Source organism: Colletotrichum chrysophilum (genome assembly GCF_026319265.1).
Source record: "Colletotrichum chrysophilum strain AFK26 chromosome Unknown scaffold_180, whole genome shotgun sequence".
NCBI classification, from domain to species: domain Eukaryota; kingdom Fungi; phylum Ascomycota; class Sordariomycetes; order Glomerellales; family Glomerellaceae; genus Colletotrichum; species Colletotrichum chrysophilum.
Genome location: NW_026517467.1, coordinates 1 through 67,529, shown reverse-complemented (window position 1 = coordinate 67,529; position 67,529 = coordinate 1). Strand labels below are relative to the sequence as shown.

The following is a 67,529-nucleotide window of genomic DNA, read 5'->3' as shown; positions in this document are numbered from 1 at the left end:
CTCTATCCTGCAGAAGGTGCCTATTTCTCTACATCAAATGTGTCTGGATACGCCCATCACGACAATCTTCGACGAGAACATGGCATGCGGACTAATGGACTCGGCGCATGATTCAAGTAACGTCGCCTTCGAAGACCAACTACGCGTAGGCTTTTATCTCTGCTTCCGCCTCTGGTACACAGCGTCAGAAATGCTCATCGACCTGAACCTCCTGACTCGGCTCCAAAACAGGAGCAGCTCCTCCGCCACAACCTCCCCAGATACCACGACTCTAAGAAGCAGCATCATGCAGTCATACTTCGACTTGACGAGCATCCTGCACAATTGTCCGCCTTGGATAAGGGACCCTTCTTCCAGTACAGATACGTCCACGAACAAAGCTACGGCTCGGTTCCGGACTCGATCCTTTGCCACACAGAAGGCAAATCTCTTCGTCACGCTACACGCATTGCGTCTCGTGCTCCTATGCCGATTCGCCGATCGTGGGTTCGCAGAGATTTTGGGGCTTACTAACGATGCCACGATGTTGTCTCTCCGGAAGGTGGAGATTGCAAGTAACTTGTTGGAAATTGTCACCGAACTGCCGTTCGAAGCGCTCCAAGCGAATGGGGAGCCATGCGTGAGTCTTTTCTAGTGATGACATGAATCTTCACTTCTGCTGAAACCCCACTAGGTCGAGAAACTCCGCCAAGTCGGCGTGGCTCTGCTTGAAATCATCCACAGCGTGACCAACGACGCAATCTCCGCCCGCGCCAAGTCCCTCTTTGGCACGCTTCTAGACGTACTCGTGCGACTCAATTCCAGAGTCTCGGATGAGCTGAGCAATGACCGCTAGTAATGGCCAGATACTCTTCAGGAAGCCTGGACTTGTCTTTCTCCGCGCCAAGTGGGTTCTGCTCCAACATTGGAAGTGGGCTGTTTACATGTATAATCCTCCGCGGAGAATTGGACCCGCACCCCCCATCTCGCCGTATCCCCACTACGTGACACGCGGGGTGATATAAGATTGATGTGCCGACGGGCGGCAGGCGCAGAACAGTTGAGGCAATGACCTGATCTAGGCAACCTCGCAGCCGGATGACATATTCCGCGATGGCAGAGACGAAGACATTCCGCAACCCCGTCATCCCCGGCTTCGCGCCCGACCCGTCTGTGGTCTTCGTGGACGGGGTCTTTTACCTCGCCACCTCGTCTTTTCACGTCTTCCCCGGGATCCCGATATATGCGTCGACGGACCTCCAAGAATGGAAACACATCGGTTTGTGCCCTTGTCAGTGTCGCAGGATGGCTTCCAGGGCCGTGGCTAACAAAGAGGCAAAGGCAACGCGATCAACCGCAAAGAGCAGCTCAGCCTCGAGCGCGCCGAGACGGCGGTGATGCCCCTCGACACGGGCAACATCATGGTCTCATCCGCAGGCCTATTCGCTCCCTCGATTCGACACCATGAGGGCAGGTTCTACATCATCTGCACCAACGCAACCCGCTGCGACGGGGAGTTCTGCCTCGAGAACTTCTACGTTAGCACAGCCGACATATGGGCCGGCGAGTGGTCTGACCCGATCTACTTCCCCTTCCACGGTATCGACCCCAGTCTGTTCTTCGACGACGACGGGAGGGCGTACGTGCAGGGGTGCTGGATGATTGACCGCCTGAAGCAGCCGAGCTGCACGATCAAGCAATTTGAGATCGACATCAAGACGGGCGAGGCGCTTTCCGAGGTCAAGGAGATCTGGGGCGGGTTCGCGAAGTATGATACCGAGGGCCCGCATTTTTATAAGCGCGGGGAGTGGTACTATTTGCTTGTGGCTGAGGGCGGGACGTTTGAGCATCACATGTTGAGTATTGGGCGCTCGAAGAGTATTTGGGGCCCGTTTGAGTCGTGGAAGGGGAACCCCATCATGACTGCGGACGGGAAGGCGGAGTATGTACAGAATGTTGGCCATGGAGAGCTCTTTCAGGATGGAGAGGGGAAGTGGTGGGCTGCTGTGTTGGGGGTGAGGGATGAGGATAGGGCGCCGCCTTTGGGGAGGGAGACGTTCTTGACGGCGGTGGAGTGGCCGGAGGGAGGGTGGCCAAGTGTGCAGCAGCCGAGGACGGAGTTCCAGCGCGAGGTGAAGGAAACCATTGGAACGAGGAGAGATCTGCCGCCGTCGCCGAAGGATGTTGATCTGGTCTACATTCGGGATCCTGATTTTGAAAAGTACGAGTTCAGCGGAGAGGGTGACGAGGGGGCTTTTCGACTTCGGGCGAGCAGTTCCAGCATCTCATCCCCATCCGGTACAGCTACATTCGTCGGGAAGCGGCAAAGGGCAATGGACGCGAGTGCCTCGGTCATGTTAGACATTTCGGCGACGAAGTCGGGAGACCCTCTCGTTGCAGGCCTGGCTCTTTACAAAGACGCGCTGCGTCATGTTTCTCTCGCGTACGACTTTGCCTCATCGCGGCTAGTATTCGACGTCACAACCACATCGGAAGACAAGAAGCAGAGCGTCTCCCTGGATGCCGGCTCGGGGACAACTTCACTGAGCTTCCGGGTTGAGACGTCAGAGAAGGAGTACACGTTCTTCTACCGGGAGAAGGACAACGAGGATTGGAAGCAAGCGGGATCGGCATGTGTGGCAGATCTGGTCGCAAGAGAGATGACTGGGCCAAATTTCGGGTTGTTTGCTCATGCCTCCGGAGCCGAGGGTGTTGGAAAGGAGGCAAGATTTGACAAGTTCATTGTGGAGGGACAAAAGAGCTTGGTGTGGTAGATGGTATGACCGAGGCACTCAGGCAAAGCCTGGAGATCAGGAATAAAGCATTTGTGGCGAAACGGCCTCTTTGAGATTGATTGTCTCTGCGCTCAGTTTCAAGTAAATATTTTGATCTAGAAAATAGATCATCGCGCATGAGGTTGACTTCACGTCTCCTCATTCGTGGTCCTGAAATGCCGAGGTTCATGACGTAATCATGCCAACGACCATTCACCCCTCCATAAGCAATATCCCCCCTCTCTCGTGGAGGTATATCTACAGCATTTATTTTATATTCACGAGAATACTTTGTGGGACTCATCGCCGCTTCAGACTTTACCATAGGGATTCGTTGACCAAGATGGATCCTTCCAAATTGCCGGCCTGGAATCTCCCAGAGGGCGTCACGTCTCGGTTCGTCGACACGGCCCCAAAGGGCCTCAAAGTGCATATTCTCGAATCATTTCCTCAGAGCAAGTCATCGGACTCCCACGCTCCCCTCATTCTCTTACTTCATGGTTTCCCTAATCTGTCGTACGACTGGCGGTACATCTTGCCGCTGCTCGCGAACGCGGGCTATCACGCCGTAGCTCCCGACATGAGAGGCTTTGGAAGAACCCACAATTCCGACCTCAGCCCGATCGAAGAGGAGACCATTCGCCCTGTGTTCTCAGTTCACGACGTGGTGTCGCTTCTCGAGGGCTTACGCTACGATTCTATCCACACGATTGTCGGTCACGATCTCGGGGCCGTGCCGGCATCGCTCACGTCGATAATACGCAAGGACTTGGTCAAGTCGCTTGTTCTCGTGGCACACCCATTCAAGGGCATTCCGGGTCCTTCCGCCAACGATAATAAGGCTGGAGGGGACCCGGATATTCAGGCGTCTCTCGGAAAATTGGATCCTCCGAGAAAGCACTACAAGTACTACAACGCGTCGTCTGGTGCGGCTGATGAGTGGACGAATCCAACGGGTCAGCCTCTTCATGATTTCCTCAGGGGCTATTTCCATCTAAAGTCTGCGGGCTGGGCTGGGAACAAGCCGCATCCTCTGAAGTCATGGACGGCGGAAGAGCTGGTTGTTATGCCGCATTACTACGTCATGAGAGCAGACTTGTCGATGCGCGGAAACGTCGAACTGGACATGGCAGAAGAGTCTCCGAATGTTCTTGAGAAGCTTCCAGACACCCCTTGGCTTACTGATGCCGACCTTCGTGTATACTCTGAGGAGTTTGGCCGTACAAAGTTTGATCGCGCTTTGCAATGGTACAGGGCCATCATCGACCCCAAGCAGGCGGAGGACCTTCTCCCTTTTTCGGGGACAAAGATAGCTGTGCCGACAAAGTATGTCTCTGGTACAGCTGACTGGGGAACATACCAAGTCCCGGGATCCCTTGAGGCCATGGAGGATGGGACCAGCGTCGAGCCTGGTTGCTGGCGGGGGGCAGTACACATTGATGGCGCGGGGCATTGGGTGAATATGGAACAGCCAGACAGGTGTGCTGAGGAGATATTGGCTCTGGCGAGATTTGTTTGAAATTGCTGCGCGTCCAAAGGGGTGTCTTCATCCAGGTTTATGACAGCGATGGCCTCCCTGGACGGGTTCTCAGCAAAGTAGGGGCCGATAGTGCTTAGATAATCGAAAGCCCTTCTTTTGACGTTCCGCATCGTGAGGCATGGGTGATTCGCAGTTTGGTGTTGATACGCAGCCGTGATTCAGTCAGTTTAAGTCCAGACTCTGACCAAGTCCAGTGGTGTTTGCGTACTTCGTATTTCCCACACGGGCGAGCTTTCAGAACTCTCTCAAGTAGCGATTTGATAAGTTCTGCTCATCGTATTGTATATTGTCAAGCTCGACGCGTTAACACGCGTGGAGCTTGAGGGTCGTTGCTGGCGAGGAAGGAGCGATGTCGGTCAACCACCTGCCACCTTCGCTCGCTCCTTCCACCACGGCAGCGAAGGTCGAACCTTCCTTTCGGAGATGCTTCCATTCCAAATTTTCTCTCCTGCCTCTCGCGACGCGGAAAGCCCCCTGCCGGCCACCCTTCGACGCCTTTCCCCGACTCCTGCCCTTTCCTCTCTACATCTTCCCCCCTTCCGCCTCGCCGACTCTGCAAATTTCTTCCCTTCGCAACCAAAAAAACCCCATTCCCCATCAACTGTCACCTCAATACTTGGCTTCCGATTTGTACTATCGTACCACACAGTTGTCTGCATTTTATCGTTTTACTTGCTTCTATTCGCACCGCGCAATCTCGCGATCTCACCCCTGGCCATCACAATGTACGACCAGGCGGTACTTGACGAGCAATGGGCCATCGCCAGAGGCCTCCCCCCTGACGACCGGAAAGCTGCTGAAGGCATTATTCGTCTGGCAGAAATGATGAACGCGGAGGAGCGCCAAGAGGCTGAGGCCGAACGTTGTGCCAGCGGGGACGCCGTCGCCACCCAAGATGCGAACGAACCTGTCGAGCAGATGACCGACGACGCCCCTCAAGCCATCACCAACGACGATGATGTCGCTTCCCATAGCACAGCTTCTGCAGAGACCGCCATTGATGGCTCTGGTGGCCAGAACACTGGTTTTGCGAACGCCATCACCGATAACGACGATCTCACCGCCGGAGGCTTCGTCAACGACACCTTCGACATCGACGCCTTCACCAATGACACGTTTGCGGATTTCAACTCCAATTTTGAGAGTTTCTTCCCTGCTATGGACGGAACTGACAAGCAGACCGCCAACGATGCTGCTGAGGTTACTCGCGTCGTCGACACTACAGAGCAGGACAGCGAGACCGCCTCTGAGCAGTTAAGCGTCCCTTCGGAGGTTATCTCCCCTGCGACCGCGCAAAGTAAGTGGAAGCCTTCTGTCCATTGTTTCCCGCACAGCTGACACGCCAGCAGCCACGCCACCGGCTCCGTCCGACAGCCCGGTCATGTTAGATGCTGCGAAGCCTGCAACTGCTCCAGCCACCCAACTTCGCGACCGAGAATATCCCTGGCAGGACACGACAGGCATCTGGCCGCCTCGGACTCCATCGGGAATCTTGGGTATGTTTTCACTTCTCCTCAATGAAAAGCCACAAGCTAATTATTCGCAGTCCAGAGCCCTCGTCTGCCTCCGCCTCAAGCTGTCTTCCACGGTGCATCTTCCCACACACAGCGTCTGCCGCCTCGCTGCCAACCCGTGACAGCCGCAGCAACTCCCATTGTCGCCAGAACATCAGTTGGAGAGTATCAAAGACCACACAGACCACTTCCTCTGCGAACATCAAGCCAACCAGCCGTTCGTCCCACTTTCAATCAGTTCTCAGGAAGAATGACCACGGTGAACAACGCGTCCGCCAGTATGCCCACCAGCATTCCCTTCAGAATGCCCGCTACCACGTCGAGCGACATGGCAACTACGCAACAGTGGATGAGTAGCCGTGCGTTCAACAATATTCAGACAGGCCATGCACCTCCAGGCCTCAACACCTTCAACGATGCGTCCTACATGGCACAATATGGCACTCAACCGGCAGCTTTGCTTTCCCAAGGACAGACTCAACAGACTCAACTTTCAACGGGTGGGTTCGAGCAGCCGCCAATTTCTATTACGCTGTTCCAGTGTCAGATGCTGCAGCGCCAGTTGGAACAACAGCAGATGCAGTTGGAGGCCTTGATTAGTATGCAGCAGAACAATATGCAGAACAACATGCAGCCTGCTGCTCCAGCAAGCATGACGCAAACTGCGCACACTCATAACCACCGCCGAAAGCGAGCATCAGCAACGACCCAGGAATCCTCTGGCGTTACTCAACCACCAGCGAAGAGAGCCAGGACCCAGCGGCCACCGCTGCAGTCAAACACGTCTGCTGGAAGAAGCGTTCCCCGAACCACGAGCGCACCTCAGCCTGGCAACTGCGGCGCGGTTTACTCAGCCCCAGATTCGGTGTCATTTGTTCCCCACTAGGTCGCGGAGCAGTCTGCAGCGTATCTTTGGTAACAGCGTCAAGTATCCCAAAATGGTATTGATGTGTGCTTCTGATACCATCTGTGTAACATCATCCAGAGACTGGCTTTCAAAGGAGCCGACACTGCTTTCATCAGTTCTATGCACATTGCATCACTCTACTGGCTTTTCTTTTGTTCTTCTCGATGGAGGTATGGGGACTTGGGGTTCCTTAGTGTTATGGGACACTCATGGTATTCTTTCTTATGTTCTTTGTTTCCTTTCGACTTTGATAACCAATAGGCCTTTTTGGTCACTCCATGAATACAATCTATGCTAAAGCAACTCTTCTCCAAGTGAATATTACCTGTGAACCACGCGGCCCCATCATAAGCACGACCAGGCTTGCTGCCGATATCAATCCTGGTGGGTCAAGTCCGAGGCAAATACAGGTGAGTCACTGCGTATTCTCAGAGGCCCCATTCCAGTGTCACACCCAGGAACCAGAAAAAACCTTCTGATTTCATGGTGTTACTCAAGATGTGTTATTCTTATGGGCGTAACTGGCGTATCTTGCGAGTGGGCCCAGCGACTGCAGCATCCTGGATTCATTGCTTCGTATTGCGCAGATCTTCAATGCGAAACCGAAGTTGATGCTCTTTCATTCCGATTGGACACTGTTCTGAGCGTTGCAAATGTTATTTAAAGAGACCTCATGGGCAGCCATGAGACTGACGGACATGAACAAATTTTCCTCGGATCCAACTCAAACAATCTCAGTCAACTTGACATTATGAGCGGTAAGTTCAACCCCAAACATACCCTAAGTGATCGGAAATTTGGAGCATGCACTTGCTCATGGCCAAGTTCCAAAAGCACTCGCATCCTCCCTCCCGTCCAACCTCCCCCCGCCCGTCGACGACGGCGCCTGCGACCATGTCCCCGGCCTCTCCCTCCCGAGCATCCCGCGCTCAACCGCCACGTCTCCGCCCTCGCGGGACTCACCCTCATCTTCGTGTACCCCCGCTCCACCGCCCCGGGCGAGGTCATCCCGCCCGAGTGGGACGCCATCCACGGCGCGCGGGGGTGTACCCCGCAGGCATGCTCGTACCGCGACAACGCGGCGCGCCTGGCGGGTGCCGGGGTGGCGCACCTGTTTGGCGTGTCGGCGCAGACGGTGGAGGTGCAGAGGGAGTTTCGGGAGCGGGAGCACTTGCCTTATGAGCTGTTGAGTGACGCGGGGCTGGAGATGGCAAGGGGACTGGGGCTGCCTACGTTTGAGTATGGGAGGATGAGGTTGTTGAAGAGGGTTACGATGGCGGTTGAGGGCGGGAGGGTGGTGACGGTTTGGTATCCTGTGTTTCCGGCTGATAGGAATGTTGAGGAAGTGTTGGAGTGGTTGGAGGGGCGGAGGGTTGGAGGGAGGGAGTGAGTTGGGATTAGATGTGGGAGTTAGGTAGCCAGTTATGGGCCTCATCATGTACGTGATGGCTCAGATATTTGGCTTACGTTACGACTTTGACGAAGCATTCGCGGACCCCGATTCCCCGGTCGACAGGGAGAAAAGAATGGCCTATAACGCAGTTCATGACCGGAAGTTTTTTTTGCTGGGATCTTGGCCTCAATTAGGAGGCTCTCCAATTGTGTGCCTTGAGCAGTCAAGCTTTTGCAGTCGTTGCAGTAATCCATCCCATTCACTTGCTGGAGCAGATGTGCAAGGGCAGATGATAAGATCAATGGCGACGGCACATAAGTCTAAATTTTAGCAGCACATGTCAGACGAGAATCTACAAAGAGACTGATTGCCATGGCGCAGAAAGAAACCGGCAGTATTCAAAGTGAAGCTTCGACATTCGTCCAACGTGATCTGTAATATAGGTAAATGACAAGCCTGGGTCTCGACGACAGACGGATTTCTAATCATGCAGGCTGACAACTCGTGCCAGGTCATGCGCCAATTCCGACTGTCGATAAGCCTTCTCCCTTCGCCTTTCGACCACGTTTTCTTCGCGGGGTTGCACGCGTTTTGCAGGAAAGCCAGCTGCGCCTTCTGAAGTAAGCATTTCGAGCTGCATATTAAACAACGTGATGAGTGGGCCGTCACTGCTACCTATCACTCGAAATGGAAGTAAGCGCCGAGACTTCTGCTTCGGTTGTCATCACAATTCAGCCGGGGCGTTGCTTATCCTGCGAGCTACATGAATGCTAAGTGGTGTGGGTGACAAGGCTACCAATTGGCGACCAGCTTGGAGGAGTCGCTAAAGAACACTCTTTCGCCCCATGCATGACCCTCAACTCTTGGGAACACATATCTGGGCAGGCTGGGCGCCCGGCCTGAGGGACATCATCTTGGCAGCCTTTCTTCCCGCCCAAGAGCTTTTAAAGCTGTTGCTTTCGCAACCTACCTATCAGATTTCCTCGTCCCTCATCTCCATCTTCAACTCGGTCTTGCCTTAGGAAATCGGCACTCTATTATGGATCCTACATCCCAGGATCCGCATAATCAACAGCCCGGCGATCATGTTGAGCCAACACATGATCGCCTTTCAGCACAGCCACTGTATGAAGATAGTGGCCAAGAAAACCTTGACGGTAATGGGCAAGTTCAGCCCAACGTATCAGACAACGCGGTGTTTGGTCCAGAGCAGGAAACCAGGCTTCTTTTGTTTCTAAAAAGCCTGCATGAGGAAAGCAACAACAATGCAGATGATGCGGTCTCCATTCCCGTCTCCATCGGCGCCAACGATGCGGCCTCTGAGGCAGCTATCGACAACGTTGCTATCGACACCAGTCTTAATCTCACCGATGATACCGCTGCTGATACGACCATCAGGGCACCGGTCGCTGATCCCGAGGTTGCCTTGCGACCAGATCTTGAGGAGATGCTGCGGGAAGAGGTCAATGTCCCATCCTTGCAGCCGCCGCATCAGACCCCCTTGCACGTCGCTCTTCGGAAAGACCTCAATAAGATCACCAAACAACTCATCGAAGCCGGCGCGGATGTTAATGCATTGGATGAAAACGGTGTGCAACCTTTACACATCGCTTGCGACAATGGCAACACGGAATTGATCAAGCTGCTCTTGGATAAAAGAGCCACAACCAGAGGTCCAGACCAAGATGGATGGTGTCTCCTCCATTACGCAAGCTACTATGACATAGATGCAGACTTGTTGGAGCGGCTTATCGAAGTCGATCGCAACAACTTGAACCATAAGGAGTCGTTCGAGGGTTGGACGCCAATCAATCGGGCCGCTTGGTTTGGGCGCCAAAACGTTGTTGACGCTTTGCTGAAAGCGCGTGTGAATCTTGGAATCGCGGATAAGAATGGTTGGACACCAATGATGACGGCCATCGAAGAAGAACACTTCAAGATTTTCGACAAGATGGTTGATCATCTTGCTGACATTGGACCAAATGACGCTGATATTTCCAAAGGAGTCATTGACCAGCGCGATGACGAGGGAATGACAGTCCTGATGACGCTCTGTGATGCTGATCCAAGTCCGACCACAGAAGCCTCACTTCGGAACTTTCTTCATAAGCTGCAACCAAGCACCGACATCACCGACAATATCGATCAAACAGCGCTTAACCACGTAATGGCTTTAGCAAAGAGATCTAACAGCCCTTACGCATGGAAGATGGCATTGGAGATGATCAAATGGTGGCCGGAACAAGATATTTTGAGGCGGAGCAATGAGGCGGCCTTCGACGATATCTTTGACAATATAGAGGACTCTGGTAAACTGCTGCAGACTCTGGCTAATCGCCTCAGGGAAAACTTTGCCTTGCGAGACAAACTGCTATGTCGGCTCGCAATGAGAACGGAATCACACCCAGCCGCTATTGAGATCTTGTCGAAGCTAGAGCTTCATCAGCGAATCGAAGCGCTAGGATATAAGGAGAAATGGACGCTCGTTGACTGGGCGATATACCATCGAATGCCTCGAGTATTGCTGAACTGCCCTGCTGCTAATGACTTGACTCCAGACCACGGCACCTATGGGACCAAAATCATCAACCAATTAAGGGAACTACATTCACATTCTGATTCATACGAGAAGAGAAATACCGATCGCAAGGATGAATTGACCCCGAGGAAGGTCTTGGACGAAATGGAAGACATTCTGAACTCCCTTCCCCAAATGAGAAGTGAGCAACAACCTAAGACGCGTTGGAAGGTTCTGCAGCCCAGCGATGAAATGGGTAGGTGCCTGGCGGATTATAAAGCAGCAGTTGTCAGGTTTCGCGACAAGGAGTTAGAGGCGCTCAGGTTTCGAAAGGTCAGCAATATCGTCTACGGCGATTCATCAATCGAGGTGATCACAATAAGCCAAATACAAGAATCTGTGTGGAAAGAAGGAACAGCTACAGAGTTTGCGAAAGAAAACACACCCGACACCGAAAGCAGCTTCACCTGGGTTCATCTACCAGCCACCAATGTAAGCCAAAGGCAACCCACAACGTTTGTGAAAACAAGCTAATGACGGATAGATGGACTGGATGAAAGTAAGATATCTTTGGCTTTACAATTCAAAGGAGATAGGCTAAATAGCTGACCTCATTTTTACTTAGAACACCGGGATGAAGATCATGAAAACGCAAGCAGAAAAGGAGAGAGGGCCCCAAGAAAGGCTGACTTCGTTTCTACAAGCCAGCTGGGTTCAGGTACCTGATAAAACTTCACCGTCACGATTCATGCGTCCTCGGTACGTCAGAATGCAGCAGGATGAAAGTCAGGACCCTCACAAATACAAAACCCAGAGTGAGCATATGACAATTTACCATAAGCTTAAAATGATCAAGTAAGATAACACAAGCCTAGACCAAAGTAAGGCGAGAGATGCTGCTGGATCCAACGAAAGAGCCCCTCCCCAGGATGATGGTAAACCTGAATCTACCAACTCTCGTGAATGCCCAGCATCGGCACTATATGTAAGATGAAGATGGATTTTCCTTTCTCATGCTCAGCTGCTGAAGCTTTCAATAAGATGCCATTTCTTGTAGTCTCGAAATACGACGAACAAATGGAATCTATGAAGCGGAACGAAACCTCTGGGCCACAGCCTTCCCAACGTCAACATCTTTTCAGCGCTTACGAAGGCTCTGTCATGCATGACTCTCCAACATTGGACGAGCATTACTACCACTTTGCTGAAGACGAGGATTCCACCAATGACCGAAAAGGACGCAACAGGACGCAGGTGATCTCCAAGTACCTGCACATGGGGCCGTATGCAGATGAAAGCGACATGCCCAGGACAATCCTGCGCGTTAGCCAGCTTTGGGCATGGACCATTGGTGACAGTAAATCAAACCTTTTGAGGGCATTCACTTCTGAGGAGTACTGATCACTCTCATAGAATGGCTTGTCACATCAACATCTTGCGCCAAGGTAGACGGAGCAAACACATTTGTAGCAGAAATCCGCCAGCATCTTCGCCGTCGAGACGAGGACGGGAGTCTCAATGGCGGATTAAGTTCGCCTCAAGAATTGTGCAAGATTATTGCAGAGTATTGCATTGGTGTTTACGAAAGGAAACATAAACTTGAGAAGTGGACTTCTGACCCGAGCAAGATCATCCGGTACACTGAAGAGCGGTCAATTCGCCAAGTCTTCTCCGATTTCATCAATAAGATTGTCAGCTGAGTCGCATCTCAGTCAATGGAATATTAGCTGACTCGCTTCATAGGGAAGAGAGGAAGCGGACTTGTTCCGCCAGTTCTCCAAACAACCTGTTGAACTAGATGAAAAGCATTCCAAAGCCAAGGACCACTCACTCACAATCACGGCTGTTCTAGGTGCTACTAGGAAGGCGGCCAATCTTCTATTCCAAATCAAAGACGTCCGTGACGAGCTACACATTCTGAAAACTGTTGCCGACTACCAAGAGAAAGTTCAGAATAGCTTGGACGAAGCCATTCACAGTGCTAGCAACGCAGCATTTGAGGAGAATATGAAGGCGAAATATGTCAGAAATGACATCGACGAGCTGGACAGGCTTGCTCGCAACATTCAGGAGGCTGTAAGCGAAGAATCAACACTCCTTTTCGCTACTGGGTTCTAATGTTATTTGCAGTTGCAAACGACTCTTACTCTTCACGAAAGCGAAATCGCCAATCGACAGGCCAAAGAAGCTGTGGATCAGGGAAAGAGAGTCATTATATTCACGGTCGTCACTGTCTGGTTTGTAAGTTCTTTGGGGCAATTCCTAGCCTCCTGCTTCCAATGCTGAAGATTAATCCAGTTACCTCTTTCGTTCCTCACCAGTCTGTTTGCCTTAGATGTGGAGTCCTTCCTTGGCGCACCTTGGTGGTCTCTGGTAGTCATTCGTATGGCCCCTTTCGTAAGTCATGCTTGTCGTAGTGTCACATGCTTACATCACTGTCACAGTAACTGTTCCTTTACCTTTCCTTCTTGTGGCTGTCGGGTATATGTACGACTGGGACATCGGAAAGTTCTCTTCTCTAGGACACAAAGATGGGGCAAACCACCTCGACAATGCAGGTGCAAACAAGACATCGGGTAAATCCGATCGCCCCGGGATCCTACGTGTACGTAGAAGATTGTGGGCCAAGAAACGTGAAGATCAGGATGGGGAAATTTCTGTATAATTCCAGCCATATGTTCTTCGGAATATCGTCGAACTTCTCTTCGATTATTTATTCGGGCAAAAACCACGATCTGATTTTAACTGAAGCGGTTGCAAGAAACAAAGGCTCATCTGAGTGATGTTTCGAAGCTCACGAGGCCTCATAGAAGGTTTAATCTCACCTAATAATATCTTTGGAATGTTGAAAAGACGATGCTACACATGAATCATGACTCGAGACCTGCGACTGGAGGACTTGGAAAGTCTCCGTCCATGCTACGTAGGCCGGGGAGAATATCCCCGCAATGTTCCCGCTTATCGCACAAACACAAAATGAGGTGTTCTCATTTGGGAAACTTGACTGTGAGCTCAGGCCAATTCGCCTGGCATGGATATTACTGATCACACCGACGACGGCTGGTTCAAAACTCTCGGTCCGCAGACTTGTCCCTGAAAACAGTGGTCAAACCTCCGAAACCCAATAAGCTTCCTAATGTAGCCGGTCCGGTGGGTTGCGCAATGGTTCTTGGCAAACGGATGGGATTCAGAACTAGCATCGCGGTGCCGGATCAGATTGTCCAAATTATTTATTCTGCTGCTCTCCCGACAGATCTCTTGTGCACCGGCGCATCTACCCTCGTCTGAATCCACATATATACCAAACGGGCCTCAACTCAATAAAACGTCGGCTCTCAAGCTATTACACCCTTACAATCAAAATGAAGTTCTCAATTATTGCCGTCGCCCTTTCAATTTTCGCGGGAAACGCGTACGCTCTACACGTAAGCCAACACCCTCGATAATCCCGCCCCTTATGTTTCTTGTCTGCTGTTGCTTTCGGTTTCGGTCATCTCAAATACCCGATCCTTATAAGCTCGGTTCTATTGTATTCAAATTGTCTAACAGTATGTTGCAGAGGTGCTCTTGCCAACTTGGGTCGTCGTGTCTAAGCTTCTCTCAGGTTGAAGACAACCAGAGCTGCAGCGCCTTCTGCAAAGCAAGCTTCAACAATGCCAAGACGTGCTGATCATAACTACTGCAGACGTTGAAATGGCAGAGTTGACATAGAATTACTATAGAAAATATTGATTCGGCGTTCCCACATAATTTTATCAGATTTCCATAGAGAACCAGGGATGGCTCCCACCTAAATACACCACAACCCTAAAGTCGACACCGCTGTTGTTGTCCCTGGGGTTCCTCTTCATATGATGACGTCTCGCAGTGTAGGCGCATTGTAGGTGACGATCGGAACTCAGCTGGCGATAGACGATCGCCAGTCCAGGCCCTCCCACAATGCTACACTAGCTGAAAAACTCCACGCGTATGCACGATAAGAGCGCAGACCAATCAGGCGACTGGTCTTGATGCACCCCGTCAGACGGCACCCAGTAAGACTGGGGGAGCCATCAGCCTAAACCCCTCTTTTTTTCCAAAAACACCGCACAATTTTGCACAAGAACTCAGTCCGGTGCGTCGCTGATGTGGCAGCCTTCATTCGGGCGTTGGTTGCATGTGAGCGCATCCGATGGATGTACACGCCTTCCGGGACATGACCCTAGTCCCAAGTGACTTGGGTTACTGTCCCGGTTGTTATGAATTCTTTGACTTCTTCCCGCCTCCCAGGTCAATTACCAGCTTCAGTAAGACATTCAACCTGAAGAAACGCAGAACTGTACAAGAGTCCTCCTCCACCTGCCAACTTTGCCAGCACGTTTACCGATTCTTGAAAGATGGTTATGGGTCTGACTTTGACTTGCCGGATGAACCCGGCGACCGGCACGCCGTTGACGTCGCAGCGTCCAAATACTTTCTATCAGGGCTCAGCAGCGATCCTTTCTCGAGTCTTGGGTTGAGTTGGAAGAGCCCAAGTACAGTCCAGCCTTTGAAGTTGGCCGTCTGGGCTGCCAAAGGCAAGCAAGCCCACCTGGGACATGGAAGCATCTGACCAGGGTGCATGGTCTGTTAACTAGCGCCAACAAGTATAGGCACACCCGCATCAAAGATTTTGACTACGCGGCCTCCAATTCTGGATGAAGATCCGGCCAAAATAGCCGTGCTTGTTAGAGAATGGCTGGATCACTGTACGGCAGACCATCAGCTCTATCAGCAGTATCAAGGCAACGCTTCCCCAAATCAATCAGACTCTGGGACCATGGCGGCTGTGAAGGCCCCCCAGCTGCCGAGGCGGATTCTTTCCGTTACTCGGAATGTGACCAACGACATATCCATCAAGCTTATTGAAAGTAAAGGCACCTCTGGCTCCTACTGCGCCCTTAGTCATTGCTGGGGGCCTGTTGAAAAACAGCCGTTGAGAACAACGAAACAGACTCTCAAAGATCGTATGTCCAACATACCGTTCAACGATCTACCGGCTACATTCCGCGATGCCGTCTCTCTTGTTGCATATCTGGGCATCGAATACTTGTGGATCGACTCATTATGCATTGTGCAAGATGACCCTGAGGAGTGGCTTCAAGAGTCTGAAAGCATGGGACCAATATACACAGACGCCACCCTAGTTCTCGCCGCTGCTGGTTCGAATGATTCGACCGAGGGATTATTCATAACAAGGCGCCAGCATCCAAACATTTTCACCCTTCCATTTTCACCTTATTCTCTTCGAACTGGGAGGGCTTTGACATCACAAGGAGAGTACAAATTAGCCATTCTCTCCCAAGAATCTTCAATGCCATCTTTAGGTCCACTACATCAGCGAGCTTGGGCGTACCAGGAGTGGTATTTCGCACACCGAAAAGTACTTTTCATGCCGGGAGGTATATCATGGGCGTGTTCACATCGAGAATCACACCGAGAATACAATGAACGCTGGAACTACTCAGAGCCTCAAAAGCTTTCAAGTTCCTGGCTGGGAATTCTAAGCCAATACACTGCAAAGGCTTTAACATACCCATCAGACCGACTTGTTGCGATTCGAGGCATCGCAACGGCGAAAACCGGGTCGTCCAATCTGTTTAGGCACACGCTCTCTAGCGGCCAAGCATCTTCTTCCGAGAAGGAGGTTGTGGAAGACAGAGCAGCCCTCATAGATCTGAAGCCTGTATTCAGATTTGGCGTGTGGAAGGCACAGCTGACCGAACAGCTTCTCTGGCTGCCCATGGAGAAGCCATATGAGAAAGACGATTTGCCGAACCTTCCGTCATGGTCTTGGGCCGCCTCGGGAGGTCACAAGGTCTGGCCCGTAAGACACTTGCTAGCTAACGTGCCAGTCAATATGACAGGGCCCGTGCTGAGAAAGACGGGGGCAATCCGAGCTGCAGGATTCTTTTTCATGGTTAAGTTAGGCTTACTGCAGGAATGCTGCGTCACTTACCTGTCGGATGAGGTCAAACACGAAAGCATTGCACCAACCCTGCAACGGTCCGAAAGCATCGAGCTATCGTTTCTATCGAACAATTCTGCCGAGCCTGGGAGGCAGTTGAGGAATTATCTCTTACGTAGCCCACGCGGCATTGGAGAAGGCAAGGTTGTCGGGATGGGAAGGCTTGATCGGGATCTTTCGCCTAAAAACATGTTCTTTCTGATCCTTACTTCGGTTCGCCGTCAAACACTTGACCTGTGGTAAGACAACTGTGCTCAAGTTTATTTTCCCGTTTCTGTACTGATCAACATCAATAAGTCATCCTCACTTTCTGGAGGACAATCTTATCCACCGTGGTACGCACTCGTGCTGCTGTAGGACAAGCGCTGAGGCTCGGGATCATGGTTCTTGTCTGCATAGCAATTCGGTAGGATTTTGGTATGGTCATCACCACACTAGTCTGCTAACTTATAAGAACGAGTGCGTAGATTTCCTTACCGTGGGAAGCTCCGAGATGGTATATTGGGGACTCTTACTTCAGCGCCCTGGCAATGCATCGAAACGAATATTGAAGCGAGTAGGAGTCGGGTTTGTCTACCCTCGAAGCATGCGACTTGTTGAGGACCAAGAAGGACGTCCAATCGAAACAAAGATTGAAATCATATGACGATGACAATGATGATACGAACATAGCGGAATTAAGTTTCGAGCTCTAAGAATAAATTTTATCTAGACCGTAGATCTAGAACACTTCAGAAGCCTTCCCAGCCATCATCACCTGATGCTCCCTCTCATAAGGTGTAAACTCAATGCCACTTCCCCCCGACTCCTTCTTGTCTTCTTCAACGCCCTTCAGGGCAGGCCTGACGTACTTTCTCCAAGCCTCAGGATGAATACCCCCGTTTCTCTTCACCATTTTGTTGATGGGCAACTGCCTTGTCCAACTCATGAGCGTTTCATACGCCTCTCCGTCCTTTCTTCCGATCGCGCTTCCCAACCCAGCGTCTGTGAAGTCCCACGCATCAGTAAGCCCAATTGCATCTGGCAGAAGCTCGTCCAACAGCCTTCCGAGCGTATGCCGAATCTCATCCAACTGCTCCTCCGACAAGAACCCATCCACGACAAAAGCCAAGGCGTCCGCTGACTGCGGGTTCACAATCGTCGACAACGCAAATACCGACCTCAACCTCTCCAATACACACTTCACCTCTTCATCCTCGACCTTTTCTACGGCTCCGACAAACTCCCTTAAGATCAGATACTCAGTATGGGCCCTCGCAGCACTCATCAACCCCATGACACACTCATTCCACGCCTCTCCCTTTGTCTTCCCCTTCTCCACTCCCCTCCTCAGTCCCCTCGCCGCCCGATCAACCAACCTCTGAGCCCGGTGTTGGAAGATCAACAACTGTGTGTTCTCATCTTTCGGATCTCTGAAGTCAGCCTCCGTACATCGCCTCGTATACGGCGCTGCAAGATACCTCAGGTCTTCAGGCAACCCTTGCTCCCCTGCCTTCCCTGCAAATCCCGTGAACTTCATCAGATACCTCGCCAGCTGCTGGAACAACACATGAGTATCCCCTTCGCCAGTACACATCATCGCAGAAGTCTGCACCAGCTCCGGCAAACCCGAAGTAACAAGATATCCCTGCCCACCACAAGCCCTTCTCGCATCCTCCGTCCCCTCAGATGCAATCGCCGACGACCACGCTTTCATCCCCGAAATAAGCGCATGCGCGTCCGTCATCGTCGAAAAGTCGCCCTCCTCGCTCCTCCGCTCAAACTCCCGATGAACCTCCTCGGTATACTTCGACGCAAACAAGATACCATACGCTTTCGCCACCAACGTCAACAGCCGAAAATTCTGACTGCGGAAGCTCATCAACGGAACCTCCTCGTCATCCCCCTTCCTAAAAGGCAGCGTCCCCTGCACCCTCACCGTCGAGTACCTCGTCGCAATCGTCGCGGCCGCAGCAAGCTGCACGCCGTTAACCCACGTCATCTTCGACCTCGTCACCATCATCGTCCCATACGCAGCCTTCTCATGCGTCCCCTCCCTCCTCTCATACACTCCATCCCGCCCAACCACCGCCTGCGCCATCAACATATTCCCCCTCGGCACCCTCACCCCCTCAAACCTCACAAACCCATTATCGTTCTGGTTATGGCTCATCTTGACCCCGATGTCCCCCAACTCAACCCCCTCCACCGGCCGCCCCGTCTCCACGTCCCTCAACTGCACCATGAACGGATGCACCCCCTCATCCCTACCCCGTGTAACCAACCGCGCCATCACAATCGCATGCGACGCCGAAAACGCAAGACTCACCGGCCAGAACTTGGTACTCGCCGCGCCCCCAGGCGACCTTATTACAAACTCGTCCGTCGCGGGATCAAACTCCGCCACCGTCTCGAGCCCGCGCACAAACGTCCCGTGGCCCAGCTCCGTCTGCACATACGCGCCGTTAATCCGCCCCGCGAGCGCGGGCGCGAGCCAGCGCGCCTGCTGCGCCGGCGTCGCCATCAGCTGCAGCATCTTGACGAACATGGCCGGCGAGAGGCCGAAGGGGGAGTAGTTGAAGAGCGTGTAGCGCGGCGTGAGCCAGTCGAAGTGGGCATGGTTGTGCGTCCGGCGGTCTTCCCACACGGCGCGGCCCATGCGGAGGCCGTCGAGGTATCTTGGGCACGCTCTTGGTCAACACAGTGGTCGTTTGCGGGAACGGGGGGGATGTTCGAGATGGAACTCACAGGTCCTCGCGGCTCGTCTTGGCATAGTGCCCCGGCAGACGCGATGTATCATCCGTCCCGAGCGCCTTCTCAACCCTCGCCCAAGCCGCGCGCCGAGCGCGGACGACTGACGCCCCGCCGTAGATGAGGTTGGTGAGCTTCTCGACGTCGAAGCTCGTGCGGGAGCGCGCGTTGGCCATGGCCAGCGCCTGCTTCGATATCGACTTCAACGCGGCGGGCATTTTGGTGTGAAGGAGGCCCCAAGCTTCGGCAAGAAAGTGTTTGTAGCAGGTGTGTGTACGCACACCTCCGCGGGATGTCCAGGAAGGTAGGTTCCTCTTCATAAGTTCTCGAGCATCCCCAGAGGCCTTCCCACCGTAATACGCATCGGAGACCGAAACTCATGCCCATGCTCACCCGACGTGACTGCAGAGAAGTTGGATGTTTACCCACTTCCTGAAAGGAGACATCGTAACCGCCCACGGGATGGATGGTACGAGAATAATTGAGTGGCTCCCGTCCTTCTGTCACTTGGTGTTGCCAAGCTCGGAATGTGGCCAAGTCCATATGAACACTCTCATGTTGAACTCCACAGGCGATTGCAACCCCTTTCGTGAAGAGATCGCCTTCATCACTCTTAGGCTGTTCGCGGTCTTCAGTCATCAAGCAGACGGGTTAGGAGAATACGACGTCCCTCTAACCTCTTGATAGGACTCGTCCCATGCCAAATAACGTCCCTCGACCAGCCTGAAGAAACCAATCCAAAAGACCATCCCATGCCGAGGCTAAGACCTTTTACAATTGGTTACCTTCCATCTTATCAGATCAAACCCGCCCCTCGGACAAAGAAAATGGGCCGGCCCGAGTTCCCACCCTCCATCCATCCATCCAGGGGCCGATCCCCAATCGTAAGTTTGACAGTCCTCCATCCAAGGATCCCACGCGGCTCACCTACCCAATACAGCAATCCTCTTACAAACCTCGCCAAGACCACGACGCCGTCAGATTAAGCCTCGACAACAAAGAGATCCAGTTCGGTGGGGGGACGTATGTATCCCGTCGGCTTTTGGCCGATGGGTCCTACGTAGTACGGGCTCCCTCCGCGACGTCTCTACCCCCCCTGTACACAGAACGGCAGCTTTCCGCGAGCAACATGGCCTGGACTTATTCTGATACCCGAAATCCGAAATGCTTTTTCCGTCCTCGACGAGGACTGGAAAATCTCTCAGCCGGCAACCACGGAGCACCTAACATGATCCGATACTCTTCAATACGATATAGCTTGTAAGACGCAGCTGAATGGCGTCGATCTGTTAATAGCTTGAAGCGTATCATTCAAGACTTTCACTTTCTAGAATACAAACAAAACCTAGGTGAAATGAAAAGAAAAAATCAAAAAGCCCAATACTATATGCACAGACGCATCGATCAATAACTTGTGCGAATATACAAGTCGCGTAGCATGTTATACTCTACGCCGTACACGCAAATAAATACCATCTCAATGGGCACAGATCCCCAAAGTCGCGCTAAATCAGCCGGTTCTCAGTAGTTATTCCCATCTTAACGCAGTCCTGAGGAATGTCAGACGTCAAATACATTGTACGCAAATACAGACCTAGCTAGCATGTCGCAGCCCGCATGCGCGCGGTGCAATTCCTCCACCACACAACACCATACCATGCAGCTCTTCATCAGCTTATGCGCCCCTCCGAGCCGCCTTCACCCGCCGGTGGGATCCCACCATCGCATGTCAAAGATCCATCGCCGACAGCAGGATCTGATCCTGGCTCTTCGATGTGGGAGATGTGTCATTTGTCCCGCTTAATCTCGCGTGGTGGTGTGAGAGGTTAGAAAACTTATCGGAGATAAGACACACAGACATCGGCGATCGGGAGACGACGCATGGCCCTTGCTGATTGAAGCCTCAGGAAGAACGTCGTCAATAGTCGCTTGAGTTCAGGCGGGACAAAGATAGATAATCACAACAACACAGGCCAGAGCATGCTAAATGTAAATACGTCGTATCATTACACGGGAAGTTATCCCAACATTTGAATCTATCTTAACACACGGCAGAATAATGCTCATACATAGTCATAATCATCCCAAACACATCTAATGCCATTACCCATACGCCAGCCAATCCACATATACTTAATCCCTCAGATACTTGAGGAGCTGGTCACGCTCCTCAGGAGGCATGGTGCGGAGAACTTCGCGGACACCACGCATACCAGCGTTGGCGTTGTTCCTCAAGATGGCGCTCAGCTCAGTGGCCAAGTTATCAGCCTTAACAGCCTCGATTCTCTCCGTGATTGACTTGCGGTTGCCCTCGTACCACTCAGAAACCTCGCGGTCGTTGGTGGCGAAGTTGACAACACCAGACCAGGACTCAAGGAACTGGAGGTTGCGCTGGCGAGCCTCGGGAGTCTGGGTGCGGTCGGAGCCAGGTCCGGAGGTAACAATGGTAGAGTTCATGCGCTTGAGGAGGTACTCCTCGTTGAGACGGCGGCGCAGGCGCCAGTAGAAGTAGCGACGAGAGTTGCTCCACTCCAGCTGGTCACGGATGACACCCTTGGCCTTCATGCGGCCGGCACGGTCGTGAAGGTCGGCGAACTGAACAGCGATCTGGGAGTAGACGGGCAGAAGCTGCTTCTCGCGGATGGTCATCTTCTTCTTGAGCTCATCGGCCTGCTCCTTGGGAAGGTCTGCGGTCATCTGCTTCTTAAGAGAGGCGTAGACAGGGTCAAGGCGAGCCATGGTCTCAAGCTGCTTGTCCTTGCGGTACTTGATACCGATGATACCCTCGGGCTCGAGGACACCACCACGGGCATCAACGTCGGCGTACATCTCCATGTAAGTGGGGTTGATGGTGGGGTCAACGACGACCCAAGAGCCACCACGAAGCTCACCGAAGGGAGGAATGTAGACGAAGACAGGCTGCTCGTACTTGACGAGGGCGTCGACGATGTAAGATCCGTACTTGAGAACCTCGTTGTACATGTCGCGCTGGCCACCAGAGAAACCTCTCCAGTTGGCGAGGATCATGAGAGGCAGCTGCTCACCATTGTTGAAGTCGTTGATAGCCTGGGCAGTCTTGAAGGCGGAGTTGGGGTACCAGACACCACCGGCCTCGTTGGTGACCTGCTCGATGGAGTCGGGGTTGGCGGGGTCAGCAGGAGTGATGTTCTCGACAGTGCGGGTCTCAACGGCAATGACACCCATAGGGATACCGTTCAGGCGAGCGCGACCGACAACGACGGTACGGGCCCATCCGCCGAGAGTCTCGACGAAAGAGTCCTTGTCGAAGAGACCGGACTCGAAGGTGCCATCCTCGTCGGTGCGACCGTGGATCATCCACCTGACGTCGTAAGGCTGCTTCTGAGGAGGCGTGTAGACGACGTCCCGGTCCCAGCTGTCAACACTGGGGCTGATGGGAACCGGGTTGCCGCGGCTCTGGGGAATGAAGGACATCCACTCAACAATCTTGGAGACACCATCGAAATCGTCCGCACCAGTCATGTGGGAGACACCGTTGCGGTACATGATCTGGGTACCACCAAGCTGGAGGTTGGAGGTGTAGATCTCACGACCAAGAACGTTGTTCAAGGCAGGGGCACCGGTAAGGATGATGGGCTGACCCTCAATCTGAACAGCACGCTGTCCAAGACGGACAAGGTAAGCACCAATACCTGTTGTCCTATTAGCCATGTCCAGTCTGGAAGAATCATTTTGTACTTACCGACAGAGCGGCACGTCACCAAGGTGACGGTGAAGATATCGTTGTAGGCCTTGCTGGTGGCACCGGCGATGAGACCAGAGCCTCTCAGGCACTCGACACCGAGACCATCCTCGGAACCGACAATGGTGACGATCTTGTGGCGCTTCTCGCCATCCTCGGAAACCTCCTCGGTGATGACATCCTTGGCGAAACGCTTCTTGGCATCCTCGTCGAGGTACAAGTACTTGAAGCCGGAATCCTGCTTGTTGGCATCGTTCCACGCAACCTTGAAGTAAGGCATGAGCTCGTTGGCGACACCAAGACGAGCACCGGAGTTGGCGGAGAGGTAGATGCGGGGGATACCAAGCTTGCGGGCGAGCTCAGTGCACTTGTAGAAGAAGTTGTCTTCCTTGGGTCCGAAGGAACCGATCATGTAGGTGATATCGTTGGCGACAACAATGAACTTGCGACCCTTGGGGTACTCGGGGGTCTTGGCGTTGAAGATCCAACCAACCATACCGCAGGTGTTGGTGCCAGGCTCGCGGTTGACCTCCTGGAGGTTGTCCTTGTCATCAAGGACAAGCTCAGTGTACGAGACGCACTCACCAGCCTTGGGCTGTTGGGTACCAAGAGTGCTGTGCTTCTTGACCATCTGGGTCCAGGTGTTCTGGATGGCCTGGCGGAAGAGCTCAGGGAAATCGTAGACGTACTGGGTACCCATCAGGTGAGCCTTGTAACGCTTGGGCTGCAGAGGGTTCTTGGTAGCGTAAGGAGTCGAGACGGGCAGCAAGTGCATGGGACCCTTCTCCTTGGTGCCACCAATGGAGTTGAAAACCCACTCGCCCTTCTCAGACTTGCGCTCGGCGTAGATGTCGACATCAACAACGTAACCGGAGGTGTTGGTGATGATGACACGCAGAGGGTAGGGCACGCCGGTCTGGGGGTCGGTGCAGATGATGCGGATCTCAACCTGAGCGACACGAAGGCGCCAGGCGCGGGCACCGAAGCGGTCCAGGAAGCCCTGAAGGCTTTGCTCGACCTCCGAGGGGTGAAGCTGGAAGACGGGAGTGAAGTTGATGAAGACCTGGTTCAAATCGGAGTTGTTGTTGCCGATAATCTCAAGGGCATCGAAAATATCGTTGATGACGCGGTCAGCCTCGGAGATGAGGTACTCGGCAGTGGGGATCTCGTCACGGAGGCGGCCGGGACGGATGACGGCGCGAGTGAAGTAGCGCTTGTCGCCGTCAACGGCCTTGCCAATACCCTCGTAGACGTGGATGTTCTTGTTCTCGGTGAAGACGGGCTTGATGTGGAACTTGGCGAGACGGCCGAGCTCAAGCTGGAAAGCAAGAGCGGGCTCGCTGTGCCGAATGCTGTCATCCTCGATGTACTCGGGGCCACGGAAGGTGTAGTAGCCGGGGTAAGAACCATCGTTGCGACCGCAGATGAAGGTGATGCGGCGAACGTTGCGGGACAGAAGCTCATCCTTGAACTGCTCCACGATGGGGACGATACGGGACAGAATCTCCTGGTCACTCTGGCTCTCAGAGTCCCTGACGGCGACGTTGATGACGGCGGAAAGCTCGTCAGAGTCGACCTTGGGGGCAGCAGGCTTACGCTTGCCACTCAGGTCAGGGATGAGACCAGGCGTGCTACGCTTTCTAGCCTTATCGGAGACGGCGAGGGTCTCGAGAGCCTTGCCGAGCAAATCCTCAGCATCATCGAGGTACTTGACAGGGACGATGACACCCTTGCGGTTAGGCTCGGAATCCCACTTGTGGTTGAGGTAGGACATGTCGCTGATGGAGTGGATGCGCTTGAAGTCGAAAGAGCCACCGCTGGGAGTGGCGGGAGAAGAGGGAGCGGCAGACTGCAGAGGCAGACCGTACTCGCTCTGGCCAATCTTGCGGAGAGCAAAGTCCCAAGTGCAGAAAAGGGGAGTGTCGGACTCATCAGAGTGGTACTCAATCTGCTTGAGGATGTACGCACGGTAGGCACGGCGGACGTAAACCTCGAGGGCGGCGAGGGAAACCCAGGGATCCTCGTGAGCGAAGAAGAGAGTCAGAACGTCGAAGACGGTGTACTTGGAGTCAACGACCTCCTTGATGACATCAAGGCTAGGCTCACGGTGGTCCCAGGCAGCTTCACCGTAACGAGACTCAACGACGGAGGAACGGAGAATGTGTTCCATCTGAGCAGTGCGCTCCTCGAGGGAAGGAAGAGAGCACTGGATCATAATCTCACGGGCCTTCAGGGAGACCTTGGAGGTCGTGCGAGAGGACTGGAGCTCAGTCAACTGCTGCAGAGCGGGGCGGAGGTACTTGGCGATGTTTCCGACGTTCGGCTTGTTGGGGCGGTACTCCTCGAGGATGGCAAGGATCAGGGAGCTCTTGGCACCAACACGGCTGTGCGACAAGACGGTCTGGACAACCTTGCGGATGTCGTCCTTGTTCTGGTCACGGAGCTTCAGGATGACGCTGTCCTCCTGAGTGCCGTGGCCAGTGAAGAGACGCTCGATGTCGATGTAAGAGGCCAAGAGGTTCTTGATGACAATGAGCTCGTGGCCCTTCTGGCCCTCGGACCAGGACTCGAGGCACTCGTTCAGGGGAGCCAAAGTAGCCTTGAGCTGTTCAGCATCACCGGCAGCGACATGCTCGTCGAGGAACTTCAGGAAAGCCTTCTGCAAAGCCTTGGCGGGGAATTCCGCGTGACGGGCCTTGGCACGGTCGACAATCTGGGAGAACTGGCTGTCCAGCTTCTGAGGCATACGGCTGTGAAGGGCAGCGAACTGAGCATTCCACTCGCTGTAGGGCAGCTCGGGGTTGCGGAGAACCTCAATGAGCTGCTTGAGGGTGGCAGCCATGATAACGGAGTTGTCGTAGCCGAGCAGAATGTTCTTGAGGGTGTTGTGCAAGACGGCAAACCTCTGTGCGGGCTTGGTACCAACCGCAACAGGCTCTCCGTAGGTAGGGAGCTGACCGACGAACGGCTGAGCCTGCTTGACGCGGCTGGGGTCATCAAGAGCAAGGATACCCAGAATGTCACCAGCCTCGAGAGTAGCTCCCGGCTGCTTGATGAGCTGAACGATACCATCCTCGGCAGCGATCAAAGGCATGTACATCTTCATGACCTCGACCTCAGCGAAGCTCTGGCCAGCCTTGACGTGCTCTCCGTTCTCGACCAGGTACTTGACGAGCTTACCGGGAGAGGGGGTGCGCAGCTGAGTGGGGTCGTTCTCCTGCTCGAGCAAGCAGGTCTTGCCATCAACGGACAGACGGGTGGCACCGACCTCCTCCTTCCAGTAGACGCTGTGACTGCGGCCGTCCAACAGAATCAGGAGACCACCGTCACTGAGAACACGAACACCGACGGAGCACTTGGAGCCATTGATGAAGAGGTGGTAGGAGTCCGTGCTAGCGCGGGTAGCGGTGAATTTGTAGCGGAAACCCTCGTAGATGAAGTCAATCGCGAAGACGGTCTTCAGAATGTCCTTGGAAGGAACCTGACCCTTCTCCAAGCTGGTGCGGTACTCGGTCATGCAGTCCTCGCTAGCAAGGTGAGCCTTGGTGACGGCACCGCAAACGACGGCCAGCATGGGGTCGGGGCGCTCAGCAGTCAGCTTCTTGGTGATGAGCTCGTCGAGCCAGCCGGTGGTGATGGTGTTGTCCTCGAAAGCCTCAGTTTCCAAAAGCTTGATGAGGTACTCAACGGTGGTTCTGAAGTCACCACGAATGCTCAACTCCTTCAGAGCAACAACCATGTGCTTTCTGGAAGCAGCACGGTTCTCGCCGTAGGCGAAAATGTGACCGAACTGAGAGTCGGAGAAGCTGTGGATACTGGAGGCGGTACTGACGGAGAAGTAACCCCAGACGTTGGAACTACTCCTGAAGTTCAGGTCGTGCATGACACCGTTGGAGGGCTTGAAACCTTCACCAGGGTCCTCAGAGGTAATTCTGCAAGCAGTGGTGTGACCCTTGGGTCTGGGACGGCGCTGCGTCTTCTCACTGCCCTCGTGCTTGAACTCGAAGTCGATCTCAGTGGATGTCCTGGGATCAACACCGTACAGGAGACGGATGTCGCGGATTCTGTGCAGGGGAATACCCATGGCAATCTGAAGCTGAGCAGCGGGCAGGTTGACACCACTGACCATCTCGGTAGTGGGATGCTCGACCTGGAGACGAGGGTTAAGCTCGAGGAAGTAGAACTTGTCGTCGGCGTGGGAGTACAGGTACTCGACGGTACCAGCCGAGACGTAGCCGACGAGTCTACCGAGACGGACAGCAGCCTCCTCCATGGCCTTGAAAGTGATGTCCTTGGCAATGGTGACAGGAGCCTCCTCGATAATCTTCTGGTGACGACGCTGGACGGAACAATCTCTGCCGAAGAGAGAAATGTTGTTGCCGTACTGATCAGCGAGCAGCTGGACCTCCAAATGTCTAGCGTTACCAGCCAACTTCATGATGAAGATGGGCGAACCCGGAATTTCGCTTGCGGCGGCCTTGTAGAGTTGCTCGAAGCCCTCCTCGGAGAGAGCCTTACGAATACCCTTACCACCACCACCCTCGGAAGCCTTGATCATGACGGGGAAGCCAATGGACTTGGCCTTCTCCAGACCCTCCTGCCATGAGGTAACGCATCCCTTGGAGTAGATGTTATCGGCAACGGTGACGATGCCATGGCTATCCACCTCGACCTCATCAACACCGGTTCCTGACCAGGGAATGCAGGGCACCTCGGCGTGCTGTGCAACGATTGTTGAGGAAATCTTGTCACCGAGAGATCGCATCGCAGATCCTGGGGGACCGATGAAGACAATCTTCTTGGGGGAGGCGGCAAGGGACTCGGGAAGCTTAGGGTTCTCGGATGCGTGACCCCTGTGGAAACCCTTGTTAGCGATTGTTGGGTCTAAAGGGATGCGGGAATATTTACCATCCAGCCCAAACAGCGTGGACATCCATACGCTCGGCAATATCGACAATCAAGTCGACGTTGGCGTAGTTGTGGTTGTTGGTGCCACCAGGGACTTCGACGTAGTGGTCAGCCATGCGAATGTAATCGGCGTTGGCAGCCAAATCTTCGGGGGTAGCCATGACAGTGAACTGAATGGCCTTCTCGTCGCCGAACGTCTCGTACGCCCATTTTCGCACCGAACGGATCTCCTTGACGGCGGCAATACCGTTGTTGGCGATCAAAACCTGCATTCGCGCCTCGTCAGCTTCTATGGTCTACGTTTCGCACGCAATCACAGGGGTCAGATTTCTACGCACGTTGGTGATGACGGTGTGACCGTCTTGCTGGGCAACAAAGTCCTTGACCTTGGAGGCCGGGGCGTTGGCCAGCTTGTTGCCGCCAATGAAGTGGTCGGCGATCTTGTGCTTCTCGGCGTACGTCGCCTTGCCGTTGACGTGGGGTACGGTCCGGCCGGAGCCGTTGGCTGCTGTGATTTCGGTCATGATTGCGGTGTGTGGTGAGAGTGTTGCGGGTATCTTAGGGGGTGACCGTCATGAATCGGGTGAGCTCCAGGAGCTTAATTCGGCAGAAGACGCAAGTCGGGAGAGGGTGCTCGAAGGGGGAAGATTCGAGCAGGAGATTAATTCGTATAGTCGGGCTCTGCAACTAAACAGAACAGGGTATTCGCAGAGCAATGGTTGACGGGGTTGTAGGACAGAGATTGTTCGGGTCTCTAGAAAAGGCGGGAAGGTATCATGTTAGCCACGAAACCACAAAAAGTTTCTTGTTGGGGAAGCAGAGACCACCGCCAGCGAGCGCAGGAGGGGAAAATGGGGGGGAATGCCAGGGGTGCGATCGCCGCCGCGGCAGAACATTTGTGAGGGAGAGCGGTGCGGCGGAAGACGCAGCGACAGGCTGGGCCACGGGCATGGGCTAGGGACAGCGAGCGAGGGGTGTCTTTCGGTGTGCAGGGCAGCCAACAGCCACTCCGTAGCAGAGCAGCGACATCAACTCCAAGACGTACCTGGTTGGTTTGGGAAGCTTTGTGAGACAAGAGCTTCCTTCTTCTGTCTTGTGGCTAGGACAGAAGTTCTATAAAAACAAGAGTGTCAGAAAAGGGAGAATGGAAGGGAGAGAGTGGGAAAGAGGAGCAAAGAAGGGGAGCCACTGTCGGGATGGCGAGGGAGCAGCGTGGTGTTATTGTATTCGGGCAGAGAGGGACTGCGTCTGTGGACTGCGTGGACGGTGGTGCTGGGGACCAGGAGTCGACGGGTGTTCCGGGGTTCAGTTGAGGGAATGTGAGGTGGAAGTGCAGGGGAAAGTGACTTTGGTGACCGGGGTTGTTGGAGCTGACAGATGTCACGGATGCAAGTACCTTTTTCTGGAGATGGAGGTATATCGGGACTGGACAAAAAAAAAAAAAATAGATGGGTGCCGGGAAGGGCTGATTGGGGTCGTAGTAGCGTGTGTTGGGAGGTGAGATTGGGGTGACGTGCTGAGTGAGAGTGACAGTGGGATATTTCCGTACTTGGAGTATGTAAGTGGATGAATTAAATTTCCCTCGACACTGCCGCCGGCCGGGGAGGCTTTTTGTTGTCGCTCTGCCTCTTTTCGGTCAAAAAGGAGGAGAGGTTCGGTGGGAGGCACGATGAAGATTACGGACAGCGCCGGGGACGGGGGGAGAGAAGGAGAGGAAAGAAGATGCTGGGTCGCGCAGATGGAAGGAGCGACGCAGGCGCACCTGGCTGTTATATTCAGTTCACGATACCTCACTCGGCCTTGCCTAAGGTAAGTGCAGGTGGTTACCAAGACAATGTGTACAGAAAGTAAGGCAAGGTAAGCACGCAAGTGCGGCAAGGCGAGGCAAGGCAAGGAAGGATCACAGCTGGAAGGTCTCAGTGAGGCAGGTCTGAGATGCTCTTTCCCGCGTCGATGGAGAGGAGGCCAAGCAAGGCAAGGCAAGGAAGGCAAGGCGCATCCCCGAACGAGGTGCTCTGCGCAGGGAAGGTACATCAGGTTCCCGATCGAGGTACCTGCATCGGCGGCTTCCAGCGGGTACCTCTCCCAAGTACCTCTTTCCACCGGGCGACGGACTCCTTCCACCGACTAGACCAGATCGTCGTCCTGAGTCCCGTCCTCATCCTCCGCCAAAATCTCCCACGCATCACCATCTTGAGACCCGACCAGACCAGACGCCAGCCCAAGAGCCCCCGCCTTGGCTCCGTTTCTGCTTCTACCGGTGCCGTGCTCTCTCCTGGCAGCAGTCAGGAGAGCGCCAGGTACACCCAGCAACAGGGGGCTTGGTCGAGTCTGTGTGTGTGCAGAGAGGACCGATGCTGCTGATGCTATGTGCATCTCCTGCGCAAGTGCTGCTTCTTCCCTCCCAAGTGAAGAAAAAAAAAAAAAAACATTGGCCGACGCCTCGCCCAGACTCTACCGGCCCTACAGCTTGCGCTCACAGCTTTTAGCACGCTTTGCATTGTTGGAATATGCGGCCCCCTTCCACCCGTCCATCCATCCGTCCATCCAGCATCAATCAATTCAAATCCCCTCCCTCAACCAATGGCCGGGGTGTTGGGGAAGCTCCTGGCTGGGCTGGGCGTGGGCGTCACTGAGTGTGGTGGTGGTGGGCGTGGGCGTGCGTGGGCGTGGCGGACCAGCGGGCTGCAACAGTCCTTGTCCATGTCTCTCCAGACTCTCGAGGGTCGTCGCCAAGCTCGCGCCTCTCATCTCAACTTCCAGAGCTCTGGCTCCAGCTCCTTGCGTTTCCAGCAACCCGCCTAGCCCAATCTCAGCCATGGGTTGGGTCAGGTTGGCAATATTCAGAGTTAATCTGCCCCCAATTCTCGCTCTGCCGGCTAAGCCATGGCCGAATTGGAAACCCCAAACCCCAAGCAAGACAACAGAGACGACGAGGGGGAGAAAAAAAAGTTGAGGACTGGAGAGGGAACAAACGTCAACCTGCAGCATCCCTTGATCCACCGGCACCAAGTTGCGAAAGATACATCGACCAACGCCGGGAACGCGCCGGGGCTTCAGGTACCGATCCCACACGGCGGGTATACGTACCCTGCCATGGCCCCTGCACCCAGGGGTTTCTGCCGTGCCGTTGCTGCTTGCTGGAATTTTTTCCAGATTTCGGCCAGCAAGGTGCTCATTTCTCCAATCAAAGCTCGTTCTTTGCAGCTCGGGAGATCCACCTGCAGCCTTCGGGACGTTATCGATAGGCAGCTGCGAATCAAGTCTGCGCCAAAGCTCCCTCTTCAGTGCTCTAGGCGTTGTTTCCCGCTTCCCATTCCTGCCGTCATTGGCGATGTCTTTCTGGGGAAATTTTGACCTCAACTCTTCGTCGTCGCCAGACCAAACAATATCCACCACACACAATCGAGTCCCAGATCAGCTCTGATTCTCCCTCGACCTCGTCTCGTGCCTCTCGCTGTGAGCCGTCATTCTTCAGCGACAGCTCCGAATCGGGACTGCTGCTAGATAATGCCGGCCCAGGCCAATAGCTCTGTGTGCGCAAGTATATCGAGATACATCGCGTGGATGGATCGGTCAGCACGCTTGCCACCACCGAACACCGACGGGCCTCTCCCAAGCAATGTCCGAAGGCGCTGCCAGAGAGCAAGGCAGAGACAGTTGCGCTCTCAGTCGCACATGGCTCACAGCACGACACACGTTACACACTGACGCCGCACCACCGACCGTTAGACACCGATCGTCACCGCCGTATAATTACACCCAGACCCGATCCGACGTCCACGAGTCGACATCTCCGACCCAGCCAGCACCCACCGGTCGTACAACCAGGCCCAGCGGCCAGCATGCCCGACCTGGCCATGCGCGCATCGCATTTTGTCTCCATTGGCATTTGGCATCCCGTCTTCATCGGCCCCGAGATCTCACCAGGCGGGCACTGGCCACTGGGCAGCAAGGCCCTCCAAGTTTCATCACAATCTCCATCAGCTACGCAGCACACCCCTCCAGTACAGTCCCGATCGCGCAGGCGGTCAGCCAAGTGTCGCCAGGGGTGCAAGCCTCAACAACCTAATCGTCTGCTCGCTTACGCACCTCTAAACCGCCTAGCCTCGCCGGTTCTCCGTCCGGGGACGACCATCGGCTTCCGCTAGTCCCTCAGCAGCAGTGAGCACATCCCAGGCTTTCACCTCGCTGGACGATGAAATTTGAACGTCGATCTCAAGCCCCAAAGCCAGCGGCCAACGGCAGGCCAGGTCAAGCGCACCATTAATTGGCTCAAGTGGCAGGAGCGAGTTCCAACTGCCCTGTCTGAACTGCTTGTCTCAGAGAGGCACTTTGAATGAACAGCGCCAAAAGTCTCTTTCCGCTGTTCAGTATCACAAAACTGCATTCCCCAGGTCCAATGTCTTGGGGAGGGGCTCCCATCGGCTTCGAACGGCTCCGTTGCAAGACAAGTGGAAGGGACCAGCCCGATAAGGGGCCAGGCTCAGTGGTGGTTGGTGCTTGGCTTTCAATAAAGCCAGGCTGAATTTTCTCATTTCATACAGATCCACGATGGCGATGGGCTTGTCCATCTCGCTCCCCCAACAATTGGGATTTTGGGACACAATTTGGGGGTCCTCTTCGATGGGTCCCTTCCAGAAATGCCAGGGGTGCATGCTGAGCCAATGGGAGGCGGACGAAAATAAACAGGCTCCCCCACTCGAAGGGGGGAAAAACACAGCACGCCGCAGAAAAAAAATCGCCAACCAGCGCCCGACCAAAAGCAGAGCTTCTCCACCCGCAGATCCCCAACATCTTGTCCGTCCTTCTGCGGGCGTGGAGACCGTGCAGCGCCGCCACGGCAGCAACAACATCGGCCACCCGGCCTGCCACTGACCCATCTGCAGCGGTGCAGCCAACGACGTGAGCCCGCCGAACCCATTGAGACTCGCTATGGCTGCGGACGAACGCCAACCGGCTCCAATGCCAGTTCCTGCTTCTCCCGCCCTCAACTTCAGTCCCTCAACCCTGTTTGCCTATCTCCCAACCCAACTTCGGATACAGAGTCTTCCGCGCTAATTAGCATGTCTTTCTGCAGCCTGGACGCACCCGTGTTACCTCTTGCCGCTGCGGCTACCACTACCGGTACTGCCGCTCCGAAGCCGAAACCTCCCTTCTCCCATCATCCTCCTCACGCCGAGGTCAACATCCCCGGCCAGTCCCTACAGACCGCCCACCAATTCCATAGCAACGCAACCGTCAGCTTCGTTGACACCACCGCCCGGACTTCCGTTCGTCCATATCCCACATATTATCAAAGTTTGTCCCCATCACACCCCAGATGGTTGTGACAACCAAACGCCCCAAAGCGAGAGAACCTCCGAGCTTTGGCCCCTAGGTCGTCCTGTCCTCGGCGCCTCGTATGGATAGAGGATGCTACGCTAGCTCCCTACAGAGATACGCCTACCCGCACTAAAAACGGGCGAGCAGATCCGATCCTGTCAAAGCTGGGGACCCTCTGCGCGCAATCTGATACTCCCACCTCAACTCGGCATCCACCGTCACCTTCGACAAACGACGGACGACACTCTTGATTGGATGATGCCTCCCCTTGAGTCTAGCTGGGACTAGCGACCATGGTGCGCTTTCTCGATTTCTATCCCCAAGAATAGCCAAGCTCTCACTCCATCTCGAACCTGTGACACCGGTCATTGCCGGTGAGGCGGCTTGCCTCTGCCTACCCAAGCAGCGGGATGGTTTGGACGTCAAGATCCACTCCCGATGGGTACATGACGGAAGGGAGGCTCCCCCATTTACAAATACGACGTCCTCCCCTGGCCATGATTCGGAGTCCAAAAGGTATTCGCCCCACTCCCTTGTGAACGAGCCGCATCGCCCCGTGCCTGCAGTAGAACGACTATCGACTGCATCGTGTCTCGAGCGGCTCCGAACGCCGGTCTTAGCTCACCCGTCCGAACTGATCTGCAGGTGCGTGCGTCCACGTAGTCAGCGCGCTGCTCCGAGACTGCAGCTGCACGACACATTGGCCAAACGAAATCGGCCTTCCAGATGGCATGGCGCCATGACAGGGGACGAAGTCGACACCTTGGGCCGTCAAGTCCCGAGGCTCAGATGGACTCGTTCGCGCTCACCTACGCACTCCGCAACTCATTTTTGTCTGATGAACGGCGTTCAGTCAAAGTAGGCATGAGACCTGAGGCTGCCTAGGTAGTTGTCTCGCACGAGCCTCGACTAGATGACCCGCTTGTTCTCGACTTGAAGTGACTTGGCCGAACATTGTCCCCTGTGGCTGGTGCAAGAGCCGCAATGAAGCAAACAAGCAGAACCGATGACGTGGATCCGGTTCCTGCATCCTGCCAAGTGCCGCATTTAGGGCGTAGCGGTTTTACATTCATATGCAGAGAACGTGTAGACCAGCCATCAGCAGTCCCTATTCTTAGACTGGGGTAGAAGCATCCGCCGAAGATCTCCCAGTGAATTCCGGCCGACTTTAATCCTGAGTATGTGACATTAGCTAAGTCCGTAAGAGGCTGATCATGACCATGGCTGTATCTCTTGTTGATCTTTACCGGGTCAATGATGAACATATCCTAGACAAGTATGATGTACACGTGGGCTTATAGCTCCTGAAAACCCGTTACTGGTACATACAGCAGGACCACGTACGAGGTGAGAATGTCTCCGAATCGATGTGGCTCAATGAGGCTGGAGCGGCAAGTTCCGGGGCATGTCGGGCATCATCGATCCTACGTCTTCCAACCTCACCCTGCTCATGAACGAATAGTAAATAGAGACTGCGATATTGCGTGGCTTTGAGCTTTGAATGATGTTAGTTGTCACTATTTATTACGATCTATGGCCATGCGTTATTGCATTAATATTTTACATCTCACTCTGATAGTTCTTTTGCTGTTCAAACGTAATTATTATTTGAACGCAACTTAAAAGCAATTTAAATAACTAATAGTTCACCTATACTAGACATGTACCATGTAAAGTTGTTGATATAGTAGAGACGCTGCAAATAGATATACTAACGTTAACGAGAGGTTTCTTATCTTGAAACCGGGAGACATGACGTGGAATGTAAAGTCTCAACTTCACTAGCCTCACTGATATGCTACGTCCATTAGATACGTGACCAGTGTGCTTTGAAACTCTCTGATAAGTGTGTATTCTGGTCACTCACTTAGCTGGATAGATTGTAGGAGTTGTTTAGAGTCGCATGCGTCTCTACCACAGCTCAGCAAGTCGTTGGAAAAGCTCGAAGGCCGTCGCGATCCCCATTATTCTAGCCACACTCCGAATGTGGGTGAAGATAGCGCGATATGTGTTGAAATGGCGTGTTATTACGGCTACATTTTCGGTTTCTGTGGCGATGATTGACCTGACCGAGAATGCTTGATGGCCTCATGAATCTGCTTTGGAGCTCAGTTTTTATCACCTAGCAAAGTTTTGAAACCTCATTCAGTAGTGTTGCTCCAAAACATCGACAAATGACATATTGGCACAACTTGAGCATTCCTGATGATCAAAGGTCTGGAGTCTCTAACGCGACCTTGTAGTTCACCTTCCAGGTTCTGCCTGCTCAAGGGTCAAGAGACCACACATCCCCTCCGTACATCTCTCAAGCTAATCTCTTCACCAAGACGGATGTCGTCGCTGCCGGGATCATCTCCGCGCCTCTCTCGCTGAATAGCATTCCAATTGTAGGCATACCCATCATCCTCCATCCTTCTCAACAAAGGCTCAAACCTCCCAAACATCTCCCTGCCGCCTTCCAGGTCCGTCGCAACGTACTCACATTCCTCCACGCTCTCAAAAAACACCCCGCCAAAGTCCCGGATAACCTCGCACTTCTCATTCATGCTCAGCACCATCTCCATCCGCCGATGCCACCCCTCAGGCGTCAAGGGAAATGTCCGCCGCGGCTCGTCCGACCTGCCCTCGCTGTTGACGACCACCACGGAGGGTATGTCCGGCGAGAACCGCAGAACCCAGACGCCGCCTGTCGAGGGGTACCCGACGTGCGTGTCGGGCGGGTGGTGGAAGTCGTACATCACCCCCTCGTCGTCGAGGCGCTTCCTGTGGAAGATGTAGGCTGCCCAGGAAGGCCACCAGGGCGCTCCGAGGGAGAGCATGCGCGTTGCGAGGGCGTCCTCGACGGCGGGGGTGGAGGTGCAGGTGTCGTGTGTGCGAGGGAGGTTGAGGTAGACCAGGTCCACGGCGGAGGGGTGGGATACTACGATGCCGCCTGTGCTGGGACGGACGACGAGGTAGCCTGCTCCGTTGAAGATTTTGGACCGCTTGGGAGGGGTTGGGGGTGTGTAGGAGGGTTCGTATGCGTCGTAGCATATTTCCATGTTGTTGGCGTTAGCGGGAGGTCATCCAAAGTCGGAGTTGCGTTGTCAAGGATGGAGAGCACCGATGAAGTGCCTGGTTCAGCCAGTAGTGTGTTGTGTGTGTGTTTTCGCGAGGCAACCTTTTGTTGGAGCTGCATACACAACGGCATGTTTGGTCACGTGGGATTATGTTTGGCTGCCTGTTGTTGCAGGGACAGGTGAACGCTATCAAGCCGTTGGCAGAAATCATGTCATCGCTTGCTCATCTCAATCTACCCTTTCTTTTGATAAACTCGGGATAGCTGCTTGTAATATGAAAAACTGGCACCAAAAAAATGGAAACACATCCAAAAAAGCACTGTGTCGCTTTTACAAAAGTTTGAAACCGCAGTCTTGGTCAACCACACACCAATCCAAACGCATGCTACTAGCATGGATATTGGCATTCAAATTGCCAGCGGGGGAGGCCTGCTCGATAGTGTCGAACCACTTCTTCTGAGCGTCGTGGTACCACTCAGGGTATGATGAATCCGGGTGTGGTGCCCTGGGCTTGAAGCTGTCTTCTACCGGGTCCTGCTCATCGTCGTCATCAGAGCAGTTCTCTCCATCGTCGGTGAAAGCGATTGCATCTGCTACGGAAGTGAAATTCAGCACAACGCCCTTCTCCTGATCCTCCAGCCAGGAGACGCCGATGGAGTCGGGACGGGGGCCAGGTTCCTGAATGTCGTGGATGTTTTGGTATATTTGTGGCAGAAATGGGTAGGCCCCGATCTGAGACTCGACGTACTTAGAGAGCGCGAAGCGTCCCAGATTATCGTCGTTGCGTTGTACAAAGTAGCCGGTAGGTTTGTCCCAGGCTATCGGTACGAAGCGAGCCATGATCTTGGCCCTCATTGAACCGTATGCTTTGTGTAGCGGCGTCAAATCCCAGTTTCCATCCGTGTTGACGAAGAAGTAACTAATTTTGAGGTCGCGAACCTTTGGATTCGGGGTACCTTGTACCGAATCCGCTGCAAGATCGAGGTGGAAGAGCTCGTGGAGGAATGTTGAAGCTGTTGTAGAACTATTTGTTAGCACAACTCTGGCAATCATGTTTCCATAGAAAATCAGTAGCGTCGCTTTACCGGGTTACAGAGAAGGGTAGGATATGAGATTGAAATTGACGGGGCATGTTGAAAAGGGGAGGGCTGCAATTGGAGTCGGACAGGCAAAAGGCCTCAAAAGAGTAGTAGAGGAAGAAATAAAGCACCCTCTGGTGTAGGCACCAAGTGACTTGCCTCGACTGATATAGTTCTCTGTATTGAACTTCTTATTCGGATCCGCACTATGTTTGAATTCATTTACCGCCTCGGTGAGTGATCGCATCTCAAAAAATGGGGGGCAGAAGTTGATCATTGGCCATTCCGCCTTTGGGTACAGCTTGGAAGGGTTCGATGAGTACGCCCTCATCGCTCCGCCCTCTCCGTCTTCGACACCTTCTGTCTTGGAACACTTAGATTTACAGCGTTTGCGCGGATCGTCGCAGCGGACCAGGATCCAGTTGGCAAAGGGCCGAGGGGCCCAGCCGTCGTAGACCGTGGCCACATTAGCAAAAACCGCCTGTATCTGCTTTTGTTGGTCCTTGTTCGTTGCTGAGACGGCTGTCAGTGATTATTCTGGGTCATTCATTGAGTCGAAGAGCCCTAGTATGCCAACAGCTATTGGGAAAGGAATTATGATCAAACCTCGGGCCCGAGATACTCCATAGCTGCGGCTGAGTCCCATCTGATATTTGATTTCACGCCGTCCAAATTGACAATCTTGTTCGCGTCTTTGTATGCCTGGACAATGGCAGCCCTGGAATCACCACATTTACTAAAGATCCCGCGTTAATTCAAGGACACATACTACCGTATCTCCATCACTGCTGCATGACACAGAATTCTGCTCGCGAGACGAGGCAAACATTGATTTCGGAGGGAAACATGTAATTGATAAAGGAACTCACTAAAAGCCATACAAACTGGTCCCGAACCAGTTCTGTACATTCGCAGGATCTCGGGGAGGTTCGGCGTCCCTTATCTCAGCCTCCGTTATATTTGGTGGCAGTTCCTGAACCGGATGATTGAGTGGTCTTGGTGACGGCATGATATCCTGTCTCCTGAGCAAAATTTCTGCAGTTACATCCTCAGAGGACGCAAAAGCTGGAGCAACATAGCCTAAGACAGACAAGATGGTAACTGAGTAAATCAAGAGCATGATGCCTGGGATCTCGCTCAATGGAACGACAGATGGATGGTTATATTTGATGAAATACAATGCAGAATAGGATGTGTGCTGAGAATTTAACTCAAGATGCTAGATATTTTTGAACTTTTATCCTCAGTGGGATACTATGGGCTGATTTTAACATTCCCCAAAGTCCAGTGTATTTTGATGCCAACATCTGGCAAAGATCATGTACCAACGGGCCCCCAAGCTAATCTCACCCAATTACAGCGTTGGGGCGTTAAAGACCATACCTCAGCGGCCAACTTTTTGAATATGCGGAGGGTGGGTATGGCGGTGTCAATCGATTTATGACGGCGTTTAATTCATGCCGCTCGAAATCAAGATGATAAGACTTGCTTAGTGGGGTTCCAACGAGGGTAATACAAGTCACCTTCGACGTTGCCGCTGTCATCGTATCTGGTGAAAAGTTGTTGGAACCAGGTGACTTCCAGTTCTAACCGGCCCCCTACGCTATTCTGCTCCCCGACCCCGAATGCATGATGCTCCTTACCGCGTCAAATAGTGGTGTCGAATCGGATTTAGACCTGGTTTATCTCAAAGAAGCTTAGATCCTGAGCACACCGACGCTCGTTGGTGTGCATGTGCGGCGCATTCTGGCCCCCTCAAGCTGCCATATCAGCAAGTCCAATAAGTTGTTTCGGTTGCCTCACCCACCAGCCATGATCGAAACACCGCCCCAAGCCCCCAAACCCCGAAATCCCTCACGGTAATTTCCTTCGTTCCTTGCCGCCATGATACTTCCAACTTTTCTGCAAGAGATGCTAAGCTCCCAGACGAAGATCAGCTCATAAGGCTGTTGGTTTACACTTGCGATCTATTTATAAACACCAGAAACGGCACCTTCGCATTCCGTTTGACAAATTTTCTTATTTCCTCGCCCTTGCAAGAGACCGAGTTATTTTTCTGGCGTCTGCCTGGAAGTTGAAGTGATCGCGTATTCCGGCCACGTGATTGATGACGCGCAGGCCTCCGAAGTGCTCTCCAACGCGCCCGACGTTGCCCTCACCTCCAACCCTCCTCTCGAACCACGACCACTACAAAACCATCCCCACCCATGTCAAACGTTCTTAGGAACATCATGGACGAAGACCTGGAGATATGCGACGATATCGCAGACCCGCAGTACCAGCACCCACAGCACGGCATGAGGTCGAACATATTCACCGGCGGCCCAGGATACCTCGTATCCCACCCTTCGCTCGGTGGCATCGTCATCTCGACCCCATCGTCCATAGATCTGCAGCACCTGAAACTACCTCGCACCCACGATACTAAATTTTCCTCCTCCTTCTCCAAAAGCGAAGAAGACGACCTCGCGCAGCGCATGCTCCGTCTCGGCGGCCACTGGTACCCCTCCTGGGCCACCTACGCACGCCACCAGGAACGTCTCGCCAACGGCACCGTCTACGACTTCCACATGCCCCCGGACGTATACGTCGGATACCCGTCCAGCGGGGGTGTGTGGGTGGCCAGGTACGTGCCGGACCGGGACCACTTCCGCCACGGCCAGAAATTCTGCCTTCCGCAGCGGCCACCGGAGTGGAACCGGGTCATGCATCGCGTGCTCACGATGGACGAGAAGTGTGACGCGTTAAAGGCGTTTGGGGCTACGTTCTATCCGCGGATAGAGGATTGCGCGGATCTCCCCAAGTCCGTGGAAGAGGGCCGGGAGGAGTTCCAGCGGTACGAGAAGAGTTTGGAGGATATGGACGACGGCGACTACCAAAGGCGATGGTACCTGAGATTTCATGGTCTCGACCAAGATGAAGACGTTGAATCGAGGACCACGGAACCTCGCAGCAAACGGGGCTGCGTGATGTTTTGATCCTCACAGAGTCACGATAATCAAACTCATCGGACCAGCAGGTCGGGGCATTAAAATCCAGTATATTCAGACCAGGTGTGGTAAAACGGAATGGGAGTGGGAATAAGTGTAAAGGCCCGCAAGCACAATAAACCCCGGCACCGCCATGCTCCCGTCCAAACTCATAATCATACCAACGCCCTAATGCATATATCCACGCCGGACCCCGGCCCCCGTAATCATCATAAACAAGAATGGTTTGGTTTGGTTTCGACAAAGGAAAAGTGGTTTGTAAACTGAAGACGACTTTCTTCTCTTCGTCGGTCTTCCATTCGAAAAGGATAGAATAATGGTAATGTTTGTGCGCCATCGCTGTGCTCGCACCGTTTCCCCGCCATGCTATGATGCACGACTCTAAAGGTAGTAGTAGTAATCAAAAACACGAGTTCCGCCTCCTGTGGTATCAATTCTGCTTCGCCTCGAGATGTTTAAGCAACGCTTTCAACTTCAGTACGTCTCCTCCTCCACCAGGTCCTGGGGTCCGATTCTCGAACTCCTCAGGCCCATGGAGCTTCGCCTGCCGGATACACTACCTCCGCTCTGGCGTCGGCTGCTTGGCATCGGAATGCCGCTCGTCGGCATGGGGATTCCACTGACGGAGCTGTCGGCCTCGAGGCGGGAATATGTGCCTCGCCTGCTGGGTGTGCGGTATTCGTCCTCGTCGTCTTCGGGCATTTCCATGCGGTGGTGGCTCACACTAATTGACCTTCCGTGTCCGCGAACGCTGCTCCTCAAAGAGTCTCCCAGGGAGCTCCGGGGGCGTCCCAGAGGTGTCCTAGTACCTGACATGCTGGTACGGCTAATAGGGCGAGGAGGTGCCATATCGGTGCGACTTGACGGCCGGGCGTATGATGTGCTGGCCCGCGAACTCGGTCGAGAGATTGACTCATCGTGGCCGGCGTTGGGATTCCGGTTGGGCAGGGGACCGAACGACAACCTGCTGACACCCGACGTACTAAGGCGGGGCACATGCTTTGATGTTGTGCTGGCAGAGAAGTTGGATGGCGTTTCGTCGCCCCGCACTGAAGAGGCGGTGGAGCCCGTTGGGCGCTTGCGAGAGCGGATCGTAACCGTCGAAGGCACACTGTGGACTCCATTGACTGAAGATCGGGGCGAAGCGCGGGGCGGCGTGGTGACGGGTGCGGGAAGCTTTGATCGAGCATTGTGGACACGAGCTTCCAGGCGTTGCATCTGCGCGGTGAGTGATCGGATGTGGCTGAGCGAGTTGGTTGTAGGCATGCGCTGAGAGGTTGAGCGGGGCGCCGTGCGAGTGGCAGGAGTGCGGGTGGTCGTGCTGGCACCGGAGACACGGCCGCCGGTAGGTCGGCTGCTCGTGACGGAGGCAGTGAAGGATCGGGGCTTCGGGGTGACGCTGTGCTCGACGGACGGCAGGCGGGAGACTTTGCGCGTCGTCGATGCGGGTGTCCTGGTAACTGTCCGTCTGGGTACGGATGCGGAGACGTCGGACATTGGAGGCGAGGGCGGTTCCATGAGCTCGGCCTTTGCGGCGGGCAGAGCCTCCGAGTCTGGTGGGGTTGTGACCATGGGGGAGCTCGCTGTCGAGTTGGGAGAGTGCTCCGTGTTCTTGTCGAATGTAGGCGACGACATGACGGAGAGGTCGGTGGAAATGTGGGACAGGTGGCGTGCCTCTTGCTTCTTGAGCTTGTCTTGGAGCAGCTCGGCTTCGATCTTGAGATCGGCAAGCTCCTCACGCAGACGTTGCGCCTCGATGCGCAGGGTCTCTCGCTCTTGCTCGCCCAGCTTGATTTCCTCCTCCATCATGACTGCACGCTCGATCGCAACGTTATATTTTGATTCAAGGTCCTCGAGGGACGACGTCGTGTTTCGCGCCTGTCGCTCGAAATCGTCATTGGCGACCTCAATGTCGCGCAGCTTTAGCTGCATGGTCCTGTTGGTATCGCGCAGTGTGGTAATCTCCTTCTCTAGCGTGTTTTGAGCCGAGTTTGCTTCCGTCTTGGCTTGCTTGTATTTCGTCTGCAAATCGGACCTCGTTAGCGCTGGCCGTCGCAATCGCATCCATCCCTAGATGCTGCAGGCGGGAGAAATCTCACCTTCCACTCCTCAACCTCGAACTTGAGGCTCTCAGCCTTCTCCTGCAGGCCGCGTTCCCTCTTCTCGGCAGCCTCAATGTCCTTCTCCAACTCTTGCTCCAGCTCCTTGCTGGATTCCCGGAACTCGGCGAGTTCTCCCTCGAGCACCTCGTACTGGGCCTTGTACCAGGCCAAGGCGTCCTCGGCGCTGGTCGCCTCGCTGGGCGGAGATGAAGGTGGCTCTGCCATGGTTGCTATCTGTCGCTACTGTGACGTCGTCGCCTCGGTGATCAGACGGATTGCATGTGAAGCTCGGCGATGGTGGTGTTTTGGGTTTTGTGTGTTTTTGTCGCAGGTCGTGCAAGGCGCGGGGAAAGTATGCGGTCGCAAACGGTAGCGGTTGAAGATATACAAAGGGAAATTGTAATGTTGTGTAGAATGATCGTAAGAGTCGTAAAATGCGTGCTGTGCGGTCGTCGTTAGCTTGGTGTTGATTGCGCAGATTGAGGGACGCGGTCGCAGCGAAAACGACGTGCGGTCGGAAGTGCGGACGTACCGACTGACTCTGTGGTTTGTTGTGGTGGCTGGTCGGCTGGGTCGTCGGAACAAGGCAGAGAAAAAGGACGATGGCCGAAGAAGAGGAGCAGCAGAATAGAATGCAGGTGTCGTCGGTGTGTGTCGATAGTCGCGGTGGCTGGCGTCGATGATGGTTGGTTGTGTGTGTGTGTTCGATGCGCCGCCTTCGGATGTATTGCGGTGGGCGAATCTCAAGGCTGCTGCTGCGACTGGACTTACCTGACTTACCGGTGGATTGTCGTCGCTGGTCGTTCGTTGGTCGTCGTGTTGTCGTCGTCGTCGGTAGTGAAATGCAGTTGTCGATGTTGACTTCGACAAAAACAAGTCAGGGACTGCGACGGACTGGACGGGACTACTAGACTGACTGACTACTGGACGCAGGACCGACTAAGGAGTGGTGGGATTGGGCATGGCTGGGACAGGAAAGGAATGGGTCAATGTTGATGTCGGTCAGGCGTGTGTGCGTGGTGTGTGTGGTGGTGCAGTGCGTTGCTGTTGCGGGTTGCCCCCTGTCGCCCCTTGTCGTGGCAGTGCGCCAGTCCCGATCGGGCAAGGCCTGCTACCACGGGCAACTGGACTCTTGGATTATGTAAGTCGTCCGCGAGCCAGTGAGAGCGGTGGGAGCGCTGCTGGAAGTGGGGGCGGTGCCTTTTTTTTGGATCGTCTGCAGCAGCGGCGAGCAACAACACACTGTGACTCTTTTGCCTGCAGGCTGCTTCCTGCAGTAAGGCACCTACCTGCTGCATATGCAAACGATACGTACCGCCGCACCCGCTCCTTCCCCATTCCAGTGTCCTTAACACATTTATATGTTCTTCCCCATGTTATTCTGTTAAGACAGCCGACCAGACACCTGGGGGAAGGAAGCCGCAAAGCCCAGAGCCCCTCCTTCGTCATTTGCTTCCCGCCGCAAGGCGCCTGCAGCTTCACTATTCACTCTTTCAACCACCTCGAATCCTCCCCTCCTGCCCCCAACACGTCAACATTTTCTGCCTCTCCAAAGCTACACCCGCTGGCGATCATGGAGACTGCGGTGGACCTGCAAGGCTTGTAACTTGAGAGGACCCCTCTTGTCCTGCCATGCGACATGCACAGCACCGCAGCCTCAGCCTTCCTCCCCATGAGAGATCCCCGTCCGGCCCGGTCAATCAAATTAGTCCAGTCGCAACACAGTCAAACAGCATCACAGCATCGTGTCTCACTCGTCCATCAAATCAGACCGCCTCCCACCGCCTACGCGTCTTTGTTTTCTTACCCTCTGCAAACGCGCAACGAACCATAACCGTGACTGAGCGCTGCAGAAGCCCCCCAACCAACCGCCGTAGATCTACCTGCCTAGCTGTACTAACAAAAAAGCTCCAATCCTATCCTCGGACGATGACGGTTGCAAGCAGGCCGCTCCCGGTCCGACTGAACCCTCAAATCAGGGCAATCCCAACTTTTGACCTTCATGCAAATGCACTGTTCCCTTGGAGCCCCTTTGCCATTTCACCAGAAACCCACGCCAGCAGCTTACCCACCGCCCGCGGCACCACCCTGCACGACATACCGTCTGCCACCGATGCGGCGCAGGTGCCGATTCGATCGGAGTAAAAAAGTGTCCCGAAATCTGCTTCTTTCTTGTTCGCAGATGGATGCAGAGAAGCTAAGAAAGATCAGACGTCCTGACGTTTGTTTCACATTCCACGCACTAAGGGACCCAACCAGTCCCTTCCGCATGACAATATCAAAAGTCTCATGCCCATGAACGGCACACCGCACCTTACTCATTCGCCCACCCACTCACCCAGCGAGCTTGGTAAATGTTAATGCAGCTGACCTGGCCTCGCCCAGCCTGCTAAATTAAGGGATTTTGATTCATCACCCTCGGGAGATCCTCCTCGCCTAGACAGGGGTTAGTGGTGGTGGATGTGTTCTTCCGGTCACGTCCGACCGCTGCGCTATGCTTCCGCTGCCAATTTCCGTCCGGCCCGCGATCGTCGCATCCGTCGCAGATACAACTGCCACCCCCTCCGTCTTCATGTCGCTTCCGGCGTAACCTCCGCCAAACGGGATCCAAGCCCGAGCTCGGGCGGACTGCCATTTTTACCTACGTCTTCGGCAGAACCCATGTCGCCCGCTCTCGACAATCTCGGCGCACCGATCGCAACCAAGATGCTGACCTGTTTTGTTTCTCACCGCCTGCCATGTCGATATTCTGCCGGTTGACGCAGGACGACCGCCATCGATACTCGGAATAGCAGCTCGTCAATCATGGCGTTGTGGCTAACAATATGTACGAAAGGTTCTACTAGTGGTGTACCCTCAAGCGGTATACCTGTCATACGAAACCATAAACCGAAAATAAAATGCCGAAGAAGAAGGAGAGGAACGAAATGTTCACTGGCCTACGGTTATGTCGCTGCACGGCTACTCTAATCCTAGCGATGTTTTCACTGGTCAACCTTGTTCCAATTCCGTGAACAGTAGAGGTGGCCAACCACAGGGAAGTGCAAGCAACATTCTCAGAAACAGCAGTAGTAAACCTCACAGTACCATGTACTATGTTTAGACCCATTACGATGTTGTAGAAGATTGGAACTGGGCTTGGGGATGGCAAAACCATTCATTTTATGTACTAAAAGAGTGACTGATAGAAGCAGGGCCCTGCGTAATTCAAAGTGCAAACTAAAGACCAATCCACTACTTTTCACCCAATATACCGACAAGAAGCGAACGACCCCCAGACACAAGAGGCTGTTCAGCCCCAATCATGAATGCGCACGCATCGACTTCTTAGACGCAGAGGACGGAGTTGCCAGTGTGCTTGCACTCTAGAACGTTGTTGTCAGCAACTGATCCGCAGAAACCCCGCTAAATATGGTAAAAGGCGAGGAGGTGTGTACTTACTGCCCTTGAACTGGCCACCGACACCGTTGGTCCAGTAAGCGCAGAAGGCGCCGTTGTTGTGGACGCTCTCGGTGTTCATCGTGGTGCAGGCCTCGTGGACGGTAGCTGGTTTCACATCGGGGGTTAGCATCTCAACGGACTCGGGTCTGATAAAACGGCTCTGAAGTGAGAACCTACATCCGCGGATGGTGTAGTACGTGTTGTTGGCAACCCAGACGCCGTTGGCGTCCTTGGTCCACGCGTGGGTCCCGGTGGCAAGCAGGGCGGCGGCGGAGAGGATGATGGCGGAGAACTGCATTTTGAATTGAGATGTATGGTTTGGATGAGAATGGTGTTTTGAAGGATGTGGGAGTGTTTAGAGGGGAATGTGATCGTGAGTTGTTTGAGTCTAGAGAAATTCCTTTCTGAAGTGAATAGGCAGCCGGTTTATATAGCTTTTGGATCTTCGGTCTTCAGAGATACTCCATGAAAATATGCACGCCTCCGGTACATTCTCTTCCCGCGGTTGGCTATAGAGATGCTACATTATTTCACAAGATGGAAGAAATCGTGGAGCCTATGGATAGACTATGCGATCCTTCGGAACACTTTTCGCGATCTTGTTTCGTTGCCTCGGACTCAACTCTATGTCGGGCGCACAATTACGAGACACAAGATCCTGCTGCGGCAGGGAGCCTCGTCTGGTACGAGGCGTAGCTCACCATGTCCTAGACTTCGCTGCATAGATGGAGTCCTTCTCGCCTACTATCTAGGGACTAAGTCGTGGGTCATGGGGCCGTAGTCTTTTCCTCGGACTCAGCGGAGCTATGGATCTGCACTAAGGCAGAAAGCGTAGCGGCCCACTACTAAATGTAGCTAGGAACTGCGCCTCAGATGCAAGCTCTACGAGAGACTCTGCTGTTGATGTCTAGGGGTTGAAATGAAACTATGACCAGTCTTTTCAGGATGGAGTACCTCCTGCCTTACTTGGCATTCTAAAGGTTTGAAAGACGCGGGCTTCCACATTCCCATTACCTGATGCCAAGAACACGGCCCCAAGTGGCAAAGACAAGCTGGCTTACTACTGTCTCTCGATGTAACACGAATGGATTGTGCATACTGACATTAGGCAATGATCTGGTTCTCCTGAAGTTCCGGTGAAGAAATGCCAAGTCGCTGGTTGAAGCTGACAACAGCCAGGATTCGTGCGACGTGAACCACTTGACGAAGCCATGCGAACCAACACAAATCTCCCAACACTCGTGTTCATACTTGATTGCGAGTACGAGACAGGCAATAAAGCAGTATTGCGTTGCCGTGAACTATAGTAGGCAATTCTATTCCCAGCCACTGAGATACTTGCTCCAGCGAGGGTTCGAAGACTTGGACCTGAATACAATGATCCAACAGCAGCCCTGGATGTGTGACTTGACCAGCGGATGATTGCATGTCCTCACATTCCTGCCAGGCAGTCGCCAAGGGAAACTTTGAATAGTACTGAGTTCAGCAATTGACAAATGACAAGACAGGTCTCACAAACCAAGAGACTAAAGTCGTTAATCATTCGATGGCAACATCGGCATGGGACAGGGCTGACGACGTTGCAAGGGGTACACGACCGGAAGGCTTCTCCGCTGGGGCGGGGATGTTTAAAAGAGCGAAGGGACCAATCGCGACGTTTCTGACTGAATAGCCCGGGGCTAGCGCCCGCCCGGGACGGCACGGCTTACACCGGTGGCCGTGGGCTTACGCAGGGGGGAGATCGTCATCTCAGACTCCCCCAACGGAAGTCTTAGCTACTGCAATGTCTTCTCCTTCTTTGCTGCAGCCAGCTTGATTTAAAATTATAATAATCAATAAGATCTATCTCTAGAAGTTTAATAGAGATGAACGAAGGCTAGGAAATCGTTACTTCCTGTTAGATATTTCGTTCAAGTCGACTGAGGACATATGTAATCCTATTAGTCGCGGCAACTGTGAGGCGCAGACAACAGTCAAAGACAAAAACTGTTAGGTTGTCAGTGATAAAATGCATGTGTGATTGTAATTTTCTTCCATCCTTATCTTGCTTGACGCGAGAATGCCCCTTAGAAGTATTGTCACGTCACGTCACGCGGGCCCACTAACTCCGATGTATCACGTAAACGCCGAAGGATCTAGTACCTGTCTGACGGTCAGAGTCTGACCCGGACAATTTGACAACAATCAAGACGTTGCCCAGTTACCCCGCTTTCCGTGCGTCATATTGCCTTGATGAATGGTCAGGTGAACGTCATCAGCCAGGCACTTCAGATATAAACACTCTTCAAAGCCATCGGCGTCCCAGAAAAAACCGCCCTACTCGCCATCTAGTCCCCTCACATCATGGCCAAGACAAAAAAACTAGCCAAAGAGAGTGTCGTACGGTTGACAAGTTGGACCCGGTTTCATCTCCCGCGGGAGCAGGAGTGGCCGACGTGGTCGGCAGGCCAAGCTGGTGGTGGCCATTATGGCCCACTCAAGGGCGTGAAAGGTTGTTTTATGGCATCTCTGGGGAGAAAGGTTGATGACCCTGAAGAGGCCATCTATATCATTGGTGAATACCATCTACATCGGAACTACATGACATCCTTCCCTTGACTGACTTGGCTGTATTGTGACATCAAACAGAATGGACTACTATGGAAGCCCTGGAGAGCTTCCAGTCTTCTCCCGCCTGCGCAGAGTTCCTGCGGGGCCTCCCCGAGAACAACAACGAGTCGCAAGTCGCCGTCGAGTCCGGCTCGGCGCTGAGGAGAATAACGTTGGACGATGCTTCCTCATCGACAGCACCTACATCATCGCGCTTCCTCGTATTTAAGCACATCACTTCAAGCCCCAGCTCGAATGTAGAGGAGGGCCGGGTCGTTGTGACTTCCTTTTTGGTGCCGCAAACAGTTGACGACGTGACTAGCATGTGGAAAGAACATTTCTACAAACCATTCCAGTACTTTGTGCCCCGCGGCTTCGAGCCCGTGGTAGCTACAGGCAGCTTCCTGTCTAAGTTCTCACACGAGTGGTTCGGGGTTCTCTCGGAAGACCGCTGGGTAGAGGACATGTTTGGAAAGCTGGACGACGGCCAAGGTCGGACGATCATCTCTCACTTCCACCTGTGGCCATGGGACCGTGGTGCCACCCCGGAGACGGAGGCGGCGTCGGCGGCTGACCCGGAGGCGAGAGAGGCGTGGGATCGGGTTATAGCGCAGGTCATGCCCCCGGCGACCGCCTGGGTACAGGAGCGATGGGGAATCCGGTTCATGCCTCCCCCAACTAAGCCTGAATATGATTCGGGGGAGCTTTCCGAGTTTCAAAAAGAGAAAGTGGGACGCCTGATGTCGTTCCGCGAGGCGAATGACCCCAAGAAAGATAACATGTCGAATTGAGTTTATGGGTCAAGGTTTCGAATCGACAGCAGTTCGCATTTCTATCAGAAGGGAGGAGCATAGAAATGTACAAAGCATTAAACAACATGTATAAGACATCGCTTAATTATCACATCACAGTACGCAAAGCCGATGGAAAGTCAATACATGGCCTACAAGAGCCGTCATCCCAACGAGTAGACGATGTGATCCGTAAGCAATTACCACTAAGAGAACGACTTGAACTAAGTAATATACAGCAGAATATTAGGAATTCTATGACTGAAGGTCATGCAGTACTGATAAACCACCGCTTTATGCCCCGTTGAGGGTATCGACGATGGTGAAGCCGGTGTTTGTACTGGCATTGCCACCCGCGACAATATTGCTGACAAGACCCCTGCAGCACGACTGACATTTAGGATCATCGAACGGCGACCCGCAGGCTCTGCAGTCGAAGTCCGCGCATGGATCGGTTCCTTCATCCCCTCGGCCGCCCTCGAAGGTGTACAACAGGCATCCAACCTGACATGTGCCACCGACACCCCCGTTATTGCCTGGGTGGACTGTTAGTTTACTTCCATTCTCCAAGGACATACAGGAAGACACGTAAAGCTACTCAGGGAAACCACTTACATTTGGTATAATCTTCCCGGACGAGCAAGTAAGCCGTAATGAGGCTGGGCGAACCAAGCGGGAACCCAAAGCTCTGTCTGTCGACCGAAGTGACGCAGCCGGGAACCCAGCTGCAAGTGTAATCGTAGTTGACGCCGTGGGAGTCCGTACGGCGCAGCGTGATGGCCGCATCGCCCGGCCCGAGCGTGTCATCATCGCCCATATCACCGCGCAGATTGCTGAAGGCCGTAGAGAAATCATCCTGGTCGCCCGACTGGATATCGGCGTGGCCCGGAAAGTCAGCTTCGTTGAAGCAGTTGATGGGCCCCCGAGTGAGCGGCGTCTCATCCGTGGGCGGAGTAGTAGGCGGCTGCGTTGTCGTCGTACCGGGCCCTATCGTCGTTGTTGGCGCCGAGTAGCCGCCGGAACTGGGGTCCTTCGGGTCCTGATACCCGGGCGGCGCGCTTGTTGGGTTGGGGTTGCACCAGTAGCCAGAGCAGATGGTACCGCCGCACGCCGTGCTCGCGCCGCCACAGGTCGGCCCCGCGGTGGGTCCCGGGGTAAAGGAGAGAGTAGAACCACCTGCGGTTGCTCTGTTGCGGGCTATTTCCGCCGCGAGGGACGAGAGTGCGGACATGGTGAAGGCTTCTCCAAGATCGGTGGTCGCCCAGTTTTCTCCGTAGAAAGTGCCGACCGGAGCGGGAGTCTGAGTGCCAAACACCTCGGTTGTCGAGTCCGAGACACTGATGGAGCAGCCGGTGATGGTTTCGCACCGCGTTGTTGACGACGTGGTGCTGCCGGCCGAAACGTAGTTCGTGATGGTACAGGCCTCGGCCTTCTGCGTCTCGCACTCGGGCTCCGATTCGGTGGTGAGCTGATGATCGTATCCAATGGTGATTTTCGGCCAGTTGGGCAAGTTTCCGATGATATTAATACCGGGAGGCGGGTGGATGATATCAATGGGCGGTGGCATGGGGCCGTAGATGCCCGGCGGCAGAATCCAGCGCCAGGATCGGACGCTGACCTCATTCCAAGAGATACAGAAGAAGAAGAACCAGGCGGTGCAGGGCACAAGAACGCTGTCATCATCAGGCTTGGGATCATCGACCTCCTCTTCCGAGGGGATGATTGATCCGTAGCGTGGCCACTCCGTGAAGAGTGGCAGCGGTCCATCGGTGGTGGTGGGAGACCCGGTCTTCCAGGATGTGACGAGGGAGCAGTCAACGCTAGCTACAGCCGTGGCGGGTCCGAGGAAGGTCAGGATGCGAGTTGTCGGGCACGCAAAGTTCAGAGTCAAGTCTAAATTCTCGGTACACGTCGTCGCCACGACGACTTCCGGTGTTTTGAAAGCGATGGCCGTGGAACGGGGACAGTCAATGGTGATGACTCCAGTCGAGCCCGGAAACGTCACTGTCGTGACTGTAGCGCCGGGCACCGTGATTGTGCTGCTGAGGGGAGTGTAGTACGTCGTGCTGGAGGGGAGACCTGAGCCGCTGGGCGGAGGTAAGGTGCCTGGATTTGTATACCCGGTCGACGGACCTCCATTAATAAGGGGCCAAGGTGGAAGGGGAACCACACGAGTGGTAGAGCCGCCCTCTCCATCCGGTAATGTGACGGTAGCATCAGGGACGCTTATGCTAGGATATATGGTGATGGGCATTGCTCCCGACGATGTTACGTTCACGTTGGAGAAGGGCATGCCGTCGGTGGTAATTGCTGGTACCGAGACGGTCACAGTAGTAGTGGAAGTGACGAAGATGGTGGTGGCAATACCGCCAATGGCAGTGCTTGAGAACCCTCCATGCTCCAGCGACGTGACATAGTCGCCGGGACTGATGGTCGTTGTTGAACCTAACGACTTCGTAGGAATGACCAGCATGCAGGATCGGGACGCGACCGGGCAACTCACTGTGGGAGAGGCCCATACTTCAGTTCCAACCCACACAATGTCGACGCTATCAGACCCTGGAAGCGGCACCCATACGCTGACCTCGGTTGTAAACCCTCGCTGGTTGTCTTCCTGGGGGACGTTGGTGTTATCGATGCCACTGGCTATGTTGATGGTTGCTACTGTGAATAGGTTGTAAATGACGACGCCGGTCGAGCCCTTAACCTCCAAGATCCGGTCCTGGCAGTTGTGAGTAGGAATGCAGTCCTGATAGTACTCGTTGAAAAAGCTGTACAGTCCAGCCGCGTGGATCAAGACGTCTTTCGAGTCAATGATTTGCAAGCCCCAGGCGTAGTTACACCGGTCATCCCAAACGTTCGGCGCGATCTCACACTTGCTGAAGTCCGGATCATTGGGGAAACCAGCGCGTGGGGCCGCATGGAAAGGAGTAGGAGGGCCAGGGTTGGGTTGGTAATACGGCGACTCAGTCTGGATGTGACCCATGTACACGCTCTCGGCACCGCTGAGAAGATAATTGTAGAGGACTGAGTGCTCCGAGCCGCCGCCGTAGAACCACGACGGGCCCTTGGACTCGATGAGCATGCCGCGGGCCCCAAAGACGGTGATCTGCGTCGAGCTTGAGTCGGGCTGGTTGTAGATGGACTTGTCGTTATCATGGTCCCCCACCCACGCCCACACGTTCTCGAAGTACCCGTTGGCCTGGGAAGTGACGCGGAACATGAGCGAGGCAGCGACGCACTCGGCCTTGATGCTGAACTTGGGGCATTTGCTCAGATCGAGATCGGTGCCCAGCGCGCCGCCGACGCGGAAGTGCGAATCCCACATGGCCGCCGCGCCCTGCTCCACGGCTGCGACGTTCCACTCCATCAGGATTGCACCGGCCGTGGCCCCGCGCACCGAGAAGAGCATCTCGGTGATCTCCATGGTGCCCACGTCGCCCTTGTTGCCGACCTGAACCATGACTTTGGGGTTCTGTATGTCACTGAAGTAGAAGCCCGAACCCAGGATCTGCGACCACAGAGAACCCTGAACGACGGAGCCGGTGGGGATGTTCACCGTGGATCCAACCGTGTAGACTCCTGCTGGGAAGTAGGCGATCTGACGGTTGTCCGCGGCCTTGCGGAGGAAGTTGTTGATGCAAGAGGCTTGATCGCCGGTGGCATCGTTCTTGCATCCACCATCCGTAGTCGCCACCAGAAAAGAGCCGGCGCCGGTCTTCTCGTACTGGGGCCTTGAACGCACGTAGAGCAAGCCGCTGGAATCATCCAGGCCCTTGCCCCTTCCAGGAGCGGAGAACGCGCCAGTCTCAGTCGAGCCCTCGGAGCCATTGTATCGCTTGCCCGTGGCCCATAAGTCAGAATTTCCAGACAACAAGTTGTTTCCGCCTGTACTCCTGACGGAGTTGGCCACGTTATTGAATTTGGTGTTGTCAAGGACAATGTTGGGCGACGTGGATAAGCTGTTGGTCAGGACGCCAATATCCACGTCGCTGATGGTGGAATCGACAATAGACACGCTGCCTATACCCTGGCCGCTATCACCACCAACCCCTGAGATATTGAAACCGATAGATCCGCCGTTGATGGTGATCTGATGCCAGTTCCAACCCCAGTCCCAGACCATTTGCACGGCAGTATTGCACTGGTTGAAGACGAGGTTACGCGCCGTGTACTGCTGAGACCCTGCTCGCCAGCCGATGTTGCCGCCGTTGAACTCAAGGTCAGACACGAACCCGCCACTGCCATTCTCCGTGAAGATGCCAACAGCGGTGGTCGAGCTCGTGGTGGGCATGTCGAACACCAGGTTCTGTAGCGAAGTGGCCTGGGACACCTGCCAATGGATACCCGTTGGCACGAGGTCCTGGTCATTCTCCGCTGTCGAGTCGGGCATGTCGGTCAGGTCGAAGCGGAAGTTGCGGATCTGACGAAAGAACTGATTCTGGTTGATGTACCACTGCTGGCCCGAGGCGCCGGGAATGTAAGGATCTACGTCGAACAGGGCGATTCCCTGGAAGTCGTCGCAGCCTTTGATGATGGGCATGTCGTTGGGGTCGCCAACGAACTGCGTGTAGTAATATTGGATGACGGGCGTACAGATCTTATAGGTACCTCCCGGGAAATAGACGATAGCGCCCTGCGAGAATGTGTTTCCGCATTTCTCACCGCATCGCGTCCGGTCGCCGCCGACGGAGTCTTTGTTCCAGCTGGCTGAGGCCGCGTTTAGCGCCTCAGTTGCGTCCGACTCTCCTGAGTTGTCGGCGCCAAAGTCGTCAACAACGTTGCGGAAGAACTGGTAGCCGTCTCCGCCAGCAAATGGTTGCTGTTGTTCACAGTCAGTTGGAGAGACACACGTTAAGACGGATCGCATTCAGCTTACTGTTCCCAATGGTCCTAAACTAGACAGCCAAAAGTCGGATGACTGCCGCTTTTTGGGGGGCGCCTTGAATCTTGTTCGCTTGATGGTGCTGTTAGATCCCGCGCCGTCGTAGCCGCCGCGGAGCACGACGCCGCTCTGGAGGTTGGCCAGGTATGTGTTCAGGCTGCCCGAGTAGGCCCATACTGGGCCATTCTGTCTGCCCTTGTCTGGCGCGGTCTTGTAGTAGTTGTGCTGGTTGTCAACCATATACGCCGGCGCCGGCTATGAAGCAACTTGTTAGCGTTGCCCATCTCAAGCACGAAGAAGAGCCACGGCATACCCGTGGACCATGATCAAGATTGGTCCCATTAGAAGGCAAAGTAGTGTTTTGTCCGCGAAACGTTATGGCTGATAACACGAGGCTCCCTTGGGCGGCCAGCAAAGTCAAGAAAAGAGCAAGTAATGCCGCCATGGTGCTCTACCATCTCAGCCCGAAGAGCAGTGTGTCAATGAGGCATACGAAGAGGTGCGAGGCGACTGAGAGAAAGACAGGAAGGATGTGACTCTTGGGGGAAGGCAATTCGAATTTCACCAGAAGACATGCGAACATGAATAACACCACGTCAAGTGGCAAGTCCCATGAAGGAACGCGGAGACCCGGTTGTGCGAGACACAAGTCCCTCGCGCAGCTGCCTATCCAGTACTTGCCAAGAGTCCGGTATGCCTCGCGGTATTCGGACAGACACTATCGCGTCTCAGCTGATGAGATGAAGGTCAATCTCCAGGCTGCAGCCTCGCTTCGGAGTAACCATCCTATGTCTAGTACCTTTTAGGCTTGGGAGGAAGCCGGATCGTGAGGCTTGAGTTAGACTAGCGACTCCTGCATGAATCACTTCTTCACAGTCGTATTTGGGGGCTATTCAGTGACCCACCCGTGCTGTTGAGTGGTTGAATGATATGTTCTTTCAGGATCTTGGCCATTGTAGATATTGAGTTGACACCACAGCCGCTGTCAGCCTGGGCAGATCTATTGCAAGGACTTTGGTAAAACCCGGGATTGATAGTCTCCACAAGCAAGGCCGTTGAAGTAGGGCTAAGCATTCATATTACATCGATACAACCTTATTAGACCGAGACGGGTTGCAGGAATCCTAGAGCAGGGGATGATGCAGTCATCTTTGGAAGTAACAGTATGTGCATGTGGTCAGTGAACTCTACCATGCAGTTTCCCGTATGCTGCATTGGTACGGCGCAGCGGCGGGCAACTGACCGGCTGATGCGGATGGCGAATATTTTTGTTCCTGACTGCAAGTTATGCTTCATTGGACAAAAGTACCAACTCGGCCTCGGATGAACACATGCATCAACGCGAACCTATCGTCTGCCTGAACTCGAAGACATGAAGCTGGAGATTGTGAGACCATACTGTATTTTGATATCCCCCGCCTCCAAGTGTGATGATACGTTGCATACCGAAGACCTAGGTGATTATAAGTTGGCTTACGCACTTCGCTTCGGAGCAGCTGCCATCACCGACGTGACACCATCCCCAAGTTCCTCGTCATCCTACCTAATCAGAATACCTCAACTCTCTCAAAGCCAAACTTGACATCCTCCACATTTAAGATGCTCTCCAACCTCATCAACCTTGTCCCAATGGCCCTCTTCGGCGGGGCCTTGGCAGCCCCCAGTCCCATCGACCCAGCGGTGCGCGTCTGCTACGCGACGGAGACGCCCAGCCAGCTGTGTTATACCGCACCTGACAACATCCCGCAAGACGTCCTCGTTGAGGACGTCCAGTTTATTGCGTCCTACCTGCGCTCGTACGGTGCCCAGATCAGGACCGGCCGCCTCTTCAACATGGCGGCTGCCGACGCGCCCGATTGCGGCGAGTGGCTCGTCTACGCCCACGGCACCGCGCAGGCCTTCGCCAAGCACATCAACAACACCGTCAACTCGAGCGTGCTCTTTGCTGACATCGCCACCACCATCGACGGCGGCGTCGGTGCCAGCGAGGCCCAGATTGCTGCCTCCCTGCTTGGGTGCGGCACCGACGGCGGGTCGCTCGGGGTGCTCGTCAACACCGCCAACCCGACTTACTCGGGCTCGACCTACCCTGCCGGCTATGTCACCGACGGCATCATCATCAAGATTGTGGCTTCGGGAGCGTAAGGCTGGAGCTTGTACATAGAGACCGGGGTCCCTCGGGGAACCCTGGATCCTGCAGATAGATAGCGAATTAGTACTCTTGGTGCTGCGCCCTTCCCGTGCCTCCCGTCTTTTGTGTGAACCATTCCAATAATTCTTCGCATTACACCCTTGCCATTAAATCCTTGTGGGGGCCGTCCAATGAAGCGACGGGAACCCGGTCACGTTCTTCCATTTTACCTGCATCTCGAGCATCAATGCTACCTCAACCATCGAGGTGCGGCAGCGAAGCTTAGCGATCTTTCCCCGGAAACTAAGGCGGGACAAGGCGGAATAAGCATTCCCCCTGCATTGGCACCCTGGGATGATGAGCTTGTCAGCAACCTAAGCCAAACAAGGCTCCAGCCGGTGACCACCCCGAGGGATTTCTCTTTTTCCACGGCTTACATCTTAAGACATGCAAGGCACACAGACACCCTGGTATAACAGAGTAAGCCGATCAAGATACGTGTTACCGCAACAGGAAGGTATCTGCTGTGCCTTTTGCTTGGCTTCCAGTTGCAGGGCTTAATCACGAGAACTATTCAATGTTACCTCACTCACACGATATTTCATTGCCTATTGATTCGCCCGTCACTTGCATATGTCAGCAGAGACACACACTCAGCGTATAGAACTGTCGAAAAAAAAGTCCCATTTCTGCGCCCCCGACACGCATGGCAGATTTGTGAATCCGTAAAATTAAATCACAACGTCCTACGGATACAAAAGTCCCTCCTTCAGATGACTTCTCGCGTTACATTCGGGTCTATGGAGGGTGAGTTCCTGGCTCCAGCGTTATCAGAAGTCCGTGAATAAGGCCGGTCATGCTTGCGTATGCCTGAGCGAATTCCATAGCCATTGACCCCACCAATGCGTTTGCCCTCCCGCCGTTTATCTTCTTCGTAACTTCGTTGTTTCTCGCATCAGACCTAGGAACGCCAGAGAGAACCAAGGTTGAATTACCTCTGAGCGTACACGAGATGGCGACAAACTCGTTTCTGCTGAGCCTGTTGGCGGGCATCCTCCTTCTCCTGTCATCTATTAACGTTGCGCGTGCAGACCTGGAGATCACCGATGTGTTTACAGTTCAAACAGGGGGAGATAGCACTGGCGGCTGCGATGCCCGTCTGAATCCCTTGTTGGACGACTGGCTCACTGAATCACTTTTCAGCCTCACTGCCGCTATAGATGCGGTGGACGCCTATGATCGACGGTTTGAAGTCCGCTACGCCATGCTGGCATTCTTTTCATTCGAAATTCAGGACACAATTGGCACCCAACAGGAAAATCCAACCAGGTATCGTACCTGGAACAAAATCAGACGTAAGAATTCTACACCAGCTTTGGCTCTTCTTCCGAATTTTCCACGGAAGTACCCGGCCCATCATGTCGTGTCTAGCTGACGTCGTGATCAGAGAATATGGCCGAGGTCAAGAATCTTTTAGAACACGACACAGTTCTTCCGGGCGGCGGTGAATTCAAGTTCCCCAAAGAAAGGTTCTGGCTCCATTGCCATAGTACCTTCCTGACGGAGCAGTCAAGTACGAGTCCAGCACTGGATTATGAGGGCAAAGAGATAAAGAAGGACGACAAAACCATCACCATCCAAGAGCTGGACGCTTACCAAAAAGCAATCGATAAGGAGCCAAACGTCAAACCGTGGTGGTCCGGCACGAACACGGACCAGAACGGCTACTACTTCTCGGAGGATGGCCGCAACTACTGCCAGGGCGATCACCTCGGTGTCACCGCGTCAATCAAGCTACTTCAAGCTGAGGGCGGCCAAGCTGTGACCAAACCTGAGATAGCCTCCGTCATCCTCTGTCCGTACGCCTTCGACAATACCAGGAACCCAGACAACTATCGCGATGCAAACGCCAAGCTGAAAAAGGACGTACGTCTGGAAGATGTCTTGCCCAAGAGTACAACCCTTGTCCACGAGGCCTTCCACGCCGTCCATGGGGACAAGTTCCTTGCGGGCAGCGATGAGAAATGTGCGTAGACTCCCAATCCATGTCTCCGTCTACGCGTTGCATAAATATTTGATCACTATGCTAACCTGAGACGTTCCAGATGGCATCATCGAATGCTTGACGATGAGTGGTGAAAACCAACAGAAAAACCCCGAAAATTACGTCTTTTTCATCGCCTATATGAATCACAGGTACGGCAAGGTTGATGCAGGAGAAGAAAGCGAACCTTGGGCTATTAACAAGCTTTGGGAAATGGGGGTTGGGTCCAAAAAAGACAGATTTGGGGCGGCCAGAGAAGTGACTTTTATCAATGATGATGATTGAGGGGCATGAATAGACGAAATCGACTTGGAGTTCTGTGTAGGCTGGATTGCCTCGTTATCAAGAAGAAGTAGTTTTGGTGCATTCAAAGCACTATTCTGTCGGACTCGGCTGAATCGACTCATTCAAAGTTTGCAAACATTTGACAAAGCCGTTTGTGCCTCGGCCACTGATCCGGTCCGAAGAGAGCATCTCAATGCTCTCGCAAATCAGAGACTGTACATCAGGACCCATATCGATACCGTTGCGCGTATGCTGTAGTACTATTGCCGCAGCGATGAATAACGAATGTGCCCGAGTCCACGTCAGATTGAAGACGAAATCAGCTTGGGATGACGCGGGAGTCGATGATCCGAGCAGACTACCCGCAGCACGCAGCAGTTCTATACAAGACAACATTTCCTCGTCATTCGATACAAAGCTCTGGTGGTGACCATCGGCCGCAGCTTTAGCGAGTAGTAAAGCCTCGCATTGCTGGAATGTTCCGCAAGCCCTGAAATATTGTTGGAGGCCGGCATCGTCATGAGGTGCGAAGGATCCGATGAAAAGGGCGTCAACTTGTGTGTTCCATTTGTCGATCCAAATGCGAATTTCATGAATATAACATGACATCCAGGAGCAGTCAGTCGTTCTTGACACGCTGAGATTATGTCCGGATGAAGTCCCGTGCTTGCCAATCATGTCTCGGTGAAAGCGACTCTTGAGCCGTGCAAGGTGGTACACCATTGATGGTAGGTCCATGTTCCCTGCTGCGGTCGATAGCCAGCCCGGCGAGCAAACCGAAAGTGTTTTGACGTCTGGGAGCTGAGACGGCCTGCCAAATGCTATCGCAGGCTGTGTCTCCAGGGAATACAGGGTGCGATAGAGCATGACGGTATCGCCAGGTTCTGTCTGGCCCGACCCGTGAACTTCGATGATGTCTAGGTACGTCCGCGAGGCATGTCCCAGTACCCTCCAAAGATCAATGGCACTTGGACAGAACCATGCGTAAATGCACAGAAGCAGCGTCGTTTGCAGTGACTGGTTGGTAGGATGAATGAACAGATCGCTGGAAGTACCACAAGACATGGCTTTGCTGAAGTACGCATCTGCAAACATCTGCAGCCTTTGATCCACAGGGCTCAGCAGCGCCAAGGAAATAGCGAGCATGAAGTGTAGACGAGTCTGCGCCAGGTTCTCATACTCCGTCGTCGCGGAGCTACCATTGTAGACTTGATCGAGGGTTTGAGAGATGAGTTCTTGGCCGAGGATTGGATAGGTAATTTCGATGGACCGGTAATAAATTGAGGTTAGATTCTGCGCCTCAGAGAGTGGCATTGTGCCTGTGGTGTCGACAGTGAGTGAGCTGCAAAGAGATTCAAATAATCTTGCTACTTGAGGCGTAGACGTCGTTGCATCACCAGCCGCAGGCAAGGAAACAGACCCTTGGATGACGTTTGCTAGGCGAACATATGAGCTTGTGGCGCCAAAGAAGACCGTATCACATGAGTTCTTTGCGCCTGAAGGGTTCTGAAACAGAATACTCGACAGAGAGGAGCTCTGTGAACAGCTAGTTTGCGCGTTGTTCTGCACCATTGGATCATCTGGGGGAACGTTGCCAGATTCAGGAGAGCGTGATAGCTCCTCAGTCTCGTTGATGAGCCGTTCCGCGTGTTGAATAAGGGCGTGAAGATGTCTGTGTTTATATTAGCCATTCGTCTCTATTATTCTTTCGTGGGAAGCATGTCCGTACTTCCGCGAAGTCTCTTCACCCAGTGCATTATCCCAGTAACAACAGTCCTTGCGAAGCTTTGTGCAATTTCGACATGCCGGGATGTCTGTGTCGCACTTGATCCTTCTCCGCTTACAGTGAGAACATATCGGTAATTTCTCCATTGCATTCCTAAGTTGAGCTTTGTCAACCATGCTTGCCGGTATTTGTTCTGATAACATGGAAGTAGGCTTTATAGAGGGCGCCGGCTGTTGACTGACTTCTAGTTGGGTATCCTCTAGGTCAATCGCTGTAGCATCAAAGCCCTCGATATTTGAATCGTCAAACAAATTAAAAAACTCAAGAATGTCGGCGCCGTTCTCAAATGAGAGGGAGTCGGCTCCAAAATCGGGGAACATCGCGTCTAATGTCGGATGAGCTGACGTATCTACCGGCTGCTCGCGGGCATAAAGAACGTCTGCATTCTCTCTGAACACCAGTTCCTTTAGCTGTCTGGCTTCGACCCCCAGACTCGAGTGCGAAGAGTTGTCGTCTCTGAAGAAGCTTAAAGGTCCCTTTCTTAATCGGTCGAACAGGGTACCACATTGTTGGGCTGCCGGCCATTGCTTGGCAAGGAGTATCTACTTGGCTCAGTATTTGGGCTCTGCCAGAGGACATGGGGGCTCTACGTACGAATATGCTGGATATCTGGTGCACAACCTCAAAGATTTGCGCGATTGTGTAGTTTCGTCGGATAAGAGAACGATAGTGCCACAAAGCATATAAAATCAGATTTCCAGCTTCGTAGCAACGATGAGTCGCGTGCCATGGATCGTCCAGATCATTGGAGATGATGAGCTCCCAATATCCCCTCACAGTGCACACAGCAGCTCTGAAGTATTTGAGAACAGACGCCTCAGCTGGGTTGGGTTTGCGCGCACAGGGCATATGGAGGATAAGCATCGTGTGCCACTCCATAGAGTTGCACATACTGGTAGAAACCACTCCGGCTTTGATCTCCCGGACTCGTCTCTCGACGTCAACTAGCCAATCCTCGTATGAGATGTTGCTATTAGAGATTGGACGCATTCCGATATTGACAGAACAAATTTCCGATTGGAGTCTTAGGAACTTGAGGGTATCATTGAACCCCAATTTAGAATGGGGAGCTAAAGGCTGGTCGTGTGACTCGTCTGAAGTGTGCAATATTAGTGACCCGTTGCAATCTGGATCATGCTCGGAAGAGGGAAACGGGAGATGAATCTGGTCCCCTGCCACAGCTAAAGGCCGGTGAGATGTGATTGCAATTGATCTCTCAATGCTGTAAAGCTAAGAAAGAGTTATTCGCATTCAATCAGCCAAGAAAGAAGACTTACTGTCCAGTACAGCCTCTTCCGATAATCAAGGATCTGTTCAGTCATGCCGCATTCTGACGTGGTGTCTTGGTGCAAACCGAGACCCAGAGCAACTCGCGCCGCATCTCCGACTACCTGCCAGAGGTTTGTAGAACCAGGAAAGAGAAAGCCGTACTGAGCAATCAGCAAGAGTTGCTGGATCGTTGTGGTCGTAGCTCCAGTCAAGCTCTGTTCCCAGTCCAAACGTGCGAAAGCATCACGCCTCAGCGACTCCGCTACTGAGACCAGTTTTCGGTAGTCTCTAGCCTTTGAGGTAAGTGTTGCAATAGCCATGACCATACATATTGTGAAATTTTCCTCTGATTTGACCTCCGCCTGATCGTTACTGGATTCTTTCAAGCGCTGGAATATTTCGAGCATTTCCTGCCTTGAGAACAACGGGTAGTGAGGTAGAATACGGTCGACATATACAATCATAAGCTGATTCGCAACTTCTTCTGGCAACCGAGTAAACGAATTTCCGTCATGGGTTGGAATGTTGACTGAGCGTTGTTCTTGAAATGCTAGTGGAAAAGGAAGCTCTGCGCCGAGGAAGAATACCCGAGAATACGGTAGTTTATGCTGATGATCTTCTTTCATCGATACCAAGGGCTCGCTTTCTCGCGCTGCATTGGCGGCCAACTCATACGCAGCAGTGAAATTGGCAGTCGACGTATTCGGGTTATCCAGAACAGGGCTTGTGCCAGTCTGTTGCGGTCGCATGAGTGCGAGATTTGAAATCGAAGCTGCTTGCCCTGTGACCAGTGCCTCTCTTTCGAGTTCTAATTGGGCAACGGCATCTTCAAGATACGAGACGAGACTATGTCGGGTGGAAGCTGTCAGTGAGCGGAGTCTTACAAAACGGGTGTGTATATGTGGTTTGTTCACCTGCGAGGAACCTCCGTCTCGGAACCTCTATCAAAACCAATGCATTGAGCCTTCGCACTGGTACATTGAGAGCATGAAGGATAAGTTCGATCGCACTTTGCAATGAATTAGTTGCTGTGGAGACATTTCACCATCAGATCATGGACATGGACCCGCCTTCTTCTTTCTTTTGTAACATCGCGCGCAAGAGTAAGAAGATCGCGTGCTTCTGACCATGATGTTTTAAAATTGACTTTTGTTCAAGTCCCGCAGTGGGTTGCGAAAATGTGACCAAACATAAGATAGCACTTCGGATGCAGATCGAGGATTGGGCCACGTGGAATCAATATATGGTCATGTAGATACGGACATCAGCCACTGCTCGCCCTCCTCAAATCTGGCACAAGGATGCCAAGGGAGGGGCTACTGATACCCGGGGTAATGTTATCAGTACCGGACGCTTCGACCTCGGATACAACCCTATCTTGATAGGCGACAATTAGACCGGGAATAAGACAAGCAAAGTGAATTGAACAAGCGAAGTTCTATCGAGTTATGCGGGTAGATTCCGCAATCGCAGAAGTTTTAAAGCATACGAGAAAGCTCCAAGAAATTATCAAATCTTATTCACCTTCGGTTACTTTCCCAAAGCCTTCATATCTCCCGCAGCGACGTCAATAGCCTTCTCGTCATTGGAAACGACGGATGCCGGTGAAGCCTCGATTACTTCCAACGTCTTGCTCTCTCGTCTTGTCAAGTACCAGACACCAAGTGTCGTCACAAAGAGGGACGCCCCCATGCACATCATGGCAATGCTTCCCTCCATCCAGTATGGCCCCTGAGTGGCGCTGTAGAAGATAAGCGACCAGAACATGTAAACAGCAATCGCAAAAGTGTTCATCGCTGCGAGAATTACAGCACGTTTAGCGTCGTCCTCGCGAGTGACGGCATTCGCCCAGGCAAATAGCACGGTCTGGCTAGCATACTGACAGCCATTGAGAAACAGGGCAAAGAACTTTGCTCCTCTCGTGGGAGGTTGCAACATGATGGCCCCCGAAACAATGGCTGTGGAAGAAAGGATGATCCCAACGTGCCAGTAGCGCTTAGTGAAGTCTGAGTACCAGCCAAGGAACAGCGTAGCAGCAATGCCGACTCCAGCAACGCCGGTCGGGATGTAATTGACCTGCTCCACGCTGTAGTCGCCGGTCGAGGAGAGCCAAAGATTCATGATGGCGTTTGTGGAGAACATTTCCGTGTTGCTGGCGAAGATCCATAGCAAGACAAAGCCCAGCCAGTGCCACGTCTTCAGGATGCGAGATACCAAACTCCAACCCAGAGTACCCCTATTTTTCTTGACTTCGGGGAGGCGATCGACGGCGAGTCTCTTCTCTTCATCAGTAAGCCACCAGGCGCGGATAGACGTCGGGGTGTCCGGAAACGCGACGAAGCCATACAGTGCAACAGGCAACGTTATGCAGAAGTCGATGGTGAATAGCCACCGCCATCCAGGCAGACCGCGAACACCATCTGTAGCGTATACCTTAGTACTCTGCTAGAAATATATGATGAAAGTCTTACCAAGACTCTTGTGGATACCCCCTTGCAAGAATCCAGAGAACATGGTTCCAGCCAGACCGCTGCTAGTGAAGATGGCTGTTCTCTTGCCGAGTTCGTCCTCCCGATACCAACTGCCGAGAATGTAATGACACCCAACAAAAGTTGATGATTCGAATACCGCCTGGAAGAATCGCAAGATCATAATCTGCCATGGGCGGTGAACAAGACCCGTTCCAAGTGTCAAAAGACCCCAAGCGATCATGCAGGCGGGAAAGTACAGGCGAGGTGGCAGCTTTTGCAACGCAAGGTTGTTGGGGATCTGTCCTAGCACATAGCCTCCGTAAAAGACTGCGATCATTAGCCACAATCATTGTCAACGAGACGGGAGAACTCAGTATACTGCTTACTTGTGTTGATAACGTTTAGTTGGTTACCTTGGAAGTCAAGGTCCTCTCGCATCCCGCTTACATAGGCATTATTCAGGTTCATACGATCGAGATAGTTGACCCAATACTAGTAGCTCCTATCAGTCATTTTTGGATCTTTGAAGATTGTACGCGAGGCACGTCTTACCATGAGACAACAAAAGGACAAGATGACGGTGTCAAGCTTGACGAGAAGTCGCCGTTCAGCACTGGTCGCTGCAGGCTTACCCCACACGATTTCCCGAAGCTTCGTCAAGAGAAACATGGCAAAGGATTGGTGGACAAAAATTGGTGGTTGTTACTCGAAATCGTTTCGGTGAACGGTTTCCCGAATGGGTTTCCAGGAATGACTTCAATAATTAAAAGTTGATGGCCTGCTCAGTCATGTGGCTGTCTCCTTGACTGTCTGGGGCCTTGCGGTGAAGTTCGGGTTCTCCACTTCTGTGTCGGATTAGAGCGCGCGCTATCTTCCCGTATCTCCTCACATCACATCGCTCATGCCACCACCCAGGATGCGATTAGCCGGGGGCAGTCGGAGACGGGCCGCTATCAAGTCGGCGTGCGCATCAGAGTATCAGTAGCACAGAATTGAAGGTTTCGAGTTAACCCGCCCGGTTCGCCACCTCGAGGAGCGTATTAGACATCCAAGAAGACCCCGCAATCTGAAGACAGACCAGCAGCGATCGAATCATCCGTTGAGTTGGGAGCGCACATCACCAGCAGACTAGAATACATACCAAATTAGCAAAGTCAAAATGCTCGATATCACCGTCACTGGAAATCATCACGAGGTGAGTGTTTCCCCTGATTACTTCGGGGGTTTTCAAGTGGTTAATCTTAATGCACACGCAGATTGGCCTGGCAGTTGGGCAACAGGCTGCAGCACAAGTTGCTGGGTCCATTGACTTCTACCGTGTGTTGTTCAAAGCTTTCAATGATCTGGAATGGTCCACTGTGCGGGAGCGAACGCTGGAGTTCGTGCCTCATCTCAAAGCCAAGTTTCCCCGCTACTACGAAGAAATGGAGGGAATTGCAGAGGGTGCCGGAGTAGACATTCTCGATGTCGTTGCTCTGAACATACGAAGTGAGATCGCTTTTGGGCTTTTTGAGGAGAACTCGAGACGGCCCATGGCGATCGCCGCGGTTGATGCCGCAGTGGACGGATGCACCACTTTAGGCTGGAAGACCCCCGGCGGATCGACCTTTCTCTCACAGAACTGGGACTGGAAGAGCAAGCAGAAGCCCAATATAATCATTCTGCGTGTTAAGCCACGAGGCGTACCGGATATGGATCTGCCTGCTTTCCAAATGATCACCGAAGCCGGAATTATTGGGAAGATTGGCTTCAACGAGCATGGTGTTGGATGCTTGCTCAACGGCATCCGTGCCAAAGGCGTTGACCCGGAACGCATGCCTATCCATTTTGCCCTTCGTATGATTCTCGAGTCCAAGTCAAAGAGAGAGGCATTGAACAAGATCGAAAGCGTGGGATTGGCCGGAAGACTCACCGAAACGTACCGCCCGCATGCAAGAACTTGCTACCCCCGAAGTTGGCAAGGAGGCTGGCTTCGATACTTTGCTAGAGTTGTTCAAAGATGAACAGAACTTTCCGGCATCCATCAATCGGAAGCAGTTTGGAAACAACGACTCTAACACAATTTTCAACGTAGTGTACAATCTGACGGAGAGGAAGGGCGTCATTTCAATCGGTCGAAGAACAGAGATTGAGGAGCAGATTGAGATTGGATTTTGATTTTGTAGCGAGTAGAGCAGTCAGGCTGTAGTCTAGTCGGCCACCCTTCGGGTCGGGCGGCTACAAACAATCGCTATCATCTCAAATCATTGTCTCTGTATAATAGCCACTCTTTAGTTTCACGTAAGCGGTTGAACAAGCTCCGCAATGGCGAGACTGAGTCTTCAAGTACCAACCAAAGTCGCAGTACTTAATAGCGGAGCAATGCGGTCCCAAAAAGCCCATGTAGTGTTTCCAGAATTGTGCCCGCGAACAGGGTGAACTTTGCCGTAGTCTTTTGCGGGCCGGGGGATTGCGTCGTAACTACAAACTCAAGCTTCATATCTGTCATGTCATTCTACAGGATCGTAGTGGAGCAGTCAGCCTGTGCTGGCTTGAATGATTCAATCTGAACTGGATGGGCTATTGAAGTCCACGACATTGAACGACTGCTGACACGGTTTCATCGTGGCAAAGATTACATCGAGTTGCTGAAGGAATTTGAGATCTCCGATTGAGAAAGATACCTCTAGTCACTAGAACTAACACCGGCTTGAATGGTTACTCCTGGCAACGTTCCTGCCTTGAACTCGTCGCAAACTTGGGCCATGGTAACGAACTCAACGCCTTCCTTCGTCTTCAAATACTCAATGAATCGCTCGTGCATCAACATGACGTTCGACTTTCCGCTAACCTGCGGGTGACAGCTGACACAGAACACGAAGGCGTCATACTCTCTGTAGAAGAAGTCAAATTGATCCTTCCACTGAACCTCGATGTCGCGTGGGTTGACAAATCCATGTGTCCCAGGACGTCTGGTGTAGTTCATTGGCGCTGTGAGCGTAGGTTAGCAGGAATTTGGAAGAGCGAAAGAGGATGAGACGTACGCCAGTCGTCCACGTTCCATGAACCAGGGATCTCAACCACCTTGGTGGGCTTGTGCTCTTTCATAGGCACCATCCAAGTATCCGGATCTTTGGAGTAGTCGGTGTGCACCAGCGACTCATCGGGAACGTCCGCGACATAGTATGGCTGTGTTACGGTCAGCTATCCGACAGTAGGGTCTGCTAACAGAAGCTGGGGATTGACACGTAGTAACAGTACACTGGGGTCGTGGTCTGGGTCGTAGGTCGTAGGCTTGTAGTAGATCAGGTCTTCAGAGGCTAAGGTGATCAG

General features: G+C 53.4%; 19 protein-coding genes across 19 annotated transcripts in view; 10 read left to right on the top strand and 9 right to left on the bottom strand.

Moving 5' to 3' along the window:
* The window catches only part of COL26b_012548 (uncharacterized protein), a gene marked incomplete at both ends in the record, with an annotated part of 1,557 nt that extends 722 nt beyond the window's left edge, over positions 1-835 (top strand). Inside the window, 2 exons of the mRNA XM_053185191.1 lie at positions 1-619; positions 674-835. The exon at positions 1-619 is cut by the window's left edge and continues 722 nt beyond it. Coding sequence (XP_053030877.1) covers positions 1-619; positions 674-835 — 781 coding nt within the window. The remainder of the gene's footprint in view (positions 620-673) is intronic.
* A 257-nt stretch (positions 836-1,092) lies between these two features.
* Positions 1,093-2,753, top strand: COL26b_012547 (uncharacterized protein; the record flags this gene model as incomplete). Its single annotated transcript, XM_053185190.1, has 2 exons — positions 1,093-1,258; positions 1,321-2,753. The coding sequence occupies 2 exons, from the start codon at positions 1,093-1,095 to the stop codon at positions 2,751-2,753; spliced, it is 1,599 nt and encodes a 532-aa protein (XP_053030876.1).
* A 343-nt stretch (positions 2,754-3,096) lies between these two features.
* COL26b_012546 (uncharacterized protein) lies at positions 3,097-4,133 on the top strand (the record flags this gene model as incomplete). Its single annotated transcript, XM_053185189.1, has 2 exons — positions 3,097-4,079; positions 4,118-4,133. The coding sequence occupies 2 exons, from the start codon at positions 3,097-3,099 to the stop codon at positions 4,131-4,133; spliced, it is 999 nt and encodes a 332-aa protein (XP_053030875.1).
* An 883-nt stretch (positions 4,134-5,016) lies between these two features.
* Positions 5,017-5,929, top strand: COL26b_012545 (uncharacterized protein; the record flags this gene model as incomplete). Its single annotated transcript, XM_053185188.1, has 3 exons — positions 5,017-5,590; positions 5,643-5,671; positions 5,840-5,929. The coding sequence occupies 3 exons, from the start codon at positions 5,017-5,019 to the stop codon at positions 5,927-5,929; spliced, it is 693 nt and encodes a 230-aa protein (XP_053030874.1).
* Positions 5,930-11,702: 5,773 nt separating this feature from the next.
* On the top strand, positions 11,703-12,743 carry COL26b_012544 (uncharacterized protein; the record flags this gene model as incomplete). The annotated part of the gene is made up of 3 exons (XM_053185187.1): positions 11,703-11,982; positions 12,039-12,316; positions 12,369-12,743. 3 exons carry the CDS (start codon positions 11,703-11,705, stop codon positions 12,741-12,743), a joined length of 933 nt encoding a protein of 310 aa, XP_053030873.1.
* A 6,108-nt stretch (positions 12,744-18,851) lies between these two features.
* On the bottom strand, positions 18,852-19,559 carry COL26b_012543 (uncharacterized protein; the record flags this gene model as incomplete). The annotated part of the gene is made up of 3 exons (XM_053185186.1): positions 18,852-18,857; positions 18,920-19,268; positions 19,339-19,559. The coding sequence occupies 3 exons, from the start codon at positions 19,557-19,559 to the stop codon at positions 18,852-18,854; spliced, it is 576 nt and encodes a 191-aa protein (XP_053030872.1).
* Positions 19,560-21,474: 1,915 nt separating this feature from the next.
* On the bottom strand, positions 21,475-28,494 carry CUT6 (Acetyl-CoA carboxylase; the record flags this gene model as incomplete). The annotated part of the gene is made up of 4 exons (XM_053185185.1): positions 21,475-23,012; positions 23,063-27,915; positions 27,971-28,236; positions 28,309-28,494. The coding sequence occupies 4 exons, from the start codon at positions 28,492-28,494 to the stop codon at positions 21,475-21,477; spliced, it is 6,843 nt and encodes a 2,280-aa protein (XP_053030871.1).
* Positions 28,495-35,568: 7,074 nt separating this feature from the next.
* On the bottom strand, positions 35,569-36,336 carry COL26b_012541 (uncharacterized protein; the record flags this gene model as incomplete). Its single annotated transcript, XM_053185184.1, has 1 exon — positions 35,569-36,336. One exon carries the CDS (start codon positions 36,334-36,336, stop codon positions 35,569-35,571), a length of 768 nt encoding a protein of 255 aa, XP_053030870.1.
* A 348-nt stretch (positions 36,337-36,684) lies between these two features.
* COL26b_012540 (uncharacterized protein) lies at positions 36,685-37,486 on the bottom strand (the record flags this gene model as incomplete). Its single annotated transcript, XM_053185183.1, has 2 exons — positions 36,685-37,378; positions 37,440-37,486. 2 exons carry the CDS (start codon positions 37,484-37,486, stop codon positions 36,685-36,687), a joined length of 741 nt encoding a protein of 246 aa, XP_053030869.1.
* A 2,154-nt stretch (positions 37,487-39,640) lies between these two features.
* On the top strand, positions 39,641-40,411 carry COL26b_012539 (uncharacterized protein; the record flags this gene model as incomplete). The annotated part of the gene is made up of 1 exon (XM_053185182.1): positions 39,641-40,411. One exon carries the CDS (start codon positions 39,641-39,643, stop codon positions 40,409-40,411), a length of 771 nt encoding a protein of 256 aa, XP_053030868.1.
* Positions 40,412-40,897: 486 nt separating this feature from the next.
* Positions 40,898-42,750, bottom strand: COL26b_012538 (uncharacterized protein; the record flags this gene model as incomplete). Its single annotated transcript, XM_053185181.1, has 2 exons — positions 40,898-42,445; positions 42,523-42,750. The coding sequence occupies 2 exons, from the start codon at positions 42,748-42,750 to the stop codon at positions 40,898-40,900; spliced, it is 1,776 nt and encodes a 591-aa protein (XP_053030867.1).
* A 3,102-nt stretch (positions 42,751-45,852) lies between these two features.
* COL26b_012537 (uncharacterized protein) lies at positions 45,853-46,264 on the bottom strand (the record flags this gene model as incomplete). The annotated part of the gene is made up of 3 exons (XM_053185180.1): positions 45,853-45,890; positions 45,967-46,071; positions 46,144-46,264. The coding sequence occupies 3 exons, from the start codon at positions 46,262-46,264 to the stop codon at positions 45,853-45,855; spliced, it is 264 nt and encodes an 87-aa protein (XP_053030866.1).
* A 2,045-nt stretch (positions 46,265-48,309) lies between these two features.
* Positions 48,310-49,346, top strand: COL26b_012536 (uncharacterized protein; the record flags this gene model as incomplete). The annotated part of the gene is made up of 2 exons (XM_053185179.1): positions 48,310-48,520; positions 48,595-49,346. 2 exons carry the CDS (start codon positions 48,310-48,312, stop codon positions 49,344-49,346), a joined length of 963 nt encoding a protein of 320 aa, XP_053030865.1.
* Positions 49,347-49,640: 294 nt separating this feature from the next.
* COL26b_012535 (uncharacterized protein) lies at positions 49,641-54,471 on the bottom strand (the record flags this gene model as incomplete). The annotated part of the gene is made up of 3 exons (XM_053185178.1): positions 49,641-49,882; positions 49,962-54,168; positions 54,226-54,471. The coding sequence occupies 3 exons, from the start codon at positions 54,469-54,471 to the stop codon at positions 49,641-49,643; spliced, it is 4,695 nt and encodes a 1,564-aa protein (XP_053030864.1).
* A 1,359-nt stretch (positions 54,472-55,830) lies between these two features.
* COL26b_012534 (uncharacterized protein) lies at positions 55,831-56,376 on the top strand (the record flags this gene model as incomplete). Its single annotated transcript, XM_053185177.1, has 1 exon — positions 55,831-56,376. The coding sequence occupies one exon, from the start codon at positions 55,831-55,833 to the stop codon at positions 56,374-56,376; it is 546 nt and encodes a 181-aa protein (XP_053030863.1).
* Positions 56,377-57,814: 1,438 nt separating this feature from the next.
* Positions 57,815-58,396, top strand: COL26b_012533 (uncharacterized protein; the record flags this gene model as incomplete). The annotated part of the gene is made up of 1 exon (XM_053185176.1): positions 57,815-58,396. The coding sequence occupies one exon, from the start codon at positions 57,815-57,817 to the stop codon at positions 58,394-58,396; it is 582 nt and encodes a 193-aa protein (XP_053030862.1).
* Positions 58,397-63,276: 4,880 nt separating this feature from the next.
* On the bottom strand, positions 63,277-64,260 carry COL26b_012532 (uncharacterized protein; the record flags this gene model as incomplete). The annotated part of the gene is made up of 2 exons (XM_053185175.1): positions 63,277-64,166; positions 64,218-64,260. The coding sequence occupies 2 exons, from the start codon at positions 64,258-64,260 to the stop codon at positions 63,277-63,279; spliced, it is 933 nt and encodes a 310-aa protein (XP_053030861.1).
* Positions 64,261-65,376: 1,116 nt separating this feature from the next.
* Positions 65,377-66,374, top strand: COL26b_012531 (uncharacterized protein; the record flags this gene model as incomplete). The annotated part of the gene is made up of 3 exons (XM_053185174.1): positions 65,377-65,412; positions 65,474-66,106; positions 66,225-66,374. 3 exons carry the CDS (start codon positions 65,377-65,379, stop codon positions 66,372-66,374), a joined length of 819 nt encoding a protein of 272 aa, XP_053030860.1.
* Positions 66,375-66,882: 508 nt separating this feature from the next.
* Positions 66,883-67,313, bottom strand: COL26b_012530 (uncharacterized protein; the record flags this gene model as incomplete). Its single annotated transcript, XM_053185173.1, has 2 exons — positions 66,883-67,187; positions 67,241-67,313. The coding sequence occupies 2 exons, from the start codon at positions 67,311-67,313 to the stop codon at positions 66,883-66,885; spliced, it is 378 nt and encodes a 125-aa protein (XP_053030859.1).
* Between the last annotated feature and the right edge of the window lie 216 nt (positions 67,314-67,529).